At 37.7% G+C, this 72089-nt stretch overlaps 2 protein-coding genes across 2 annotated transcripts; one reads left to right on the top strand and one right to left on the bottom strand.

Annotated features, from left to right (window-relative positions):
• Positions 1 to 36232: 36232 nt before the first annotated feature.
• LOC149165106 (uncharacterized) lies at positions 36233 to 40545 on the bottom strand. Its single transcript, XM_089429709.1, has 2 exons — positions 39489 to 40545; positions 36233 to 36450 (listed from the first exon to the last, which is right to left on the bottom strand). Exons 1-2 carry the CDS (start codon positions 40543 to 40545, stop codon positions 36233 to 36235), a joined length of 1275 nt encoding a protein of 424 aa, XP_089285835.1.
• Positions 40546 to 43268: 2723 nt separating this feature from the next.
• Positions 43269 to 71588, top strand: LOC149165105 (large ribosomal subunit protein eL36y-like). The gene is made up of 4 exons (XM_089432240.1): positions 43269 to 43521; positions 43640 to 43839; positions 70899 to 70978; positions 71307 to 71588. The coding sequence occupies exons 1-3, from the start codon at positions 43420 to 43422 to the stop codon at positions 70927 to 70929; spliced, it is 333 nt and encodes a 110-aa protein (XP_089288366.1). The 5' UTR covers positions 43269 to 43419; the 3' UTR covers positions 70930 to 70978; positions 71307 to 71588.
• The last annotated feature ends 501 nt before the right edge of the window (positions 71589 to 72089 follow it).

The raw sequence follows: 72089 nt of genomic DNA, 5'->3' as shown, positions 1-72089 counted from the left end.
GACCTAATTCTCTATGGAAGGCTGAAATTTCTTAAATACAACAAAATGAGTTTATGAGGGTACTTATTGTTGACCTAGTTTGACCTAGGCCTTTTCATGGTCAATTTGATATTTGTTTTGACTTTAAATATTAGATGTATCTCTTCTTGATATGAACAATTTCTCTAAGGACAAGGTTTTTGGGTTTTTCCCCCATGTGGGTTTTCCCAGGGTAACATATATTGTGTTTTTTGTTTGGTTGTCTCTTTATGATCATGTTGTCTATTATTGAAGATCTTCTGTGTAATTTCTCAATGATCAATGTGAATATGAAAGGGTTTTTTTGTAAGCTTTGTAGGACTACATCTTCATCTTGAGGCCCTCAACTTGCTTCCTTTAGGGCTCAGCCTCTCCTTCAACCCTGGTTTCATGGTACAAACCTTGGCCAGCCTATCCTCGAGGCCCTTAGGTCCTTTCTCTATGCTTCGACCTTTAGATCTAGGGCTTGGTTCACTATAATAGAAAACCCTTGTTTGTAGCTTCCTCACTTAGTTGTGGCTTCATATGACCTACTTTGAGCAGAACTCGACCCTTCTAGGGCACCCTTAGCATAAGATAAGTCACATATCTCTTGCACACACCGAGCCTCTCCTTGGCTCTCCTCTATTTATCCTTTCCCTTGGGTCATTTAGGAAACCTCTAGACTTAGGGTTTTAGCCTTTCAACCGATTAGAATAATTAATTATTTTCTTTTGGTCCAAAACCCCCACTTTTGGTAATCCGCCCAACCAACCACTTTTGGTGGGTATCAGTCTCCGAAATACCTTCCAAGCTACCCAAAATCTAACAAAATGGAGGGATGCTCGGAAATCAAATGTAAATTTCTATCTTTTTAAAATATCACTTAAGATATCTACGGTGTGTATAATAGTTTATGATAAAGTATATTTTAAAACACTCTTTGTGTGAAACTTGTTAATTCAAAACTCTCTCTCTCCATATATATATGTGTTTTATTTTATTAAAATAAATGTATTTTTTAAGAAGATAGTTTTGATTGTCTACAAATGTAATTCAATTGATGATCACAGTGATATAAAATATTATGTAAATAATGAAATTTAAAATTTAAATCTCTGTGAATCAAACCAACCAAAAAAAATATAATTTTGATTCACCTTAAAAATAAAATTTGATAAACAAATTGTTCATCATAACTCAATTTCCACATCGAAAATAATTAAAAAATCTTTTAAACCATATGTAATCTTCATTAAAACAATTGAAAAAACATTAAACCTTAAAACGGTATATTAAACCAACGTTTTCTCCATCATCGAAAGTTTTCCTCCAACATATAAATGTAGTTCAATTGTGTTTTCGGCCCTTGCCTATGTGGGCTTTGTATATGTAAGTTTTGGAAGGACTTAAGTGGATAAAAGATATTTATTTTTTTAATAAAATTTATATATTAAACTTTAAAACAACATTTTAATAATATACAAATTATTTAACATAAGTAAAAATTCAAAATAAATGATAGATTTATTTAATCTAAAAGAAATTATTTAACAATTTATACAATAAATTTTAGGATATAAAATTTATAAATTAATATTATACCTAAATAAATTTGGTGGTAGAAGTGTGCCTCTAATATTGTTCCCTTCATGTTTTCAGCCCTTGCCTCTCTTGGCTTTGTATACGTAAGTTTTGAAAGGCCTTCTTTAAAAAATTACTTATAAAAATTATTTATCTTTATAAAATTTATATAGTATATTTTGTGTTATGTAAAAATATTATTTAATAATATGTTTAATAAAATATATAGGTTAATATAAAATTCATAAGTTAAAATTTAAAATAGATGATAAATTTATTTAATAATTTATAAAATATGGAAAATTTATTTAACAATTTATAAAAAAAATAAAAATTATGATGTAAAATTTATAGGTTAATGTTACATATAATGTTATATCTGCATTTCACTTTGTTTATTTACTAACATATTTGATGTTTACTTTTACTAGTTGTAAATTCTAAATTTACTTCATTCATTTAGTGAGATATGGGTCTTTAAAAAATTACTTATAAAAAATATTTATCTTTATAAAATTTATATATTAGATTTTGCTTTAGGTAAAAATATTATTTAACACTATGTTTAATAAAATATATGGGTTAATATAAAATTCATAAGTTAAAATTTAAAATAGATGATAAATTTATTTAACAATTTATAAAATATGGAAAATTTATTTAATAATCTAAAAAAAAATTATGATGTAAAATTTATAAGTTAATGTTACATATAATGTTATATTTGCATTTCACTTTGTTTATTTACTAACATATTTGATGTTTACTTTTACTAGTTGTAAATTCTAAATTTACTTCATACATCTAGTGAGATTATGGGTCATTATATTATGACTATAATTTATGAATAGTTAATATAATAAGAGTTTTTAAATATATCATAATCAAATGTTAAAGGGTTTGAATATCGAACCTAACATAATTGGCAAGCAAAGTAGGGTCCTTGGTTGAATGTCCATTAGGATGATAACTAGGTTGTGGTAGTGATGACGATCCAAGTTCAAAAAACCTGAGAAGTTTGCTCCCTTATGAACATTGTGTGTAAGTTGATGAGGCCAGATGCAAGGTCTAAAAGATTTTGATTGACATAATAGATAACCCCATAATTGTGACTCTACCCAAAAGTATCTCTATTGTAAAATAATTCTTGTATAGAGTTTTCTACACTTTCCAAACAAAAAAGGGTTTTAACCACTAGAAAAGGTCCTTGATTAGTTACGTGGAATTAAACAGTGGCTACTAAAAAAACAACACTTTTTGTTGAGATTTTTAACTAAAATTAGATATATCTAATTTTTTATGAATGATTATTCAATCTCGTTATATTCATTTTTGAAATACATGTTCATACTTATGGAATATTGATTGTTTGAACTTGATTCATTAATTCCCTCTTATTATTCTTTAAAGAAAGGATGTAACCATTTTTTATAAACCTTATTTAGAAAGTGCTTTGGAAGTTAAGATTTTGATGACTGATTTGAGAATAGACATGGGTGTACATGCATTAAATTATGTTGATGAACATATATGTGGGTTGTTGTGCCTTACCATGAGGTCTAAGGGTCAGGACTCCTAGGGTCCTCTTGTCACCTTTGATGAACCCCCATGTGATCTTGTCATTGTTAATTGATTTGGATTGGATCAATATATTTTTTTTCATCCATCTCGATGCTTGCAGAGTGGAAAAAGTGAAGGAATCAACTAACCGGACCCTTTTTACTAGTGGGACCCAATTTGGCAAATTGCGGTATGAAACCTTTCGAGAGCATTTTGAGGCATCAAACAACATTTTTTTTGGGTAAAACTTTGTCGCTCTAGTGCAACACCTATTTTTCTTATTCTACACATAGAGACCTTTCCAAGGACGTGAGAATCACATCAATCAGAGTCCATATGCAAAAGTTATGCCACTCAAAAGTTGACCTTCCTGTTTTCACCACCATAATTTGAGAGGATACCACGTCATCCCCCATTATGCATGAAAATGGGCTAGACACGTGATTATAATGAAGAATACTCTAGAAGACTCTATATTGTAGCTCTAATTAAGAGTTGAGGCAGTCAAACCTAACCACCAGTAGGCTATCAAGTTATGTTATAACTGGGCCACTAAGAGGAAAAGAGGTTCCATTCTTTAAAGTGCATTTGTTCCATAGATGAGTAAAAGTATCCAAAGGGATAGGAAATAGAGCACACATAGAGGATTTGTACACCGTAGTAGCCCACGAGCCACGAACAATATTTCTTTGTACTCGCAACCATAAATCCATTTAGAGAAAGAGAGCAGAGCGACCTCACCTTCCAACTGGGTTTTTCTCCCGAAAAAGTTTCCTAGGTCATATCGTGTGTTAAATGTGTTTGTGAGCTTTATTTCATCGTTCTCTATATTCACATGCATACACTATTAACATGAATCTACAAATTTATAAATCTAAAGAGATATAAATTTGTAATAGTGTAGATGTTGGACTTTTAAGTATAATTTTATTAGATCTGTTGTGAAGAACTATCCAGTGGAATATACACAATCGTTTACGGATCATTAAGCCTTTGTAACAATTAAGGCATCAAGTTTCAATGGAATAGGGACAATGATGGTGGTATAAAACAAAGACACATGCATTATGGTTTTCTACATCCTGAAGATGAACCATAGTTGGGGGTTCGAAATGTCGATCATCTAATACAACAAATGCGATGGATTCAGAAAGAGATTTGCAACAAGATAATAATCGTAGAAACATTAAGTCTAAAATTATCAATGACGTTACTTGGATGAGCTTAATACCTCTTTACTTAATTCACAATTCTTGTAGCTACATTCCATATGTATAGTGCATTTGAAGCTTGTATAATCAATTTTCTATGGATGCACATATCACATGGAGTGACTAAGCGCCCCAAATAAGCTCCAAGACAATGGTAAATATATTTCTTCAGAGTGATTTTTTCTTTACAATTTACTTTTATGGGTAAATATGTTATCTTCCCACCTCTCTTTTCAATTTTTCCAATGCATTTCTCACTAATCAATTTATATTGTTATCAATCCATTAAACTAATTACATCGATTTACTTAATTCTTCTTACATCCTAAACTTATACCTTGATCCGTTAAGTACATAGCTAATCTTTAAATTCTAAATCAAAATCATAATATTTAACACTAGCCCTTGGAATTTGAAGTGAAAATATTTAGATGTTTGGCATTTACTTGCAACTCTAAAAACTCTCACTACTTTACACCATTCAATGTTACAAAGAAGATTCTAGCCTTAAGATAACATATGCTCTCGCCTTAAGAGAACATAGGCTAACTTTCTTTCACCACTTCAAGAAATTAAATTGTAGGAATTGTAAGAATGTTAACCAAGACAGGTTTAGAAATACTATTATTATTTATTAAAATTGCAAGCCTAATAGAGTTTTTCCTCCTTTCATATATTGCTTAGAAATTTGTTTCGATCATTATTGTTGCAACTTGCAACTTTTGAAATCTTGAGAACAATGTTCATGATTATTCATTCCTTAAGGAACATGCCACCTTTCTTTAATTCTAGGACATATAAAATGATCCTATTGATATTGGGTTAGTGAGAGAATCTAATTTTAAGATAAAAGCATTTCCAAATGATATAATATTTCAGAACATTATCTAATCCAAAATTTATATAGATCTTGTACGATAAAGATATCTTCTCATTAACATAAAACCACATAGAACACTCGTTAAAATAATATTAAAAAGTGTTGCATCCAGCCGGTAGTCCCTGCCATAATGTTTGTTCGTTTCTTTCAAATAAGATCACTTATACAGTCAGTCATGTAGTGTTAGGCCATGAAAGTTATATTAACTTGAATGCAGTATTGTGAGGCCACAAAAGTTATATTAACTTGAATGAAAATTGATTAACATTTTCTAAAACTTGGTATGATAAGCTTATATCTGTATGCAAGGTTGTTGTTTAGTATGTACATAGGTTTCCGTTTAGTATGTACACAATGACTATGTATTTGGAGTTTATATGCGTAGTCTTTAATTATACAAAATTTATGTGATTTATAAAAACATTTTAAAGATTTAACCAACAAAATCTAGATTGAATCTACTTTTATAGAGATCAAGCCAATCCATATTGAACCTAATTTCTAAAGAGACTTAATTTTTAATTTAATTAATAACTAAGTTTCTATGGATTTTTTTCAAAATGAATTAATGCTTATATGAACTTGTTTACTCTTTAAATCAATTGAACACGGTTACATTTTCACAGCAAACCATTTCAACCACGCTACATTCTTGTTTATTGAATTTAATACGTATAAACTTGTTCACTTGGGAAGCCAATTGAGCCCACTTACATTTTTTCAATGGAATTCATACTATTGAATTTAATACTTTGTTTAAACTTGTTTGCTTGGGAAGCCAATTGATCCGAGATACATTTTCTTAACGAAATTCATACTTTGTATGAACTTGTCTACTTTGCAAACCAGGTAAAGCTTGCTATTGAATGCTGGGAATGTAGTAGGAGTCGAGCAATGGTAATCCAATAATGGTATGGTGATTTATCTTTTACTAGTATTAAGAAACTGATGAATTATATTTTCATAATGATGCATTTTACTCGGTAATTTATTGTGCATTCACATGCATGAACTTGAAAATAGTTTGTTAATTGTTTTGTTATTAACATAACATTATATTATTCATTTGGTCATTTTGTGCAGAGTTGATTTGAAGAGAGAAAATTGACTCCTGAGGTTGCATTCAATCCAGTGAGTAATGTAACTCAAAACATAAACAAATGAAAATAATATGTATGTTATAGTCATAAAGAATTTAAATAGAACAATAAATTGAACACAATATGCTACAGTTCTTGTAGTATCTTTTAGGAAGTTTAAAACTTTTAGACGTTAGACCTAAATAAAAATAAATAAATAAATAAATAATCCAATCGTTTACTGTTTTTTCAATGTTTTATGCACACATTGATAAAGGCCATGACTTTGTCGGAAGTAAATGAACTTGTCAGCCACTGATCAAAAAATTTAGTCTATACAGAAGATAGAAACTACACCATGAATTGACAAAATCATAACCAACCAATTCTTGAAAGTAACTATGTAGTTTTCGTTAGACAATTATCATTATGATGCCCTGAGAAATGATAGAAAGTTTATACTTACTAGCATTTGGGATATTTATCACAACCAATAAAATTACCAGCACCATGACGACTTACTTTGAAGCTCAATGTCCCATCCTCACAGCTGTGAGCTTCACCACAATAATTACCATCAGTTCATAATAATAATAATATCATTTGCAGTGAATTTAATCTTGAAACATAATTTCAAATCAAATATACCAAACCTAGCATTTAATAACAAAATTACTGCTCAAAGCATTCAATGAGAGAAATAGTTTTTCAATCCACTCGAAAGTATATGTCGAACAACAACTTGGATTAGTACAAGAACAACAATTCATTCTGTATTAACTGAACAAGACAGAAATATATCTCAAATATCACAATCAAAGCAAAATACTACATCGCCTAATAAAGGAAAATAAAGGAAAAGATTCTTAACACTCTTTTATTAGAGGTTCTATAATATAAATGTCTTAACAAATAAAAACCATAGATGCAATTCCTAATGATATGAAATTTGTTAAATATAAGACAACTTTGGGGTTTGAAATGCGGTAGAAGATTGTAAGGTGCAGTGCGAGAGAGTAATCTGCAACTCCTTCCAGTTGAAGACTTGCCCAACGAAATTTTACATTGATTATTGATTTAACACAGACTTGAGATAGAAGTTTGAAGATCCAAATAATTTACAATTTTACAAATGCTTGGTGTTCAGGAAGGATGAGAGTAACTAGAGATGAAATGGGGAGCTTTACGATAGGTTCTGTACCATTTCTAGCTGTATGAGGTGAGACACGCCCTTATTATTAGGCGGGTGTCTTAGAACAAAGATCATTTCAATAAACGTGCTTGGAACAGAGATCATTTCAATGAATTTTCATCCCGGCAGCCTGAACAAACCCGAGCGGAAGCTAACATGCAATGGAATGAAGAGCGGAAGAACAACATGTTTGCAATGCAATGAAGAGGGGAAGAGGGCGTAAGAGGGTGGTGGAATGAAGGTGGCAGCTGTAAACAATCCTGGCAGCCAGCAATGACAAGTGTAAGCTTGTAAGCTCGATGGGTTTATGCGATGCTGTCTCAACAACTTTGAAAACTTTGCTTCGACCTTTGTTTCAAAAAATTTAAATAAAATAACTTGCCCCAACCTTCAGTTTAAAAACTTAGGATAAAATAGCTTTTGAAAACTTTTCTTCGACCTTCGTTTCAAAAACTTTAAATAAAATAACTTGCCCCAACCGTCAGTTAAAAAACTTAGGATAAAATAGCTTCCCCTCGCTAAAAACAACATTGGGGCACGTGAAGCTTGCAATAAGAGGCTAAATTCAAAAGTTTGGTTAAAATTTTCATAATGCAAAATTGTTAGCAATAAACTTTGGTTAAGCACTGAAAATTTACAGTCAACCGATGAACTAATAACTAGTCAATGCTCGAGCAAACACTATAGTCCTTGCGCTGCCATAGGCAGGGACTAATAAGTCGCAAATTTTGGTTAATTACACATTCTTCAAAGCACAATTTGTTCATTATAACTTTGTAGTTGCAATTTTTGTTGTAAGTATGGTATATTCTCTAGTTGAAAATGGCTCATAATTAGAAATGAGCCATAGGTTTTTCAAATTTCACCACTTGAAATATATATTTTATGGTTCATTGTTTTAAGAAAAGATAGATCCTTATTAAAATATACCATCTAAAAACCTGGAAGTGTTTAAAAATGTATCATAAAGTTCGATAAGTTTGTGGGTTATGAAAACTCGCATGTTATTTAAGGGTTTCGTTGTGTCTTTATCTATTTACAACAAGGCCGCATAGCTAGCGTTCCTTGCCACTTAGTCTAAATAAAATATTTTGATGTCATAATATGTCGTAAGAGGTGTTCCCAACAATGATAAAATTATAAAATGAATTATATAAATATTTCTTTAACTCTTTTTCTTTTTCTTTTTACTTTGTAGGCATAATGTGGCATTGTGCTTGACATCTAACATAATCAATTACTATGATGGATATACTTTTTAATCCATCATGGGTATGACTATGAAATAAAAATGCTTTGGTTAGTAACAACACAATTTTAAATTCATGCATTAGGGATTTTTACATAATGGTTTGTGCTTCTAATGTTTCTAGTTTCATGCTAATATGGTCCCTTAGTTTCATGCTAATGGTCCCTTAAAAGTTTTATTTCATGTATGTATATAATGAGCGAGGCGTCTCATTTTTTTTATATATCCATGGCCTTTCGTGACCAAAACTTATGATATCAAAGGTGTCAAAGTATGATAATAACAAATTTAACATATATACATCGTGTTGTAAAAGACATAACCTCATTTTTCCTTTATATTAAAATTGATAAGAAACAGAATCGTCCAAGTTTCATTATAATATACATTTTAACCAGTGTTGCTCACTTGCAATAAAAATCTTAATACATATATATATAATATCAGCATTCAGATTGTAATGACAAATTGTTACACCAGGTAGGTGCATGAATATGAGTTGGAGATGGAATTGATGTTTAATGCACCAAGTTGTGGTTGGTGTGTCACATATGTCTTAATTTTATGAGCATTTGCATGCAATCAAAAGTACAACCTGACACCTCGACTAAGGGTTTTCCCTCTTGATATGGCTAACACGTAACCATGCAAAACAATTTATTATGTATTTCTTGAAAAGACCATGATTTATGGACATTTGTCAGCATATCAATTGCTGAAAAATTAAATTTATTATATAAAATTTAATGACAAGAAAATCGAGGTTATTTAATTTTTTAATACTAAACTTTCAAGAAACAATAATGATCTTTGTAAAATTAAGTTTAAAAAAAGGTTTGAATTTCCTTCGATTAAAATACAAAGATAAATGACGTTTGGAAAACTAAGTGATTATAGAAGGTTGGAATCTTTATTTACTTGTCCATAATTCTTGAATCAATAATAAATAACACTTCAATGTTAAATTACAATTTAAAATATATTTTTTTATTGAGAAAAATAAAAAATAAAGAATAACTTAAATTTTATATTTTAAAATATTTTAATAATATATTTTAATTTTTTTTATAATAATTTTAAATTAAATTTAAAACTAGTCATTACTTAATCATGACATTTAAAAACATTTGTTAACATTTGCCATTAGTGTATACAATTTACATGTAGTGTGAAAATATTTGAAGTGATCCCAACTAAATATATACATGTGAGAATTAATTCAAGATAATACATTTAATTTGATGTATTTAACCAGCCAAAGTAGTAAATCTTAACATCAGGTTACACACATGGAATTTGACAACGCTAATTTCCCCATTCATCATTGACACGATGCATTAAACCATGATATTTAAAGTCTACCTGATTTTCACAGAATACATAAAGATATTGCAAGCTAGTGGCCTCGTTGGTAATCTACCCTGCTAACCCACACGTAGGAAGCTCAAGTGCACTCTGTATGTTAGGGTTGCTGACCAATGTTTATTTTTGCTTTGGTTTAATGATTGAACTCTGCTACCTTGGCACAAAATTGTTTAATCTGAATTAGGTTCCGACATATGATGTGTCATACAAAGAGGGGTAAGTAGGACAATGACATAGTTTAGTCACTTCTGAAAATTATTGAAGTTACACGCAAATAATAATTATCATGACCATGATGAATAGACAGTTAATAATTTGTTAAACATAATGCTGAAAAAAGCAAGGTGTTAAATATTTCTTTTGAAATTTGTGAGGTGAGGTGTTGAATGCAACTACTCAACCTTATTCGACTATACAACCTAAATGAATTGGACACAGGGAATGTAGAAGGATGATGGTGTCAATCACGTGGAATGATTGGTGAGCAACAAAGATGCCTACTATCATTGGAGTCTTGTCCATACAAATGCAATACATTCATATCAGACATTGTGTTTTCAGATTTTGAAATGCAGTACCATCTCTAGTGAATTCGTTGACACTCACTTCAATAGTGCAAAGTACAATGATTGCACAATAAGACCTTATTGCTCTTGACCAATAAAAATGTAAATAAATAAAAATAATTAATAATAAATAAAAATAAAATCAAATATACTAATGTTAACTTTGTAAAATTTGGTTTAATTTTTTGTCAAAGGCGAAATTAACTGAAAATCAACGCAAAATCGATTGCGTTACTACTACCTGCAGCAAAGTAATAAGGCAACTCTTAGAGCAAAAAACAGGTCCCAACACTTAACATCAACAATGAAATAAAATAAAAAACCATAAGATAAATATAAATTAAAAGATTGACACAGATATGAGAACAACCACTAAGAAAAGTGAAGCAAAAGTTTAATGAACACATACAACAACAAAAAATAACTAAATTATATAAAAATTATACTTCAAAATTTTAGTTCTTTAAATCCTCTTAAACAATGTATAAATTATACTTCAAATTTTTAGCTCTTTAAATCCTCTTAATATAACTTCTTAGTGATAAATTTTATTTATCAATACCAAATTTTAATATATTTAAATAAACAACCCATTATACTAATTATTAAATAAGTTCTAATAACAAATTCACATTTTATGAAACTTTTTATTCCTCTCATTAATACATAGTGAATATATTATAATTATCCAATCAAATATTAAAAATATTAATTAAAAATATTAGAAAGATAATTACCACGTTTTTTGATCAAGTAAGAGTAGGACCTTCTATTCATCTATAAAAAATACATAATGTACATAATACAAAGGAGCAGCACCAGCTCTGTGAAAATTCCACAGACAGCTGGACTGACAAAAATCCGAACCTATCTCCATAAACTGTGAAAGCCCACACAAAACATCCAAAAAACATTCCGCCCTCAAGGCATCACTCTAGACAACCAAAGAACTAGATACCTGTTGTCCAACATGTTGCGCAACAAAGACCTGCCATGCACCACAACCGCCGAGCATCCAAAAACCTGAACGCCAATGATGACAGGGCCCACCGCATCGAAGGCCCACAAAATTGCACCATGTGACCATCCAAAGGCCCACATAACCACATCAAAGACCAACCTGAACCTTCGATTATCTGAATAACCCGAAGACCAAGCGAATCAACCATCAAAGATCCAACGGTTATAAACTAATTTCGGGCTTACACTTGGCCCGTGCTTTAACTCTTTATACGGACCCGAAAGGAAGCATAAGCCACCTCTCTAACCTATTTCGGGTCCGAAAGCAGAAATAACTGTTGTGTAGCTATTCCGCCTGAAATCCACAGGATGAAGGGGATCAAAAGCGGTCTTGTCAACTAGCCTGCTTAATAACTTCCTTAGCGAATCCGAAGAATAAACAAACCTCCACCCTAAAATTTTCGGGTCCAGATGGAGAAATAACGAACATGAGATTAATCACCCAAAATCCATAGGATGAAGGTGATCTCGGAAACTAGCACACTTCTTACCTAATCATACAAACCCGAAAGGAAACCTATGCCACCTCTCTAAACAATTTCGGGTTTGAATGAAGGAATAACAGTCGAGCAACTAATCTGCCCGAAATCCCCAGGATGAAGGATATCCAAAGAGGACTCGTCGACTAGCCCACTCTTTACCCTCCCTGACGGACCCGAAGATTAAATAAGCCACCACACTTTAATTTTTCGGGTCCGAATGGAGAAATATCGAACGTGTAGTTTACTGCCCGAAATCCATAGGATGAAGGCGATCTCGGTTACTTGCCCACTCTTTACCATTTCAAACAGACCTGAAGAATTGACCTACGAGCCATTTCTAGCCCGAAATCCATAGGAAGATGGATTTCAAGGCAAACTTTGGTCAGGTGCCTGCATCCTGCCTGCCTTCCTGCCCGCTATTTACCACATGCTACTAACCTGTGATTGTTCCATTTTCTTCAGTTTCCACTAGTCTTCTCATGCTTTGGAAGTACTCCCTGTCTTTGGTAGCCTGTCTGTGACAGTCTTCGCGCAATTTCCCTGGGGGAGTCAACATCCAGTCATATCTTCTATTACTTTTTGAATAGAGTACTCCTTCATTCACCAACCTATCCGCTAAACTGTTGGTTGTTCTGCGCACATGAACAAAATTGAGGGTTCTCAGGGCTCTCAGGTGGGATTGTATATGTTGATAGACCTACAATAACCGCCAGTGTTTCGACACTCTTTCTGGTGCTGTGCCATTGCATATTTTCTTGACCGAATTAATTATCAATTCAGAGTCAACTTCAATGATGGTGTTCTGCAAATTTGATTCCATCAAGATTTCTAGGCATTGCTCTAGGGCCATGAGTTCCGCCATATTGTTAGTGGCCTTCCCCAAATGACTATGAAAGATGACTTTTATGTAACCCTGCTCATCTCTTAGGACTCCGCCATAACCAGCCACCCCAGGGTTTCCTTTAGAGGCACCATCTATATTGAATTTCAAAAAGCCATAAGGGGGAGGTTGCCAGAAATCCTTACCTGCTGTTATATGACTTACCATCTTGCTTATGCCCTATGGGAAAGGTACCTGTAGACCCAAATGCAATAGTATTTGAGCATCCTGGTTTTGAGGTGGCTTCTCAGGGGGTTTGTTTAAAAGAATACCTACAGTCTCTTGGAGCTATCTAATGATCTGAGCTATGATGCTCTGGGATGAGCCAATTCTGTTCTTGAAAATCCTATCATTGTGTTCTTTCCAAACATCCCAGATTAGAAAGCCTGGAACCAGAGCCCAAGCTTTATTGACTATTTCATTTTCAGAGAAGTTTCTTCTCCAATTCTTCAAAGTACCAGTGATGCTGAAATTGTCCCTATCTGTTTGTTTGAAGATTGAAGCCACCCAATTCCACAAGGTGGAGGTGAATGGGCATAGGTTGAGTAGGTGTTCCATAGTCTCTTCTTGCAATTCACATAACTGGCATCTAGATGGACCTGCTACACATCTTTTTCGAAGGTTTTCCCACGTTAGAATTTTATTATGTTGCACCAACCACATGAACAGTTTAATTTTCATCCAGTGTGGGCTCTGCCATAGATCCCTCCATACCTTATCACGGTTTGTAAATTCAAGCCCTAGGGCCATTCTCTTAGCTTCTTTGAGGTTGTAGTTTCCTTCATTTTTTCTTCAGTTTCTTTGAGGTTATAGTTGCCTTCATTGTTTCTTCAGCTTCTTTGAGGTTGTAGTTGCCTTCGTTGTTTCTTCCCCATCTCAGTTGGTCTGGCGATGCTGATGTCAAAATCTTTCTCTGTTCCAAGATCATTGCAAGAGCTTCTGCCTGGGTCTTCAAAGGAGTTTCTTCACTATATACCAGGTCCTTCCATATTCTCCATTTGCCCTTGTTCCTAGACTGATCCCAGAAGTCACTTACCCTGAGTAAACCTTTATTGTCAGTGTCATTCTTGAGATTGGCAAGTTCCTCTCTTACCAGGTTAGGTTCCTGTTGCTAGTTGTCCTCCCAGAACCAAGCTAGGTTTCCATCTCTGATCTCCCAAAAACTGTGTTTCTAAACAATAACTTTGTTCTCCCATGCTTTATTCCAAATGTGGGAGCCTTTGATGAGCCCAGACATTCAAATGAGGTCCCTTTCTTGCCAATTATTTGCATACTTTTGTTTCCAAATATTTGCCCAAGGGGTTACCAATTCCTTTAGCCATCTCCACCATAGTTTAGCCCCCAAAACTTTGCTTAGGGTTTCAGGGTCATGAAGCCCCAAACCTCCATGTGTCTTGGGTTTACAGATCTTATCCCATGCTACCAAAGCCCATTTCTTTTTCTCTTCCCCTTTGCCCCATAGAAATTCCCTTTGGATATTTCTAATGTGTTGCACAACTCCCTTAGGAGCAAGAAGGACTGAGAACATGAAGATGGGAACAATTTGTAGGACAACGTTTGTTAGCACTAGCTGTCCTGCTAAATTCAAAGACCTACTTGTCCAATTCTGAACTTTGTCTTGAGTTTATTATTGATTGGCTCCCAAACTGCCTTGCTCAGGGGTTTGTCTATTAGAGGTATTCCCAGATATTTGGAGGGTAGCTGTTCTCTTTGAAAGCCGAGAATTCTGGTGAGGTTCCTCTGAATAGCAATGTCAGTATTAAAAAAGAAAATCTTAGATTTGGTAAGGCTTACCTCTGTACTAGCATCCATAGCAAAGTCGTTTAGAATTTGCTTGAAAGCTTTAGCTTCCTTGACCGTGGGTGTACCCTACAACATAGTGTCATCCACAAATTGTTGATGAGTCAAGGCATCTCCATTCCGGGTGAGTTTGAGACCCTGGATTTTTCCTTCTTCTTTGGCTGATTTGATCGTATTGCCTAAACCTTCCATCATGAGGATAAAGAGGAAGGGGGAGAGCGGATCTCCTTGTCTGAGGCCTCTCGAAGGCCTAAAGGTTCTGGAAGGTGAGCCATTAAGCAGGATTGAAAAACTAGCTATGGTGACAAGGGCCATTACCCATCTTATCCAGTTATGGTCAAAGCCATAAGCTTTTAGTACTTCCTTGATGTATGCCCAGCTTAGCTTATCATAAGCTTTCGCTAGGTCAAGTTGCATGATCATACCTGCTTGCTTATTGCTCTTGAGAAAATGTACCACCTCGTGAGCTTTAATGATGTTATTCGGAATCTGTCTTCCTTCCACATATCCAATTTGCTCCTCAGACACAAGAGTTGGAAGAAGGGGCTTGAGCCTGTTTGCAATTACTTTGGATATAATTTTGTACACCACATTGCATAAAGCTATGGGTCTAAATCTATCCGGTGTCATAGCTCTTTCCTGCTTTGGAATCAAAGTTATGAAAGAGGCATTAAGCGCCCTTAAAACAGTTTTGTTTTTCCTTGAGTCCTCCACCACATCAAGGATATCTTGTTTGACTATTTCCCAACATGCTTTGAAGAAGTCTACATTGAACCCATCCGGGCCTAGAGCTTTCCCATTTTGCATCTCTTTGATAACTTCGCTGACCTCCTCTTCAGTCACTAGCCTATTAAGATTGTGATTGTCCTCTCTAGTTACAAGCTTGGGAATGTGCTTTGTGAAATTATTAATAAATTGTGATCTGTCTATGGGAGGTTCCTCAACTATGCTTTAGAAATGCTGTACTAGAGCAGATTCTATTTCTTTGTGGGAGATGAGTTGTTTTCCTTGAGTATCTTTGATTATTGAAACCCTGTTATGAGACCTGTGATCCATGGTTGACTTGTGAAAAAACTTTGTGTTTCTTTCTCCTTCTTTTATCCATTGCACTCTCAATTTCTATCTCTAGAAGATCTCCTCTTGCTTGCATTTTTCTTCCCATTCTTGTTGAAGAGAGTCAGCTTGTACTTTCCTTTCCTCGGTAAAGCCATCTGAGATGAGGACCTGGTTAATTCCTTGAAGTTTCTGTTCAACTTCTTTTTTGGCTTTGAAGATATTGCCAAACTCATTTCTGTTCCAATCTTTGAGCCTGAGTTTGATGTGTTTTAGTCTCTGATGCAGAAGGAACATGTTAGTTCCCTGAACGGGCATATCTTCTGCCCACCATTTACTTATATTGCTGATGAAGTCAGGGTGGGTGAGCCAAATGTTTTCAAACCTGAATGGTCTGTTTCTCAGAGTGCCTATAGTAGAAGCTTCAAGTTGGATAGGCCAGTGATCCGAGCCTCCAAAAGGGAGGATTAACGCAGACAAGTCGAGGCTTGTGAGAATGAGGTCCTCAGAGATTATGAATCTATCTAGTTTAGAGGCAACTTGAGAAGCCCCTCCCCGCTTATTATTCCAGGTGAAGGTACCATTTCTGGTCTCCATATCTACTAGCCTCATGTCGTTTAGGAAATTCTAAAAGGCTATGGAGTCTCTGCCTAGTATTCTGGTCCCACTTTTTTTTTCTGTAAGAGATCTAATCATATTAAAGTCTCCTCCCAGAATCCAGGGCATAACAGGGTATCTTTCTCTTAGCTCCTCCAGTGAGATAAGAAGCCTGAGTTTGTCTTCAAGTTTTTGAGGACCATAGACATTTGTGATCAAATAGACTTCCTTATCACCTAAAGGTTGGATCACCATCGATAGGTAATTCCTGGATGCTTCAGCATCTAGGATTCCAAGTTTCTAGGGGTTCCAAAGTGTGAGAATCCCTCTTGCTGTGTTGTCTGCTTTAACTTCTAGATATTCATACTTGATGAGCCATTTGCTATGTATCTCTCTTATTTTATCTATTGAACATTTTGTTTCCTGGATAAACACCATATCTGGTTTTTCTTCTTTTATTCTGTTGCTAAGATTTCTCTGTTTCCTTTTACTTCCTATACCCCTAATATTCCAGGTTGTAAGCTTCATTAAGAAAGATTTGTAAATGAGTAACTAGTGAGATATTTCATCTTACCTGAGTTGATCATGAGTTTCCCACACTCTATCAGTAGCTCATTCTGTCTTTTTCTTCCTCTTTTCCTTCCTAGGTTCTTGGGAGCGTGTCTTGATGTTGCCTCCATCGTTTTTACTCCTCTGTTTTTCTGGCTATCATGGTTTCTTTTGACTCCAAAACCCTTTGCTTGAGATCTCTAAAGGAGGAGTTGTTGTACTTTGTCGAACTCCTCTTGTGGTAGAGAATCAACCCCTTTGGTGGTTCCCTACTCCAGGAACTTTTCTAGATTAAGATTCTCCCTTTCAAGAATTTCCTACAGGTCGTGGTCCTCTGTTCCAACCTCACTTGGGGTCATCTCATGGTCCCTGTCGAGTTCCATAGTGCTTGGCTGATCCTCCTTTAGTTTGTTGTTTACAGGAACATCCTCCATTCTATCATCTTTTTCCTTCTCTGCTAGACTATCCTCCAATACCTGGTTCATCCCATTGTTCCCATCTTCTTCTAATATCTTGAATCTGTTATGACCTGGTTACTTCTCCTCGTTGATTTTCTTCTGGTTCTTTTTCCCTCCTTTCCCTTTGCCTCCCACCTTGGTAAAGCCTTCAGTATCTTTGCCTGTGTTGGTTTTGATATTACTCTCCATTTTGTTTAATGGGCAATATTCGAAGAGGTGCCCGTGTTCATGACATTTGCGACATCTAAATGGGACATGTTCATAGTCCACCGCCTGCACCCATTCTTCATCATATACTTCTAGAATGATTTCGTCCGGAAGTGCTCCAGATAGGTCCATTTCTACGCATATTCGGGCAAAGGAGGTATATTTTCCTCGCAGAGTTGCATTTAATATTTTTTAAAAATGACCTAATAATTACCACTTTATTATAATATTATAAATATATTATAATTTTCCAACCAATATTAAAACTATTAAATAAGCATTATATTGATATATATCTAAATATGTTATTATTATTATTATATATTTATTTTATTTTAATGAGAATGATGTTTATAGAGAAAAGCATATGAAACATAATGTTAATGGTCATCATAAGCAAGGATATAGGTCATTTAGTTATGTTAAATAAATAAAAATAATGATTTGACTATGGTTTTAATGGTTTTTTTTCTCTACTAAAAAAGGATATTTTTTTGTTATTCACCTAAATGAATAAAAAAAGTATAGATTTGTAGAATTACCACTTGCTAGAAATATGACTGGACATGTCATTGAATAACAGATTGTAGTCGTAGACAAGACCTACCTGAGAAAGGCCAAAATGTTCACAAACCAGAGGCCCAAATAGAGATGAATAAGTTGATAAAAATAAATAAAAAAATTCATGTAACAACTAGAAGAAAACAAGAAATACAACTTGAAAGTACAAAATAATAATAATAATAATAATCTTGTAACAATTAGAAGAAAACAGAAATACAACTTGAAAGTACAACAAAAATAGGATTTCATAAGAGGGCACATGTAAAAAACAGAACTGCTAGTGTTGCCCTGCATTCTTTGGAGCTAAAATGTTGAGCACTTTTTATTTGTCACTGAAATACAGGGCATTGTGCTTTAGGTCATGATGGCAATAGGAATGGAGTGAGTGCTCTAAATTTTGTTGCCAATGTGGTCTTCAAAAATAATTAAGCCTCGATCCAATTTCAAAGCTCTTTTTGAGAGATTGTCCGTTGTGGAGTTGAAATCTAAAAAATAATTAAGCCTCGATCCAATTTCAAAGCTCTTTTTGAGAGATTGTCTATTGTGGAGTTGAAATCTCTGTAAATGTGTTGAAAACTAATCTCCTGGAACTTCAATTTAATTTCCTTTATTATGCGTTTTGATGCTTCTAAATGTAGCACCTCTAGATGAGCCTCTCCTTTCAGCCAATCAACAACACATTTTGAGTCGCCAAGAATATGTATGTTGTTAATGTTTTTTGTTTTTTTTTTGTTTTTTGTTTTTTGTTTTTTGTTTTTTGTTTTTTGTTTTTTTGTTTTTTTGTTTTTTTTTAACTTAGCAAGCATCGTGAGAGTCCATGCAACTATCAATTTAGCCTTGGTATTGATCCAAATCCAATATCAATTCTCAAATGGATGGATCAGTTAGTTAACAACTTGATCATCCCTCCTCCTCCATACACCTTCCATTGAGATGCTCCATAAAAAAAATCCCCACAACATGTTTTGTCATATGGATGGAAAAAAAACTCTTTTGTAAGGTTTTAATTTTTTGAAAGGAAGGTAGTCCCTGAAATGGATGATGATCTTGGAGACTTAGGCGAGAATGAATATCTTAGCATCTCTAAAAATGACCTTATTTCTTAACAACCAGATTCCCCATGCGACAAATATAGGCAGGGTATGATGCTTGTACTTCTTCGCCCAAGTAAAAATAGTTTCTTCAAAGGAGGAATTCTTCATATCTTCTTTGATGCCTAGAAATTGAACAACATAGGACCATATTCCCTGAGTGAAGTTAGAATACATCAGAAGATGGTTAGTAGTTTCTTCTTGTTGATTGAATAAAACACATCCACTAGGGCCTTGAAAACCCTGGTTTTGAAGGTTTTCCCAGGTCAAAATTTGGTTGTGGAGCATCATTCAAGTAAAACACCTTAACTTGTTTAGAATTGGCCATTTCCAGATATGTCTATGCCACCATCTATCATTTGTTTTAATATCTGAGTGTACAATCTCCTCATAGGCTGAACTGGCTCTAATATTACCAGCTAAGAAGTCCCAACTCCAGACTAGAGAGTCCCTAGAGTTCTTCAATCTCACTCCATTAATATTTAGCTCTATTATGAAGGTGTTCCATTCCTCCACTAAAGTGTCCCTTAATCCTAAGTCTGCTGAGGACCTCCAATACTTTTTGACAGGGTTGAGAGGAATTTGGATTTTTTATATTGTGAAGATAAATGAATGCTTTAGATTCTAGACCTTGTCTTAATTCATAAAACAATTTGTATACTTTGGCACCACCAATGAAGGGATCCTTGCTGAGGATGACTTGCATTCCATCCCCCACTTTCCAAACTAAACAGTTGGAGAGATGGGAGTAGGAGGCCATGAGGGATTTCCAAACCATAAAGCCTTTTTCAGGTGGGGAAGAAGGTTGTCCTCTGATCTAGTCCACAACCTTATGTCTACTTAAATATTTTTCTTTTATGAACTGACTCCACAGACCTTCCCCGAATAGACTTATCCATAGATTCTTCAATGCTAATGCTTTGGCAAACCGGGATAGATTTTTAAAGCCCCAACCTCCAAAATTTTTGGGAGTAGATAGGATGGACTAATTAGTAAGATGAATATTTACTTTTCTTTTTCTGGCCCTCAAAAAATTGAAAATCAGTTGTCTAATCGATACAAGGGTTGCTGTTGGGTCCCTATAATACTAGTGATTACCCCATTAATATTGTAGTTATACCCCTTATTTATATTGTTGTGCCCCTATTACCCCCCATATTGTTATTTCTGTGCCCCATAGAAGCCCCCTATTGTTATTTGTGTGGCTTTATATTATTATTGTTAGGTCGGCTGGATTATATTGTGACTCCTTAGACTCCTATATATAGAAAGGAGGTTTTGTCATTTGTATCATCGAAGAATTGTTCATTTATGTAATGTAAAGGAGGTTGCCCCCTCGAAGAGGCTGAATTCTAAGGCGTTGATCTATCTTTTCTATCTTTTCTTGAGTTGGTTTCATAACATTTGGTATCAGAGCTTTGGATTCTAGGGTTTCGCTGCTCCAAACAGGTCATCGTGGCATTTTCGCTATAACTTTTTTTCTGTGACGTTTCAGAAGTCGCAAAAAAAACCCATTTGAGAAGAATTGGCGCTGAACCTTGGGTCCGAATTTCAGAGCTTTTCGCGCGATATTTTCGGAGATATGATCTGAGGAAGTTGGCCTTTCTGCAGACTCCTGAATTACATTCAAAACAGGTGACCTGGGGAAAATCGTCATAACTCTCTCTCTGAGGATCGGATTGAAATTTCATAAAAAGGTACAGAAAGAGGACGGACTGTAGTTTCTTGTATGTGTGTTTCAGATTCAAAGGTTGAAACAGTGACTCGTGGCACGTCGTACAAGTTCGCTCTACTGAACCAGTCTAAAAGCAAGTCACTGTGGGAGATTTCACATAACGCTTACTTGGAGAATCCAATTTGGCTCAGACTTGTGGCATTGGAAAGAGGACGCAGAAGGCTACTACAGGTAGCAATTTCAGAACTGGATGATCCGAAATTACAGAGATACATCAGATTCAATATCAGGCTTCTATAAAGTGAAAAAAGGTGTGTAGTTTTTTTTAAAAAAAGTTTATGTAAGCTTGGTTTAACGGAATTCAAAGGGCATAGTAAAGCATTATTATCGGTAACTGATGCCCCGAGGAAAGAAAATGCAAACACCTAGTAAGGAACCTGAAAGCTCTAGCATGACTCATGAAGAAGAGGAAGAAATGCTACATGATATATCAAAATTACAAGAACAAGTGCAACAAATGTCACGCTCACAAAAGCTAACAGAAGCTAAGATAAGTGGCGTGGAATCTAAGATAAATGGCGTGGAATCTAAGATAAAGGGCATGGAAACTAAGGTGGAGGATTCGATGGCAAATTTGAAGATAGATTTGAAGACAGACATGGAAGAATTGAAGAACTTGCTACAAGAAAGGGTCACTAATGGTGAAAAGGTAGTAAAGGAAACTCATGATGAGAACAAAAGAAATGTTAATCATGATTCCATAGACTCTAATGTTGGATCGAAGACTCACCATGTTCCAAAAATCGATATGAGGAAGTTTGATGGCAAGGATCCCGCCACATGGATATTACAGATGGAGCAATTCTTCGATCTCAATAATGTGCAAAACACACAAAAGGTACGTATGGCAACTTTATATTTGGAACCAAATCAGTTTGTATGGTATCAATGGCTTTGTTCTCGTAAACAATTTATCACTTGGGCAATTTTTACGGAAGAATTGATAGCACATTATGAGGATACAAAAAGCAACACTTTTTTTAGCCAATTGATAAGTCTCAAACAAAAGGGTTCAATAATGGAGCACATTGAGGAGTTCCAAAAATTGAACATAAGGGTAAAAGATATTCCAGAGGAGCATAGGATTGATGTGTTCATAGGGTCTTTAAAGGATAATATCCAACATGATGTGCGCCTTTGGGAACCTGATTCATTAGAGAAGGCATTCAGGTTAGCAAGAAAAATGGAAAGCAAAATTATGGCAACTAGGAAGCATACCACTCACAACTATAAAGATGGAAGTGTTGTTGCCCATAGTCTTCCACAACCTACAAGGTTGACACCACAACAATTGGAAGAAAAAAGAGCAAAAGGGCTTTGTTACAATTGTGATAGCAAATACACAAAAGGTCATAAGTGTGCTGAGAAGAAATTATTCTACATAGATTGTGAAGAGGAAGAAGAAAAGGAGCAAGAAAGGTCAAAAGAAGAGGATATATTCCAGGAACAAAGCCTAGATGAAGAACAAATAAATCCGACCATATCTTGTAATGCATTGGCGGGAATTACCACTCCTCAAACCATCAAGATAGAAGGACAAATCAAGAAGAAAAAGGTAATAGTGTTGATTGATTCAGGAAGCACCCACAATTTTATTCATTGTAGGGTAGCAAAAGAATTGAATTGCTTCCTATATCCAGCACCAGAGTGTCAAGTGATGATTGCAAATGGAGGAACAATAAATTGCTCTGGAAAGTGCCATAATATCAAGCTATCCATGGGAGAATATGTATTGACTAGCCCAATGCTTTCCATTCCAATGGGAGGTGCGGATGTTGTACTAGGAGTCCAATGGCTACAATCCTTGGGTACAATAGCTTTTAATTTTCAAGAACTTTTCATCAAATTTTCTTCGGAAGGAAAGGAAGTTGAATTAAGGGGTATTGCAGGGAAACCAGGAAAGATAATCAGCTCTCATGGTATGACAAAGCTTCTAAAAAAGGAGCAAAGAGGTGTAATTGCACAATTATGTTCGCTAGATGTTTCCACATTGGAATCATCTATTTCTCCAGATCCAAAAAGTCTTGGACAATCATTCCAAGGTATTTGAGACTCCCAAGGGTCTCCCACCTATGCGTGATCATGATCATGCTATTCATCTGATTCCAGGAAGTGTTCCTCCAAACATCAGGCCGTACAGATATCCCTATGTCCAAAAAAGTGAAATTGAACGTATGGTTGCAGAAATGCTAGAGGCTGGTATAATTCAACCGAGTCAAAGTTCTTTCTCAGCTCCAGTAGTATTGGTGCACAAGAAGGATGGATCATGGCGCATGTGTCCAGATTATAGGGAGCTCAACAAGCTCACTATTAAAGATAAGTTCCCCATTCCTGTTATTGATGAATTACTGGATGAATTGCATGGATCAATTTACTTCACCAAGTTGGATCTTCGTTCGGGATATCATCAAATCAGAATGAAGATTGAAGACATTCCAAAAACGACATTTAGAACTCATGAGGGTCATTATGAATTTTTGGTCATGCCTTTTGGCCTTACCAATGCACCTTCAACATTTCAAGGTTTGATGAATTCAATTTTCAAACCATTCCTTAGAAAATTTGTGTTAGTATTTTTTGATGATATACTAATCTACAGCAAGTCTTGGAAGGATCATGTTGAACATGTTGACAGGGTGCTACAACTATTGGAGGAGAAACAATTATATGCAAAAAGATCCAAATGTTTCTTTGGAGTCCAGGAGGTGGAATATTTGGGTCATATTGTATCTCATGAAGGAGTTAAGGTAGACCCTAGCAAAATTAAAGCCATTAAGGAATGGAAAATCCCCACATCCATAAAGCATCTGCGAGGATTTCTTGGGTTGACAGGGTATTATCGCAAGTTTGTTAAGAATTATGGGAGAATAGCAGCACCTCTAACAACATTATTGAAGAAAGATTCATTTTCATGGACTCCAGAAGCAACAAAGGCCTTTGAACATCTTAAAGAGGCAATGTGCCAAGCACCGGTCTTAGCTACACCGGACTTCACAAAAACCTTTATTGTGGAATGTGATGCTTCAGGAAATGGAATTGGTGCTGTTCTAATGCAAGATGAAAGACCCATTGCTTTTGAAAGTCGTCCAATCAAGGGAAAGTTTTTAAGCAAAGCTATTTATGAGAAGGAAATGTTGGCAATACTCCATGCACTTAAGAAATGGCGACCCTACCTAATGGGAAGACACTTCAAGGTAAAAACGGATCATGATAGCCTTAAATACTTTTTAGAACAAAGATTATCCTCTGAAGAGCAACAAAAGTGGGTCACAAAGATGTTGGGTTATGACTTTGAAATCATCTACAAAAAAGGGAAGCAAAATGTGGTGGCAGATGCACTCTCAAGAAAGGATGAGGATGTGGAAGCATTGTTGTGTGCCATTTCTATTATCCAACCAGATTGGATAAACGAAGCAAGGGAGGAATGGAAGAATGACGAAGAAGTGTGGGCACTTATTCGAAAGCTACAACAAGATTCCAGTACTTCTGATACATTTAGCTGGAAAAATGATTCGTTATGGTACAAAGATCGCTTATACCTCTGTAAGAATTCCCAGCTAAAACAAAAGATTCTTATGGAATTGCACACTTCTCCCTTAGGAGGGCACTCAGGATTTTTAAAAACTTACCACAGGGTTAAGAAGGAATTTTTTTGGGATGGCCTTAAATCAGATATTCAAAAGTTTGTGGCGGAATGTTTGGTTTGCCAGCAAAATAAAGTTGAAACAATTAAGACACCGGGTCTATTACAACCTTTATCCATTCCAAGCCAACGTTGGGAGGAGGTTTCAATGGATTTTATCACAGGTTTACCCAAGTCTGAGGGAAAGAGTGTCATCATGGTGGTAGTTGACAGACTTACCAAGTATGCACACTTTTGTGCATTATCACATCCATTTAAAGCCAGTACAGTTTCTACTGCATTTATGGAAACAGTTCAAAAGCTACATGGAAACCCAAAGATTATTGTAAGTGACAGAGATCCCATTTTCACTGGAAATTTTTGGACAGAATTATTTTCTTGTCTTGGTACTCAGTTAGCTCATAGCTCATCTTATCATCCTCAATCTGATGGGCAAACTGAGATAGTAAACAAATGTTTGGAAGGATATCTTCGTTGCTTTGTATCTGATAAACAGACACAATGGGTCAAATGGTTGCCTCTGGCTGAATGGTGGTATAACACTTCCTTCCATACAGCAACAAAAATGACCCCATTTATGGCACTTTATGGGTATCAACCACCATCCATCACATCATATTTAAGAGAAAATTCTAAGGTTCAGGCAGTGGAACATCACATCGAACATCAACAACAAGTCCTCCAACTCTTAAAGGATAACCTCGTGTTGGCACAAAATAGAATGAAACAACAGGCAGATCAACATCGCAGTGAAAGAAGTTTTGATGTAGGTGATTGGGTATTCCTACGGCTACAACCATATAAGCAAATGTCCCTAAAGCAAGCTAAGAAGGATAATAAATTATCACCAAAGTATTATGGTCCGTACAAGGTGTTGCAAAAGATTGGTACTATGGCATACAAATTGGAGCTTCCTGCAGCTTCTCGATTGCACCCAGTCTTCCATGTTTCATGTTTAAAGAAGGTTATAGGTGACAAGCTCCCAATTCAAACAATATTGCCAGAACTTGATGAGGAAGGAAAAATTATATTGGAACCGGAAGCAGTCATAGAAACAAGAACTCGACAACTACGAAATCGATCAATTTCAGAGTATCTTATCAAGTGGAAGAACTTATCCGCTGAAGATTCCACATGGGAGGATGAGAATTTTATGCAGAAGTATCCAGAACTACTCAAGCGTTGAGGACAACACTTTTTTGAAGGAGAGGGGCATGTTGGGTCCCTATAATACTAGTGATTACCCCATTAATATTGTAGTTATACCCCTTATTTATATTGTTGTGCCCCTATTACCCCCCATATTGTTATTTCTGTGCCCCATAGAAGCCCCCTATTGTTATTTGTGTGGCTTTATATTATTATTGTTAGGTCGGCTGGATTATATTGTGACTCCTTAGACTCCTATATATAGAAAGGAGGTTTTGTCATTTGTATCATCGAAGAATTGTTCATTTATGTAATGTAAAGGAGGTTGCCCCCTCGAAGAGGCTGAATTCTAAGGCGTTGATCTATCTTTTCTATCTTTTCTTGAGTTGGTTTCATAACAGTTGCAGTGAGGATTTTTGCCAAGGACAACCAAAATACAAAAATATTCTCCATAACAGATTTTGCTATGATTATTCTACCTCCTAAAGATAGCTAGTTGTAGAACCAAAGATTTATTCTCTGCTCCACTCTTTTGATCATCCACATGCAACCTTCTTTGTGGTAATTATTGGGTTTAAGATAGAAACTAAGATATTTAAATCCGATCTCCAATGTTGAGGCCTGCAGAGGGAGGAAAGACTGAATATATGCAAGTATGTCAGACCTGACTACATGTTGATGAACAAAAGATTTTGTGAGATTAATCTCCATTCCAGTAGCATTGCAAAAGAGAACAATGCATATGTGGAAAGCCTGCCATTCAGTTACAGAACCTAGCCCTAGTAACATGACATCATCCACAAAAAGTAAGTGGGTGATGTGGTAATTTATTGAAATCTCTATGCCTCTTAAGTTACCAACCTACAAAAGATGGCTCAAACCTTCCATTACTAATAAAAATAGAAGTAGAGATAACAGGCATCCCTGCCTTAGACCCGACGAGCTAGAATTTTTTTTAGATGGCGAACCATTGATTAAGATTGAATATCTCGCTGAAGTGACACAACCCATAATCTAGTTTGTCACTTCCAGTCCTAACTGTGTTTGAAGAATGACAAGTCTAAGATAAGTCAAATTGGCTTTATCAAAGGCTTTGTTTAGGTCCAATTTGAGCACCACTGCCTTTTGATCCTTAGTTTTGATAGAGTGCATGGCTTCTTGAACAATTCCTATGGCATCATGTATCTTCCTATCGGAAAGGAAGCTGAATTGGTTAGGAGACATCTTCTTAGAAAAAAATCTTTTGATTATGTTTGATATAATCTTAGTGATAAGCTTGTAAGCCAGATTGCATAATGAAATAGGTATGATGTCCAAAAATGTCTTAGGCTTGGAGCTTTTTGCCATCAAAGATATATAGGTAGCATTGATAATTGTTGTGACTTTCCAAATTTTTCTGGATTCTTCCACCATTTGACATAGATCTAGTCCCATAAGATCAAAGAAGGAGAGGAAAAGTTTTGTTATCCAACCATAGGGACTTAGGCTTTTGTCCTTTGCAAGTTTTTTTAAAACTCCTTTTATTTCCTCTAGAGAGACAGGGATTCCAATCTAGCTGCTTCCTATTGGTTGAAAAAACTTGGATAAAATTTAATAAGCTGAAGTTGAGGGCTGATATTGGAAGCCCCTGAATTTGTGAAAAGGGAAGAGAAAAAGGAAGAAGCATCATCTTTTAATTCTTTGGAGGAGGAGATTGAATTTCCCCCTTATGACTCAAGCTCCTAAATAGAGTTGATGTTCCTTCTATGGTTTGCATAATTGTGGAAAAATTTAGTGTTTCCATCTCCCTTTTTTTTATCAAGATGGCCCTACTTTTTAGTCTCCAGGCCTCTTCCTCCCTTTCTAGAATCTTTATTTTTTTAGCTTCCAGATAGCTCATTTTCTAAGCTACATCGGCTGAGAAGGAGGGGTAATTTTGAGAGATGTGATCATATTCAAATTCAATCTCTAGGGGATCTTTATGTTGATTAATTGTCCAGGTGATGACTGCTTGGACCAACATGGACCCTTTTCATACCATATTGATACATAAAGATAGGTTAACAATGTCTTTGATGTTGTTCGTCTAACAATAATATTATATCATGTTATATACTCTATTTCATCTCAATTTTATTTTTATTTTAATGGCTAGTAATTATAGATAAAATGTTAAATTTAAGAATATTAAGTTTTCACACACATATATGTGTGTGTGTGTGTGGTTCACAGTTTCCAGAGATTAGTGACAACTACGTCCACGAAATATCGTACTAGGTAGATTCATCTGTGACCTCTCAATAACAAAGGTGTTTTGACCACTGGAACTCAACCAACTAAGCTAACCCTTGAGGCTATATATATAATTACTAGCCATTAAAAAAATTTATAAAAAAAAAATGGAAATAAAGTATATAACATGATAGAATATTATTGTTAGAAAAACAATATCAAAGCATTGTTAACCTATCTTTATGTATCATTATGGTGTGAAAAAGGTCATTTAGTTTCGATATAATTCTTAAAATGAGAAAAAATAATTAGTAAAAATTTTGAGTAGTATTTTTATATATTTTGCTTCCGGGTCATAGCAACAATCAAGATCATTACAAGATTTCTACGTCCAGATTCTATGACAACAACAAAATTGGTGGGAGGTTCTGCCTCCTTTTCACAAAAAAAGAAAGATACTATAGACTTCCTATTGGCTTGTTTACAACTATATATCCTGCAAAATTGGCCATAGAGAAACACAATCTTTTAATAATTGTTCATTCATTGGGAGGGGTATCCATTGACGTTGCATCCTCCATTTCAACATTTTTCATTCCTTCTGTTGTTGCAATCCCGCTGCTGAGATTGGCCTCGAAATATTCTCCACCTAACGGTAAAGAGTGTCAATTTCATCATTTTGATGATCCATCTACTGCTGGAAGGCAAGCAACTTGTTTGATTGGTCCGCTATCTGTAGGGAGAGCTGCTGAATAAGCTGCAAAAGAAGGTGACAACCAATGTTGTTGATGACACGAGGATGAGGATAGAGAGGGCACTTTGTGGGACCTTCTCCTTCATCTTGATGTTTATGGGAGTCCATTAGGTCCCTGCAATTGTTCCTTCTCCTATTCTCGAGCCTATTTCCTTACAACACTAATACGAAGCCCTTATAGAAATGACAACAATGATATAGAGAAAATGCCTACTAATGAGATTGCATACAAAATAGGAAACATGTACCAAGCTTGGAAAAATGGGGTTACCAAATTCGAAGCCAATTATAAGAAGAAATCTTGTGAGCTGTTTGCGCTGTTACTTTCCCTGCGCTTTGTCTGTTGGGCATGCAATTTGGTCTTGCCTCTGTCTAATGCCACTTGTATAGGATTCAAATTCAATTCATGTTGGTGATGTCTCTAACAAATTCGAAGACTTAGCATGGCTGCAAGTCTAATGCGACCAATTCTGGTCGAATCGAGCCTCGGTCTTGGCTTTCTCCTTCTAGTGGCGAAGACTCCAGGGATGGAGAAGAAGGAGCTTGTCTTCTTCACTCTTCGATTGATAATACATCCTCATGAGATAAATATTGTTCTTGGCTGACTAATTTCCCTCCTCCATGAATGCTCAATGGGATCTCTGAGGCCCCCCACATGAACTCAATCCTTCTCGCTGGCGTTGTTAATACATATTCCAAGGTTGGGAGGATACGAGGCACACATTTGAGATTCAATAGCCAAGGTCTGCTGCATAGCCTTACCAATAACATAGTACAAGAGGGCGCACGACCAATATGCTGGTCCAATGGCCCCTCCCATACAAGACCATCGTCGTTTTAGGAACTCACATAAGTTTTCATTGAATGCACCTTATTTGCAATAATGCCCATGGATTTGGTAATTAAACTTTGCTTGTTCCCATAGTTCTTAAGATTTTGAAATCTGAAAGCACAAGGAGATATAATATATACTTATGCCAATTCATGAAATTATTTTCCAACTCCTTTTCCCATTGACCTCTGTGTAGCCCTTCTCCAGCCCACAAGCTTGATTGGCTTGTTGGTCTACCACCGAATTCTGGCTTTTAAGGACATGATAGAAGCTTTTGTGCTGGAAGGATTCCAATATTCTCTTGATCCTTTGCAAAAGAAGATTTAACTTATTGACTTTGGAGGTTATGCCTTTTTGCAGAAGATGGATGGTTATGAGAGAGTCTCCTACAATAACAATCCTAAAGATTCCAAGGTTCCTGGCTAAGAACAGTCCCAGGAGAAGACCATACAATTCTACCATGTTATTGGTTTCTTTACCAAATCCCCACGCAAACTTGATTTCTTGATGCTCAACAGGATCCCAAAAGACCCCTCCCCCTCCTACCACCCCTTTATATATATATATATATATATTAAAGAAAGTTTACTAGTTTTTGTTTTTGTTTTTGTTTGTTTGTTTGTTTGTTTTCTTGTTTTTTTTTGTTTTTGTTTTTTTTTCTATGTAAAGGCTAAATCTATTTATAAAGAGAAAATATTTACAGAGAGGTTAAGACCTCAGAGGAGGCTGAAGCCATCCAATAACCTTGACCCAGAGACCATAAGACCAGATACCTTGATAGTCATATAACCCTGTGACCCAATTTCGGGATTGAGAAGACCCAATACATAATTCCCAGAGCCCTTACATACAAAAATGCTAACCAAAATGGTGAACAACATTACAGAGCAGATGAGAACTATGGCCATGATACTATTTGTGCTGCCCTGATAGCCATATTCAAAACTTAACAAAAACAAGGGCTTGCCGAGCCAAGACCTGATACAGAGCATAAGACCATAATGGCTGATAACTATACTTAGCCAGAATCTGATATAGAACATATTTGACAAAATCCAGAGAAGCATAACACATAGGATATAAAAACCAGAAGGGGAGCTGCAAACAGTAGGCGCGGTACCGGAGGTATCATACATGTTGCAGAGGGTCCCGAGCATCCTTCTCCACCCGGCAAGGAGAGCCCATCCACATGTCATCGACATTGTCCCCAGCGCCCGTGTCGCAGCCACCTGGAGGAGCTACCAAATTCAGATTGCCATCAGATGGGTGCGCCGGCTCGACCACGGTCAAATTGTTCTGAGCATTATCTTCTGGAGGCTTAGGGACCTCAGGAACGTTCCCCGCATCCTGCAAATCATCATAATTAAACACAGTTCCTACCACATCTCCCTGGAGCACACTGTCATCCTGAGACTGCGAAGGTGAGGTATGGACTGAGATGCTAGGCCTATCTTCTTCCTCAGCCAAAATGACTGTAATGCTAGCTGAGAGAATTGGTTTATTGAGCCGACTGTGAAATTTAAAATGGGTGGTTTGGAATGAGTTATGCGGGAAGGGCTTGCCATGATCAGAGGACGGGGAAGCCGAAGCCAGAGGAATGATATTCTGGGGAGCAGGCTGAGAGCGACCACGATTACCACTAGTGCCTCCACGGCGAGAACAACCACGACGGTGCACCATCTTCAGGAAAACAGAGAGACCTGACGAAAGAAATAAACAAGACCAGGAAGAACAGGGACGAGGGTGGGCAAGCCAGTTAAGGAACAAACTCCGGAGAAGCCACCAAGCTACCAGAGCAACACAGGGATACAGGATTAAAGACAGACGGATGAAGAGAGACCCGATGAGAATGATAACCAAAACCAGAGACGGAGCCATGATTAAAACAACCTGCACCAAATCTCGAATAGGGAGCACATTCAATGCCGAATGCTTGACAAGCTGCCTGTACCATAAGAAATCCATATCAATCGTGGGAGGGTAATGAATGCCGTGCTGGATTGCCAGGTGCATATCCAGCTGCCGGCGAAACATTAACCTGCATTGAATGTGCCTCGGGAGCACCCGCATCCGGGTGTGTATCTACTTCCTGGTTCATGTCATTCTTCACTATGGTGTGGTAATTTGAGAGTTGGTCCTCTGAGGCAATGCTGGAGATCGATCCTACAAAAAGCTCCAACCCACATTCCACTCCTATATTAGCAAGAAAGTCTGCTAGTTTGTTTCCTTCTCGACGAGTGTGCTTGAATGAAATAGCCCTGTGTTGAGAAAGCCATTTGTCAATTAGCTCAAGCCTTTGAGCCATTCTCCAGCTGTTGCTGACCTTGTGTGAGGGAGTGCCTTGCATGATTTTTGTAACCATATTTATAATAATCTGCGAATCCCCTTCTATGATGAGTGGGAAAAATCCTCTGTCATGTGCTAGGGTGAGACCTTGCCATAAGCCTTCCAGTTCCGCTGAGTTGTTGGTATCCCAGCCTTTTGAGCCAAGAAAAAGCAGTAAAGGAGTTCCGTGATGATCTCTAAAGACTCCTCTGAATCCTGATTTTCCTGGATTGCCTTTTGAGGCTCCATCGAAGTTGAGCTGGATCATATTGCTGGGCGGTGGGATCCATTTTGTCGGTATTTGATCACACAGAGATGGATTACCTTTGGAGGTAGGCTCTTGATTCAAATGTATATTCCAGTTAGCCCAAATGGATTGTTCTTGCGGCAACGATGGAAAGTCTTCCTGGGACCAAGACTTGATGGAGAGGGATTCTTTAATATTTTGGCATAGCATAGTCTAGAGCTGCTCTGTAGACATGGATTGGTCCTTGAATACCCTGCGATTCCTTTCCTTCCAGATGTTCCACATCAGGAGACCAGGAATGAGCTTCCAAAGAGTATTAAGGAGTTTGCTTTGATATGGCGCTTGAATGCAATAGCGAATAGTAGCTTTGATGTCCCCATGAATTCTGCCTTCTTTTTGGCAACGAAAACTAACTTTTTCCCACATCTTTCGCCCAATTTGATAAGTCTGCATAAGATGTAAAGCTGATTCCTCTGCTTGCTTGCAGTTGAGGCATATGGAAGGGCCATAAAAATTCCTTTTCCTGAGGTTATCCCAAGTGAGTATTTTATTTTGACATAGGAGCCAAAGAAAGGTGGAAATCTTCGGCCAATTGGAGGGATCCCAGATTTTACTCCATAGAACATCTTTGATTATGTGTTCCTTGATGATTATATTGTATGCTTCCTTTGTGGTAAAAGTGCCTTTTTCTTCATATCCCCACCTTAGAATGTCCATTCCTCCTGAAGAGAGTATTTGCCTTTTTTGTAATTCTGAGGAGAGAGAGGTCTGAGCCTGTTCAGTACCATGCCGAAGAATCTGATTTGCCTCAATCCAACGTCTGTAACCCTGTGTGGAAGAAGGATTCCAGAATTGACTAACCTTGTCTAGCTCGTGCAAATCCTGCTCTGGTAAGTGAAGGTGAGAGAGGATGTCCTTGATCTTCGGGAGCTGCTGCCAGGAGTCCTCCCAGAACCTAGCTGTGTTGCCATTCTTGATTTCCCAGAAGCTATGTTGTTGTATTAGGTTCCTGTGTTGCTTGGCTGAATTCCATATCACTGAGCCCATACCTACTTCTGACATTCGAATTCTTTCTTCGATTGGGCTGTTGCTTGCATATTTGGCTGTCCATAATGAAGCCCAGGGAGTGTTGGGGTTTGAGAGCCATCTCCACCAAATTTTGGCTCCCATGACCTCATTGCTGTGCACCGGATCCCTTAGGCCAATGCCTCCAGCCTTCTTCGGAAGACAGACTTTATCCCATTTAACAAGAGCCCATTTACGGTTGGGACCAGAGTTGCCCCATAAGAAATTGCGTTGGAGCTTCTTTATTTCCTTGAGCACCCATTTGGGAGCGGCTAAGATTGAAAAAAGATAGAGAGGCATGGAGTGAAGAACAACTTTAATAAGAACTAGTCTGCTGGCCATGTTAAGAGCCCTGTGAGTCCAAAGGAAAAGACGCGCCTCTAGCTTTTCTAAAAGGATTTTCCAGGAGGAATGCTTAAGAGCCGAGGCCATTAGGGGCGCTCCCAGATATTTGGAAGGAAGAGAGGCAATGGTGAATCCAAGAATATGAGCTATGGCATTTTGGGTGATTACAGGAGTGTTGAAGAAAAAAATTTGAGACTTGATTTGATTAACATTGGCGCCAGAGGCTTCGGAGAAGTCCGACAGGAGAGCTTTGAGTTGGTGAGCTTCCTGAACAGAAGGATGGCCAAAGAGCATGTTATCGTCTACAAATTGCTGATGAGAGTATGTGGGGGAGTTGAGAAAGGATAAACCTTTGAGCAGCTGAGAATGCAGGGCTGATTTGATGCTCCGTCCCAACCCCTCTGCCATAATGACAAAAAGGAAGGGAGAGAGGGGATCTCCCTGCCTGATACCCCTGGAGGGACGGAAAGTGGGCGATGGTATGCCGTTAATGAGCACCGAAAAGAAAGAAGAGGATAACAAACTCAAAACCCACCTGACCCAAGGAGGAGCAAAGCCAAAGGCATTTAAATTTTTTTGAATGTAAACCCAACTTAAGCTATCAAAAGCCTTGGATAAATCAATTTTAAGCAGCATACCTGGTTTCTTGGATTGCTTCAGAGAATGGATTATTTCATGAGTTAAAATAATACCATCCGTAATCTGCCGGCCTTCTACATAGCCAGATTGCTCTGGCGATATGATGAGAGGAAGCAATAATTTCAATCTGGAGGCTATAATTTTTTATACAATTTTATAGATAATGTTGCATAGAGCAATGGGTCTGTACTTATCCGGTGTACTGGACTCCTCTTCCTTGGGAATCAAAGCAATGAAGGTAGCATTCAGCCCTGGGTACATCCATCTTAAAGTACGCGATTCCTCCACTACTTGCCAAACCTCTAGTTTGATCAGGTCCCAAAAGTTATGAAAAAAGTTGGAGGTGAATCCATCCGGACTCGGCGCTTTCCCTGCTTTCAGTTGTTGCACAAAATTCTCAACTTCCTGAAGATCTGTGGGCCGGAGAAGGAGTTGATTATGCTCCTTTGTGATTAGTTTGGGAATGTTCCTAAGGACTCTGTTGTTAGATGATCCAAAAATAATTTATTATCATAGGTTATAAAATTGAAATAAAATAATTATTAATTTAAGAAATTAAATTAATAATTATTATTCTAGAATGATTAATTAATGGAGACAATTAGAAATTAGTATATTGTTGTAACAAGATATGACTCTCCAAATGTGTCGTATCTTAGGCTCTATTTTAGGAGATTAGTTAGCTAGTTGGTTTGAATAGCATTTAATGTAAATGGACACTTGTTATTTAATAAGTGATCCATAATTAGAGGTAGTTAGGACATGGAGCTTATAAATAGCTCATTGCAAGAGTGTTTGGTTGTTCGGGTGTAAGCTCTTGAAAATCAATTATGTAATTATTTTTTCTGATTAATAAAATTATGTGTCTGAGGACACTTCTGCCATTATTGTGGTATCAGAGCTCCAGTAATGCTGCAGTGGATGTGAAGAGGAGATTCCAGCTCTACAAGTTTGTGGAAGACTCCCTTGAATTGATCAGCAAATGATTGGTATGGTATTTGTCAAGTTTTTTGTTTAAAAGGAACAGAAATTTTATTAATGATTGAATTGGCCAAAGATAAGAAAAGAACATTCGATTTGTGATTGTCACAAATGAGGAAATGATCAAATTTATTGTAATAAGACCTATTGGTTTCGTTCTTGGACATCCCCTTCAGAAGAAATAAAAGTTTTGTACTGCGATTTCTGGCCTGGCGATTACTTGCACTGAAAATTCTTGATGAGAGCCATTTAGATTTTGAGTACCAGCACGCAATCGCATAACGTCGGCCCTCAAGGGCTCCACTGCCCATAGTTCTGCGTCTAAACTCTACATTTGTCAATCAGATCCCTTGCTTGCCGATCTTTATCATCTCTTACATGCCAAAGCGTCCTAAGACTGCGTTTCCAATTTGATCGCTAAAGTATTTGTGTAATACTAGTAAAACTGCCTCTGAATTTAGCTCTCAAAACCCCTTAAAAACCCCTGAATTGCCAATCCGATCCAGATTACCAAAGTTCTGAGTATCAATTCAATTCGAAGCGAAATGATCAAAGGATTTCTGGCAGTAGATTCTTTTTGCAAGTGAAATAGACAGTAAATAAAGAAATGAAGGTTGGGGCCGAGTCTTCGCCATTTCTTTCCAGAAAGATGAGAAAGATCTGATGTTCTATTCTTCGTACATAGATACATAATGTGTGTGAGTATTTATTTTTCAAATATCAGAGTGTAGAATATGATAAATTCCTATGTGTTTGCATCCAATAAATTCGTTGTTGATCCTTGGTGCCGAAGCTGAAGAATCTTGGTAGTAGCAATGCTGATGTTTGTTTCCAGATCAGAGATGCTTGTTTCCGGATTAAAGTTGCTCACGCTGATCTGGATCACCAATGCGCTGGAGTAAAGCGCCAACAGTGATTGGCCCTACGTTTCTTGTGTGTTGAAGTTGTTGATGAGTCGAAGGCCATGTCTAGCGCGATCTTTGTGAGCTTTCACGCAGGGCAGTCCACAGCTGAAGCCGAAGCCAGCTAAGCCAACCTGCCAGCGGAAGCCAGCCAAGCCAGTCAAAGCCAGTAAAACTAGCGGAAGCCGGCGTGAAAACCAACGAGAGTTAGTCAGCAACCCACGTGAAAGTTGCCAGCCTGAAAATCGATTGAAAAAAAATGAATGAATGTGTTTAAGATTTTAATTCAAGTTTAAGACTTTCACAAAGTTCTTTTAAATGAATGAGTTTAAAAGAAATTAAAAAAGAAATAAGAAGTGTTTTGATTTGTATTTGGAGCGATAAGGTGCATTACATTTTTGTAAATTTGAAGACTATTTTGTGGAGATATAAGTGTATTATTTTGTATTTGGAGTAATAAGGAGATTTTTATTTGTAATTTGTAAATTGGAGAGATAAGGTTTGTTGGGTAATTTCTTTCAAGAAGTTTTTTTTTTTCAATTGGGATCATCACATTGTAACTCAAAGTAATTTTACTTTGAGGGGGGGGAGGTAAATTTTTTTTACCAGACTGTGCAAACGCATCATTGTAAAAATCAAATTTTGAAAGTTGCCTTGTAAAAATTTGAGAAATTGACTAGAGCCAAGTGCAAAGCTCAGTCAATTCTCTCCTGTTTTGACGACTATTCGAGGGTCAAGGCCAAGCCCCGATAGATCGTGTTGTTTTTGCGTGGTGTGTTGTGTTGACTATCTTGTCATTTCTGTTCTGATTCTTGGTGCGACGCTTCAACGCTAAAATGTCTAAGTTGATTAATTTGTTTTCTGATTCCGACAAACTAGAAGGCACCAAATCTTATAAAACATGGCATCGTCTCATCGAAAGCACACTCATTTACAATGAATTATGGCAGGGAATATGTGATGGAGATGTTAAGCCGAATAAACCCACAGATGTAGATGCACTGGCAAAATGGGAAATCAAGAATGCTAAAGCCTTAGCTCTTATTAAATCGTCTGTGAATGATGAAATGTATGTCCATATAGAAAATGCTTTAGATGCATGGACTGCCTTGAAAACTTTTAAAGACCTCTTTGATACTCAGCCTGAATCAAAGAAGGTTGATCTACAGTTAAAATTGTTGCAACAAAAATTAACTGAAGATGGTGATATTCTTGAATATCTCTCCAGACTTAAGAATATTAGGCAGGAAATTATTAATGCTGGTTTTCCCGCAATTGATGATAGCTTTATGGTCACAATTGTAATTGCTGGACTTCCTTCTTCCTACACACATTTTTTAGAGACTCTACAAGTAACTGGGAAATTAGAGAAACTAAAGTTTGATGAGCTTTGTGAAATGTTGAGTCAACATGATAAAACTTTTGAGAAGAAGAAGAAAGTTGGTGAAGATCTTTTTCTCACAGAAGCCAGCACTAGTAAGTCATCAGCAGATAGTTCTCGAGGAAGAGGCAGATGGAATCAGAATCAAGCAGCACATAATCGAGGTCGAAGCCAAAGCAGAGGCAACAATTTTAACAGAGGAGGAAGAAATAATTTTCAAGGTAGAGGAAACAACCAAGGAAGAGGCAATTTTCAAGGACAAGGATATAATAATCAAGGTAGAGGACAATCTCAAAATAGAGGTCAAAGCAGAGGCAGAGGACAATCTTCAGGAAGAGGAAGAGACTTAAGTCAAATTGTGTGTCGACGATGTAACAAAGTTGGCCATTATGCTGAAGATTGTCGAACTTCACTTAATAAAATTCCCAAGTTTCAGCAGCATTCAACACAATTTGCAAATGATCAAGATGAAGATAACTCAGAATATGTTTTTACTTCCTCACCAGCATCACAAATTTCATCCCATCTTAGAAGTGACTATGAAGATGCCTGGATCTTGGATTCCGGGGCAACTCAGCACATGACTTGTTGACGTGATTTTTTCTGGAATTTTCAAGAATGCCAACTTAATTCCATTTTTCTTGCTGATGATACAAAACATACTCCTTATGGAAAAGGAGTAGTAAAAGTTTTTCTCCTTGACATTGGAGAAAAAATGATTTCCAATGTATGGTATGTACCCAGTTTCAAGAAAAATTTGCTCTCTTTAGTCACGATTCGACAAGCAGGACATCAGGTGATTATGGAAGATGGTTTAGTAAAGATTAATTCAGTGAAACAAGACTTGAAAACAATCATGACAGGTTATGAAGATGGAAAACTATTACGGATGAAAGGGACATTTATTCCAAGGCATTCTGATTTTGCAGGGGCAGTGACTACAGGTATTTCACCTATGAGACTATGGCATGTAAGATATGGACCTTTGAATTTTGACAGTCTTTCTCAATTGCAGAAACAAGGAATGGTTAAAGGACTTCCCACATTCAAAAGGGAAAATGCAAAATGTGAAGCTTGCATTTATGGCAAACAAAATCGAGAAAGTTTTCCAACAAGTTCATGGCGTGCAAACAGGCGGCTAAAACTAGTTCACAGTGATGTTTGTGGTCCACTACAAACTTCATTTGGTGGTTGCAAATATTTCTTACTATTCATTGATGATTTCAGCAAAATGACTTGGGTTTACTTCTTGAAGAACAAGTCAGAAGCATTTGATAAGTTTAAAATTTTTCGCCACCTTGTTGAAAATGAAGTCAAAGAAAAAATAGGTACTCTCAGGACAGATAATGGGGGAGAATTCACTTCAAATGAATTCAAAACTTATTGCAGTGAAAATGGCATCAAACGACATCTTACTAATGTTTACATTCCACAACAAAATGGAGTAGTCGAAAGAATGAATCGCACTCTGTTAGGCATGGCGAGATCCATGTTAACTTTCAAAAGGTTAAGTCCAACATACTGGGCAGAAGCAATCCATACAGCTGTCTACTTAAGAAACAGATCTCCAACTGCTTCTTTAGACGGAATCACACCTTATGAAGCTTGGTTTGGTTTCAAACCTCGAGTTAAACATCTTAGAGTTTTTGGGTCAGTGTGTTATGCCTTAGTTCCGAAAGAAAAACGAACTAAGCTTGACTCAAGAAGTTTAAAATGCACAATGATTGGCTATTCTGATGAGAAAAAAGGGTATCGTCTTTTGACCAATGGAAAATTCATTGTGAGCAGGGATGTCATTTTTGATGAAACAGAGAGTAAGAGTGCTGAAGGCATTCTATCTATATTAGGCTCTTGGTGAACTTGTTTGAAATATGTGAGAAATTCACTTTCAATACCTTCGTGAGTCTCAATCCTTGCTCCCTGCTCATTTTTAATGTGGGATATGTTGTTGTTCATTCTGCGCTGCACGGTGGTTCTATGAAAGAACTTTGTATTTTTTTCCCCGTCCTTCAACCACTTTACTCTTGATTTCTGTCGCCACAAAGTTTCCTCCTGTTTTGCTCTTGCTAAGATTTGTGCTTCAAGCATTTGTTCCTGTTTTGTCAGGTCCTCAGATCGTCCTTCGATTATGATCTTCTGCTGCAAATTCTTCATTTCTTGATTAAGGGCATTCTGAGCTTGAAAAATGTTACCAAAAGATGTATGATTCCAGTGTTTGATTTCGCCTTTGAGATGCTTGAGCTTCTGCTGGAACTGAGACATCTTGGAGCCATTAGAGGGAGTAAAGTTGCGCCATGTTGAACTGACTAATTTGTTGAAGTCCGGATGAGACATCCAAAAGGCTTCAAAACGAAACGGACGCCGAATGTTGTGACCGGGGCGGTTCCACTGCAGTTCTATTGGCCAGTGATTAGAACCCGATATTGGCAGTATAGAAGCTACAAATTCTCCACCCAAGTGAATTGCGTTATCTGATAATAGGAATCTGTCAAGGCGCGAAGCTATCTGTTGCGATCCTTCTCTTTTGTTATTCCATGTAAACAAGCCATTATTTGAGGGAATATCTATCAGCCAATTATTCTGTATGAAGTCTTTTAGAATGTTCCCATCTCTGTTACCTCTGTTTCTTCCTCCCTTTTTTTCTTCTAGTCTTGCAATCATGTTGAAGTCGCCTCCAGAAATCCATAGGGGGTGCAGCCTATTTGAGTTGAGCTCCGATAGGGTGTCCAAGATTTCAGCTTTGTGCATAGTTTCCTGAGGGAAATACACATTAGTCATATGACCATGGATGTTAGTGCCATTTATGTGAAATATTGCTTGGATGAAGTTCTTGTTTGCATGTATGTTGTTAAGCTGGATAACTCGCGCATCCCAAAGAATTGCAAGGCCACCCGACGCCCCTTGAGCATCTACAGCTGTTACCATCCCACCTGGCCAAGCTTTCGCTGCCATTTTTTCCAATACAATCGAGTTGCATTTTGTTTCTTGCAAGAAAAGGATATGAGGTTTTTCCTGCATGAGCATATTTTTTAGAAGTCTACCTTTCCTTGGGCTATTGAGCCCTCTAATGTTCCAAGAGATCAGCTTCATTGAGAAGAGTTGGGGTTGATGTTGAAGTACTTAGTCAGCTTAGCATATCTGCCTGACTCTACTAACACTTCTCCTATTCTGATAGTTCTTTCGAGAGTAGTTTTCCTCCCTCGCTTTTTGCTGTCTTTGGTAATAAACTTTCCATCCCACGAACTACCAATCTGTACCCCAAGAGAGTGATTTTTTTGTGCGCGCGTGAGGACCTCCACCAGGTTGTCTACTTGCCGATCTGGGATCTTATCAAAATTATTTGTTTTGCAGGCCTGCTCTAGTCCTAAGATATCCAGTTCACCAATGTCGATATTCTCAGGATCTTCCTCCATGAATTGGGATTCTTGGTAGTCTTTAGTTGTTTCATCCACTGTCTTTGAGTTGGGTGCTGGATTATCAACTTCCATTCCTTGAAAATTCCAGGCTGGGATTTTGATTTGGGTATGAGGGATCGATTTGTTGAACTGGCTCTCCCTTGGTAGCGGTAAGGCCGCTTTTTGTTTTTCTTTAGTGGTTTCCTTCTCATTCGGAGGTGGGTTTTTGAGCTCATGATCATCATTACTTGCCAGAGCATCAAAGCTATTGCTAGTTGAAGGTTTTGAAGAACTAGCTGTAAGGGTCCTAGTAAGGCTGCCGATTTCTTATGGTTTATTCTGCGATTAACCACTTTAGTAAACCCATCAGGAGCAGGTTTGTCTGAGTCCATTTGGGATGGGGGCTTTCTGTTTAGAGGACAGTCCCTGAAGAGATGGCCCAGATCATGACATTTCCTACATCTAAACGGTACATGCTCATAATCTATCAGCTGAACCCATTCAATATCATCATGGAATAGACTTACCGCATCTGGTAGGGCTTGCTTGAGGTTCATGTAGACACAGATTTGGGCGTATGATGTGTATCTGCACAGTTTTGTTTCCTCTGCAACTTTGATGAATTCGCCCAGGGCATTTCCGATTTCTTGCAAGGAGTCTTCCTCCCAATATTCCCATGGAAGCGAGTAAAGCCTTATCCAAACAGGAGCCCAACTGAGATCTTCCTTGTCAGGATTGAAACGTTCAACCCACCCTCTGAGATACAGGCCCGCGACGTTGAAGAAGTATGGACCTCCGTCCAGAACCCTGTTACGATCCTCCAAGCAGTTAAATATGGCCGTGAAGAAACCTTTTGGCCCTAGTTGCAGAGTAATGTGACCTTTTGGATTCCATTTGGAGTTTATCCAGCCTCTCAGTGCTTTCTCAGTCGGCCAAAGTCCAATGAACTTGCCTATTAACGCGTGATCCCTCATGAACTGTATTCTGGCGTTGATTCGATGGCTTGGAAATTCCACTTTTGGCCTTTGAGTGGCGACTGGCTTGCATGTGGATGAGCTCACTTTGGGCTGATCCTTCTGAGCTTGATCTTTGTCCTGATGCCCATTATTGTCCGTATTGTCCTCGTTCTGCCTCTCTTCATTGTCGTTAGCTTCAACTGGTTGCTTTTTGCCATTGTCCTTTGGGGGAGGCGCATCACCCTCCCCCTGAGGGGGATTCATTATTCCTATAATCGCTTGCAGGAAATGTGAGGCCGCAGATTGACCCGAGTCTGTCAAGGCTGACCTCTGTCAGGAGGAGACTGCCGTAGCAGGGTTTACAGAAACCCTAGACAGAGTGAAGCCGCGCTCTCCCTTACTAGTTATTTATTCTCATTTTAAGAATTATATGGAAACTAAGCTAAATTTTATAAAATTTGGAGGCTTTACCAACATAAAATTTAAAGTCATTATAACAATATTCTTATTAAAAAGTACATTATATTGATATATAAAATTGTATTGGCAATGTTTTTGATATTTTTTATAATGAATAATAACTTTGCACCATGGTACACATTCCATTCCATTTCAATTATTTGTAACCATAGAAAAAAATTAAAATTAGGGACTAGCAGGTTTTATTGTAATTCATGATATGTCTCGAAACTTACCAGGTAGCTTTTCTCATTTTGATGATGATACCCTGAGTAAACTGGGTTGAACAAAAGCTATTGCCATGGCATGTCACTTACAAGACAATTGAACTTGGGTGGGGAGGATTATAATCATTCCTCCCAACCACCCAAGCTAAACCTAATTAACTATTAATTTACAATGCAATTTAACTATTTTACATTTTTGCTCTTTTCTAAACATATTTTTCAATCAATTTTATCTGAAATTTCATAAATATTTATTAAAATTGCAAATTTGAACTATGTAATTTATACAATTCTAATACCTTTTAACATCATAAATATATTTATATATTCAAAAATACAATTTAAATAATAAAAAATTATATCATCAAATAAATAAAAAAAATCAAATTAAATTATTTTTTAACATACTCAAATATACAAATTTAACTTTGAATTAATTTTTCAGTCTGCAAAGTTTAATCTTCCTTTCTTTGAGGTATGCTAGTTTATTAGCCTTAAAGACTACTCAACCATGTAAATAGCATATCACTTCTCTAATTACAAGAAGTTACATGTTATGGCTTAATAGAACGATGCAACAGAAGAGTTGAACGCTTTGGCATATGAACAACGACTAATCGTACGGGATGCAAGGGCTAAGTGTCAATGTTTTAATTAAATCGAGTCATATTGGTTTCAAAACCATTTAGGGTTTTTAGGGTTTCACAGTTACTATTGGAGGTGAGCGTAATAATATATGTGGGATTACCTCCTCTGAACGAAAGAACGAAAGCAGAGAAAGGAACAACCATGGCGCCTGCGCAGCCAAAATCGGGGATTTTCGTAGGCCTCAACAGAGGGCATATAGTCACCAAGCGCGAGCTCGCGCCTCGCCCTTCCGCTAACAAAGGGGTAAATGCTTTCCTTTTCCTTTTCCTTTTAATGGACGTCTGGGTTTATTTTTTGGGACCACAAAGTTCAGCATTCTTATGTATTTAGTTGTGGGTTTTGTTCTTGTTCATTTCTGCAGAAGAGGAGCAAACGAACGGACTTTGTGAGGAAGTTGATAAGGGAAGTGGCAGGTTTTGCTCCTTACGAGAAGCGGATCACCGAGCTACTGAAGGTGGGGAAGGATAAGCGTGCTCTGAAAGTGGCAAAGAAGAAGCTGGGAACCCACAAAAGGGCCAAGAAGAAGCGAGAGGAGATGTCCAACGTTCTCAGAAAGATGAGGTATGGCTATGCACTCCATTCCATCCATGGGCCGAATTTTGCGGCTTTTCATTGATGATTAGGGGTTTTAAATACATTTGTCGTTTGGCATAAGCCATCGATCTCAATGGTTTAGCAAGAGTTCAAATCTTTTCAAGGGCATTTTTAGGTTTTTCTTACATGCTGCGTTTATTTTAATGTTTTATGTTGAAAGCAATGCCAATTTTCAAAAGAAAGACAGAACCATACCCTCTTTAGTGTTAATTGACCTTTCCATGTGTAAATCGTACTTCCAATCGTTTGCGCATGTCAGTCCTACCTTGTGGTGCATAGAAAGTTACACATCTAGCTGTAGAGCAGCATAATGTTACACACGTCAGCTGACAAAGAATTAGACTCCTTCAAGCTCATGTTCGTTTCTAATTGTTTGAATTTGGGATAGATGCATGAATTAGAAGTATAGAAAAACCCTCAGAGCCAGAAATTGCGTATGAAACAAATGCCTCGTGGAGCTTATCAAACATCTCATATAATGCAAATAAAATGGTTTGACATGTGTTTTAATGATAGGTTAGTCTGGAGCACCATCAGCTTTATTGAAGCACTGGGAATTTCAGTCATAACAAGTACTGAAACAAATAGAAGTCTCACTTTTTAACACATCGATTCGAGCAGCTTCAAGTATGCTGATGTTGATTATGGTCTTGTTGTACATGATAACAGAATGATTAAACTGAATGAATCCCATGTTATCCATGTCTGCAGCCAAGTTGAAAACACAATCAATCCATTTGGAAACAGGCAAACAATTTATACCAGGTATAAAAATCTGGAAGAACAATCTAAAAAAGAGAACGCTACAGATGCTTCCCATAACATTAGAAAATCTTTCAGAAGTTAAAAATAGTTATAATGCAACAGCACAACACAAAGATGCATCAGTAAAGAAGGATACTAAGAAGCTACCATGATATGCAAAAATCATTCCAGGATTTCACGGCACATTATCACCATAAGACAAATGCAATTGCATGTGGAAGTCTGTTGAAAATAGCAGCATCAGAAGTCATTCTCCAATGAGAGGCCTTAAATGGCCACCTTGAAGCTAGCCAGGGAAGATTTGGAGAATCAATAAATCCTGTGAGTCACTGCAAAAGTCAAGGCGAAGGTAGAAGCCTTTTGAGCTTTGACAAGAGCCACGATGGAGGAGCTGCTAGTGGATGTCTAGTGAGCCATGTGCAAAATCCAAGGTAATGTCTTGTGAGCTCTTTGAGCAACAATCAAGACTAAGTCTGGCAAGAGTCAGGATGAATGAAGTATTGTGAGCTAGTACTGGCATGTGTGATGGATTCCTTGGCTTGTTGTGATGTGACTACCTAGAACCTGGCCCCTCCTAGGCTTACTCCAACAAGTATTCAAGTTGTTGTACTAAATGATCACATTGAAAAGACCTTCTAATTGTTATCTTGAACATAAGTACTTAAATGTAATTGCAGGTGAATGGACCATGCTGGTTGGGAGAGTGATAAAATGCTTATATATGTGTGATGGACTCCTTGGCTTGTTGTGATGTGACTACCTAGAACCTGGCCCCTCGTAGGTTTACTCCAACAAGTATCCAAGTTGTAGTACTAAATGATCACATTGAAAAGACCTTCTTCTAATTGTTATCTTGAACATAAGTACTTAAATGTAATTGTAGGTGAATGGACCATGTTGGTTGAGAGAGTGATAAAATGCCTATGTAAAATGTCTATGTAAAAACCTTGAGTCATGTAAAAGTGTTTGTCATGTAAACTTCTAGTTCTAGTGACAAGTTGAGATGTTATAATGTAACGTTATGATGTAAACGATAAAATCCTAAGTTTGCCTAAGTTTATAAAGGCATTATTATATTAAAGATGTAAATATAAAATTGTAAGAGAGACGGGTGCACCTGTGTTTAGGAGAACAACTTAAGTTGATAACTCCTCTCCCATGGAGTCTTCTAGAAGGATCATGAAACTTATCCAATGTCAATCCAAGATTAAATTTGGGCACTCCATTCTAGCCAAGAGAAATGATAAAAGGACCAAGAAAAAGCAATTCGCTACACAAGTTTGGTTGTTGTTGTTTTATTTGCAGTTTTTCATCTACTCTCCAAGGCACCCTCTTGAGCGCCCAAGGTTTCTAGTTCTTAGCTGTTAGATATAAGCATTCAAAGTTCAATAGTCATTGCGCCCAAATCTGGTCTATTTTTCTGTAGTGCGCCCAAGTAATCTTCAAATATACTTCATACAAGCTCAGATCTAGTTCGGGTTGCTTCAGATCTAACATCTTTGGCTCAAGGCGAGTTGATCTAAGTCATTTGCACTTGCATGCAAGAAGTTTCGAGTCAGTTAAGGCTTCATTTGTATCCAGTCGTTCTCTCTCCCAGCGAACTATACTGTAGCACCCTCGAGCAAGGTTTTGTACCTGCAAATTTGTTCAAGAGCAATAAAGTAAGAAGGTCTTTGCTAGGGTTTTGTCCCTTATTGTGTTTCTCCTGGGTAAATCTTGTGTATTGATGTGTTTGAGTATTTTAACAGTTTATTTCAATTACTTATGCATGTTGATATTCAGATCTAAAGAATTTAAAGTACTCACATTCATATCCAACAATTAGATCTAGCAGATCTAAGGGAACAACAAGCAGATCTAGCAAATCTGAGTGTAGTTCTAAGTGCACAACAAGCAAATCTTGCAAATTTGAGTGCAGATCTAAGTGAATAGTAAGCAGATCTAGCAAATCTGAGTGCAGATCTAAGTGAACATCAAGCAAATCTAGCAAATCTGGGTGTCTAGAAGGCTGCAAACCTCAATTTTGTGGTGTCCTTATAAGTTTTTGATCATTTACAATAAGTTGATTTGAAAAAAAGAATTTCATGTGTACTTGAAAAGTTAGCTTCTGCTGTTTATACACTGCTGGGAATGTGAGGCTCTATGGATATTCTGATGCAGATTGGGCTGGTAGTGTGGTGGATCGTAAAAGCACATCTGGATGTTGCTTCTCTTTAGGTTCTGCTTTGATATCATGGATGAGCAGGAAGCAGAAGTCGATTGCCTTGAGCACCGCTGAGGCTGAATACATTGCTGCTAGTATGGCCTCCTGTGAAGCTATTTGGATGAGGAAGCTCTTTAGTGAGTTGATTGGACATGTGCTAGATACCACCGTGATCTTCTGCGACAGCTAGAGTGGGATTCATCTTTTTGAGAATCTTGTGTTTCATGATCGCTACAAGCATATTGATATCATATACCACTTTATCCGGGATATGGTACAACGGGGAGCAATAAGGCTCCAACATATTGGGACTGATGATCAGGTCGCTGATATTCTTACGAAGCCCTTGGGAAGGTCAAATTCTTAATTTTCCGTGAACGACTTGGAGTCGTGGAGAGACCTTCTTATGAGGGTCTCATATGAAATGGATGTTGAGCTCTGGGAGCTCCGGGGGGCTTGGGGTACTTCTTGGAGCGATGAGCGACCATAGGGTGAGTGGTTCACCTTCTCATATGGCATATGAGCAGGATGAGTGGTTCACCTTCTCCTGTCGACACATCCTACCCATGCAGTCCGTGACTCATGGGAAGTACCTCTCATTTGGCCAATGAGTAGGGAAATGAGGATAGGGACCATAGTACTACCAATGGATGCATCGTGTACTAACGTACTCCTTATGCTAGGATATTGATCTGAGATCAATGGAAACTGACTTCGGGTCAGTTTAGAGTGGTCTGACACACTCTCTATTATTGGAGACTGACTTCGGGTCAGTTTAGAGTGGTCTGACACACTCTCTATTATTGGAGACTGACTTCGGGTCAATGGAGAATGGTATGATACATTCACGATAATTTATTCTTTCTTCATGGTTCAACAGAACATAGCAGAGATAGGGATGGTACAAATTGTCAGACAGTTTGGCAGGTGAAGTTCTCCCTAGTTGAGAGGGAGTGTTAAATTCGGCAACTAGGGCCAAACTTCACCTTGGACAACTCATATGAGGCAATTGTTATTTTTATTGGATTCCTCTCTCCGAGAGTTGTAGGATTGATCTAAAGATCATCCGATTCTAACATGTACAAATGAAATTACGAATTTATTTTGATTATGGACAAATTGTCAAGGTCGGCCAGCCATCTAATTGGCACCCTCAAGCCCACAACATTGCATATAAATACAAGGAGCCTCCTCCTCATTTTGGCATCTTACTCACACTCATTCTTCTCTCTCTTTTTCATTGATTGGGTACAAATTTCAGAAGCAACTCTCCACACATGCAAAAAAGAGAAGGGTTTTCTGTTCATGCGTTGACCAACGTCGACCGAAGTTGTAGGAGGGTTGTTTTGACTTGTGCTGACTTGCTTTGACTACAATTTTGTGTCAGGGATCTTTGTTTGGGTAGGTTGCATTTTTGGGCACAAAAATCGAGGTTGTTTGACCATTGTTTGACCGTAGAAGGGTTTGTTGTAGCATTGAATTTTGTTGACCAAGTTTGATTGGACTTTTTTGGATTGTTTTGGGTTGATTTGACTAGTTGTTGGAGGCTGAGGTGACCAAGTTTGACCGAGTTGTTTTGGAGGTCAAAATATACCCGGTTGACCAACGTGCCACATTTTTGGGCACAAAAATTGAGGCTGTTTGACCACTATTTGACTGTAGAAGGGTTTGCTGTAGCATTGACTTTCGTTGACCAAGTTTGACTAGACTTTTTTGGATTGTTTTTGGGTTGATTTGACTAGCTGTTGGAAGCTTAGTTGACCAAGTTTGACAGAGTTGTTTTGGAGGTCAAAATATGCCTTGTTGACCAACGTTGACTTTTTGGTTAGGGCTTTTTGTTACTGCTGTTTGACTGGTCAGATTTCACTTTTATTGGGCAAGTGAAAATTGTATATTGTACTCTCTCTCTCTCTCTACTGAACTTTTGAAGAATTGATCAAGGGTTCCCCACATTGGGGTTTGTCCCTGGTTGGTGCCATATCTTGTGTCCTCTTGTCTTGGCTTGTCTTCTACTATTATTGTTTATGTTCTATCTGCCTTTTACTATCAAGTTGATGTGATTGGTAAACTGGATATTGATATTGGGCTAATAAGAAAATTGAAGTAAAATTGCTCTTAAGCATAGAACATACCATTGTTATCTAAAATTAACAGACTTCCATTAGAAAAAAATCTGTTCAACCCCATAGAAAATCTACCTAACATTTGATTATTTTGATTTTCATGCCATTATCAAACTCATATTACCCAGAAAATCATGTCTTTGACAACAATCTCAACCTCTCTAACAATGTGCCACTGTCTGCTTTTTTCTAGCAATACAAGCCTTAGAAACCCGTGCCACAGGTTTGTAATTTATGCTTTGAAATTACCTCAATTTCAATGTTGCGGATGCCTTGAATTTTGAGCTTGTTTCCACGAATTTTGTGTTATGGCAACCTTGAATTATTGATGCCCTTCCTCGAATGTGGAGCTACTAATTCTCTCAAAATTTGATTCTGTTTTCTTCTTGGTTTTCATGTTGGAACACTGCTTTAGCTTCCTCAGTATGCGTGTCCTTGTTCAACGTTCTCGACTTGCAAGCCAAAGCTTTGTTCCTTCTTGAATTGCATGCTACAACTTTGCGTCTAAGTTCGAGCCTGCTATAGTCTCCTTGCTGCAAGTGTTGTGGAATCTCTCCAAGCTGCTGTAGATTTCTATCCTTGAGCAAATGTGTCTCAGCATCCTTGTTCTCTTCCTCCTCTATTCACTTTTTCAATAAATGAACATGAAGAATACGGGAGCCTCCTTTTGTAGCAGCTATCTCAGCCTCCTTGCTATCTCAACCATCTCTTGAAGCTATCTCAGCCTCTCCTTGAAGCTATTTCAGCCTCTCTTGAAGCTATCTCAACATCTCCTTGAAGCTATTTAAACCTCTTTTGAAGCTATCTCAACCTCCTCTTGAAGCTATCTTAGCCTCCTCTTCCCCTTTTCTCCTTCCCCAACTCTACACTTGAAGAATGAATACTCTCCTGTGCCTTTTATCCCTTTTTAGTCTATCGTAATGAAATTAAACCTTAACCGTATAATCAATGGCCAAGATTAGATCTTAGCCCTCCTTGATCAAGGGTGGAGATCTAATCTCCCATAAAAGTGGTATGGGGAGAATAGATCTAATGATTCAGGTGGGTGGGTATTCAGGAAACACCTAAGTAAGGTAGAAAAGGGTAAGAAGGGTGAGGCACTCCGTGTGGAACCAAGGTAGGGGGCCTCATAGAATAGTGCCTACTTATTCTTGGTTCAAGCACTAACTAGGTTGGGGCATCATCAGTAAATAGGGTGAGGTCTTCTATAATAGGTCTAATGATTCAGGTGGGTGGGTATTCAGGAAACACCTAAGTAAGGTAGAAAAGGGTAAGAAGGGTGAGGCACTCCGTGTGGAACCAAGGTAGGGGGGGTCATAGAATAGTGCCTACTTATTCTTGGTTTAAGCACTAACTAGGTTGGGGCATCATCAGTAAATAGGGTGAGGTCTTCTATAAGTGGATAAATATAACAAGTGGGGGGTTGTTAGTAGAGAACATTGAAATAAAAGCAAATTGACATAAGGTAAAAGCATATTAATAGTTATACCCAAGTACGATGATCTTTTATCAATTGTTTTCGAACACTTGTGAATGCGGCGAAAAGTTCGGGTAAGTGAGAGACGGTCTGGTTGATACACATTTCGGGTGGTTGGTTGGTAGCATGGGAAAACAATTAATCCAACATCTAAAGGTGATATAAAGCTGTAAGATATAATAAAATGTATCGTGGTTCATCCCGGTCCAAAAAGAGAAGAGAGTGCAATACCGAGTAAGCATGATTTAAGCAAGTAAGGGCATATTCTAACAATGCTGTCTGAACGCCCCATAGACCCCCTTTTTATGGCTCCCCCTTCATTAAGAGCCTCTCTAGTCACTTTAATGTTGTTTTTGTACCTTGTACCTTTTTCCACATAAAGTCACTTAAAATCATAAAGTGACTTTAATAATTTAAGGTACTGTGTACTTTTTTCTCATAAAGTCACTTTAAAAACATAAAATAACTTTAATATAATGAAGTACTTTATACTTTTGTACCACATAAAGTGACTAAAGTCACATGACTTTAATAACTCATAAAGTCACCCACTAAAAAGGTGTCTCATGTGTTTTTCTAGGCAGAAGGAAAAAAACACTAGGAAGCACCTGCTTGGTACTTTTTTTTCTCAACATTCCCTCTTACCAAGGAAGGTGTTTCCCATCACTTCAGAAGTCGGTGATCCTCTTGATCCCTGTGCACCTCATGAAAATCCCGAAACTTGTGTTGAGCTCGGCTGCTCAGGAGTTTGTTGCTCTATAACTCTAGGAAACACCTCATTGGCACCTTTCTTTTTCAACACACTCCCTCTTATCGAGGAAGGTGTTTCTCATTGCTGAAAATGATAGTGAGAAAATGTTCCTTGATTTGTGCCTTAATCAAAGGGACCTCAATGAGTTCTTCCTTAGCATGCTTGAGTTCTTATAATTAAGAGCTAATTCCTATGATTTAGGATGTCCCTACAAATTAGGATGAGTGATGAAGCGATTAACTAATGTGCAAAAGTGGAAGGCCGAGTTCATTGTCTTCTAGTGCGAGTTAATTTGGTAAAAGAACAAGTGATTGAGTCTCAAGTTCTAGAATTTGAGATGAGACGAGTTGCATGAGTTAGTTAACGTTGTTAACTCATCAATCACAAAATCAATTCCTAAAATATAATTTTCCAGATTTAGCCATTCGAATTGTTTACAAGGAAAGAGCGAAGGCACAATTGTAATCAAATTTAGGGGCACGAGTATTGTGTGTGAGCTTATGAAGGAAAGAATGTGCAAGATGAGCTTGTGCAAGTTTTGAAGAAGGAAGAATTGCCTTGGGAATAGGAGTAGACCATGTGCTAGGAAATAGGGGCTTATTTCCTAGGATTTGCACAAGGATTTTAGAGCTCATCCAGGCAAGGCAAGAAGGCTTAAGGATCAGGGGTCTTACAGGGGTTTCAAGCTTAGTTCGAGTAGGAAGATCGTTGTATTCTTTATTGAAACAATATTATATTGTAAGAGATCCATTGCTCATTCTTCTTCAATAAGATTCTCAATCAAGCACATGGTTTTCCTAGTTGGGTTCCCTAGAAAAATTGTGTTGTTGAATTGTGTATTTATTTCTATTCCTATTCCTCTACAAAATTAGTAGAGAAATTATGTGTCTATATGAAAAGAAATTAGTTTTAGATTGTTTATATTAGCGGTTGCAAAATTTCGTGGATTTTCTAAACTCATCACTCCAGAAGTCGATGATCCTCCTGATCATTGTGCGCCTCCTAAAGATTGAAATATGTGGTGAGCTCCCTTTCTCAGGAGTTTGCTGCTCTATAACACTAGTGGCTAGACTCACCACTAAAGTAAACTTTGTATCAAACTCGGTGGAAAACTCGTCCACCTCGGCTGATGCTGCAACACCCTTCTTATTTTCCTTCTTGTTGGGACACTGAAAGGCATAGTGATCCATCTTATTACTTGCAAAGCATTTCACTTTGCTCATGTCCTTCTCGGGCTCCTGTTTTCCCTTCTGCTGCTTGGCCCGATTAGAAGACCCCTTCTTGGTTGCCTTCTTGTCCTTAGCTGCGAGGGCTACACTCTCCTCCTCATCTGCATTGCCATGCTGACTGCCACTCCTGGCACTCTTCGTGGTCTGCTTTTGGATGAAATCATCCCACATCCTGGTCCAATCAGGAAAATGCTTTCTAACAACGACACCATCTATGAATCCATCCCATTGTTTGTGAAAACCATTTAATGCTGCCCTGACTAATTAGTCCTAAGGGATAATCTCACCCATTGCAACCAACTCATCTCACGCCTGTGTGATCTTGGTAAGGTATGAGGTAACTATCTTAGTCTTCGTCATCTTGGTGTTTTCAGTTTCTCCTGCAACACCATCTTCCTGTTCTCATTGTTGCTCTTGTAAAGCTTTATTAGGGAGTCCCACATCTCATAGGCATATTTCTTCCCTGATACATGAGGTATAATGTGGTCTTTGGTAACATCTAGAAGGATCCTCTTAGCCTTCACGTTTCGCTTGTGAACTGGATCAATGGGTGGTTGTACTACACTCTGTACAATATCCCATACCTCAACTTCCTCAAGAAGTAAGACTATCCTCTCCTTCCATGGCCTAAATTTCTAGCCCCACTCAACCTATTCTCCACCCTCAAACCAATAGCCATATGACCCCCACAACCAACACAAATTCTCAATCACTGAAAACTGGTAAACTCCTCCCTCTCAACCATAGATCTCTGGAATAAAGGTAGGTTTTATGCTTGTTGTTCACTGTTATCAACAAAAGTTTGCTTGCTGGTGACTTTTATCAGTTGTGGGTTCTCAATGTGTTGATACCGTGAAGAAAATTTTTAGGTCCCTGTAGCCCCCCAATTTTGGTTTCTTTTACACATGAAGTTTAATGCCCAAACCCATATTCATTTGCTGAGTTAAAACTTCAATATTAAGTTGCAACCAAAACACTGCTAAACTACCACTACATTCATTTTCTCTCTTTAAATCCCAGCTGATAAGAAACGCAAGCACGCACACATAAATGAGCTATGATGTTTTTATTCAATCTCCGACCTTGGAAAAACCCACAAGGGGAAAAACCGGTCTAGGAGGATTTTATTGCTTTTCACAGAGGATTTATTCCAACATTAAAAATTCATCAAGGGTGCTTATCTCTCCCTTGAATATTGTGCCACAGTCCTTGAAACTCTTGCCTCTGTCAGACCTTTGCACTTGTATCTTGTGCCTCTGTCCATACCTCCTTTGCTTTGGATTTCAAGCTTAGACTTCCATTAGAAAAAAATGCTTATCTCCCTAGAAAATCTGCCCAATGATTGATTGTCTTAATTTTCATGTCATTGTTAAACTCAACCTACCCAGAAAATCATGTCACTGACATCAAACTCAACCTCTTTAACAATGTGCCATTGTCAACATTTTTCCAACAATATAGGTCTGAGAAACTCGTGCCACAGGTCTGCAATTTATGCTTGGAAATTACGTCAATATCAACATTGCAGATGCCTAGAATTTTTGGTCTATTTCCTCCTTGAATTTTGTGTATGAAAGCCTTGAAATTGTGCTATCCTTCCTGGAATTTCAAGCTGCTAATTTTCTCAAAATTCGAGTTTGTTTCCTTAGTTTTCATGTTTGAAACACTGTTGTGTCTACCTCAGTATGTGTGCCCCTGTCTAGCCTTCTTGGCCTGTTTGCTCTTGTTCATCCTTCTCGGCCTGCGTGCTAGGTTCCTGCTTGAATTGCATGCTATAGCCTTGCCTCTAAGTTCGAGGCTAATGTAGTCTCCTTGTTGCAAGTTGTTAAAAATTTAAAATTGGCAACTAGGGGCAAACTCCATGTGGGTCATCTTATTTATGGCAGTTGATATTTTTCTTGGATCCCTCTCATCGAGAGGTGTAGGATTGATCTAAAGATCATCCAATTCCGTTAAGTATTCATGGAGTTATGGATTTATTTGTGTGATAAGCCAATTCGTCAAGGTGGGCCAGCAACCAAATAAAACCCACATGTGCTCAACGTTTTAGTATAAAAGGAGATGACTTGAGAGTCATAACTCACACACGCTTTTATCTTGATTTCTCTCCACTTGTCTTGGGTTTTAGTGGAAGAGAAATCTAGGAGTGGAAGCCCTAGGTGTTGGAGGAAAAGAGGTTGCCCTAGACGCAGATGGAAGGCAACCCTAGACGCTGACTAAAGGCTGCCCTAACGAAGACCTAAAGGCTGCCCTAAAGGCTGGTCTAATCCAACCCTAAATGATGATCTAATCCAACCTTAAACGCTGGTCTAATTCAGCCCTAACCGTAGTCAAACACGAGAGTCTTGGCAGCAGCATGAAGGGTCAAAGGGACAGTGTGTAGGCTGCCCTAGACAACGTGAAGGGCTATGTGGACAACAGAGTCTTAGCTGCTGTATAAAGGGTCAAAGGAACAACGAAGAGGTTGCCCTAGACAACGTGAAGGAGCTGTAGGGATAGCGTGGCTTTAACCGCAGGAATAACATAGGTGTGGAGGGTTATGCCCTTGGACAACCGCAGTCTTTAGAAGGCTGTCTTGCTGATTTGTATGGAGGATAAGGGCTGTAGGGTGATGCCCTAACCTGTGACGCAATGCAGTAGTGCAACATGGTGAAACAACAGATGGTAAGCATGGCAAGCATGGAGTTGCAAGGGACAACTGTATAGTAAATTAGGACAACAAAAGAATGCTAAGGCAAGACAACAGTTGTGACATAGCAGCAAAGGTACATGGTGCTGCAAACTCATTGGATAGCAACAAGCATGGACAACAACATGTTGGGACAACAACTATGATGGGACAGCCTGCAGTTGTGACATGGCAACAAAGGTACATGGTGCTGCAAACTCATTGGATAGCAGCATGTTGGGACAACATCATGTTGGGGCAACAACTATGATGGGATGGCCCAATGACATGCTAATTAAGACAATAATGACATTGTGCAGCTGTGGCACGATAGGACAACAACAACAACAAGTACATGGTGGCAAGCATGCTGCTGCAAACACATTGGGACAACTAGGCTATGATGCTTGTTGGAGCATAACAGTGGGACAACAGTATGGAAAACATGGAATGGCTATGTCACCAATAGTGGGACAATAGTATGGCAAACATGGAATGGCTATGTCACCAATAGTGGGACAACAATATGGCACATGGGACAGCTGTGGTAGCATGGTGCAACAAGTGTAGCATTAGGTGTAGTAGTATGATGTGTACAACATAAGGTGCAACAGTATGATGTGTACAACTCAGAGTTGCGGGGGAGCGCTCCCCCCTCCTTCGAACCTGCTCCCAATCCGTGCTCCGGGCGGGAGCGGGTTGGGAGCGCGCTCCCGATAAAAAAATTTGCGCTCCCTTCCAAAATCGGAAGCGATATCGGGAGTGTCGCTCCCGGAGCGAAAATTACAGCTCGGGAGCGATTCGACTGACGCCGGGAGCGTTCCGTGCGGAAAAAAATCGCGGGCGCGAAAAAAATTAATTTAAAAAAATTATGTTTTAAAATCACTTGCGGGTTAAAAAAATTTCATTATCACTTGAATGAATTGAGTAGAAGCTGGAGAGCAAGAGCAAAGGAGTGAGGAGAAGCGAGGAGCAAGCCTGCAAAGAGGTTAGTAACTTAGTAATTTAGTATTTTAAACCTTAGTTAGGTAGTAATTTAGTTTAGTTTAGTTTATTAACTTTATTTAGTAAAAAAATCATGAATCTAAATTAAATTAAATTAATAAATTAAATTAATTAATCTGAATAAATTAAATTAATTTTCTCATTCATATTCTCATTCCCATTCCCATTCCCATTAAATTTTGCAGATTCAAAAGCCTACAAATATCAAACATCATGGACCTGGCTATATTTCTTGGCATTTTCCTCTTCTTGGTCCCTTTTATGGTTATTATGGTGCTGGAGAGTAGGAAACGGAGGGGCCAAAATGAAGAGGGGGATGGAGAAGCTGGAGAAAGTGGATTTGATGAAAACCCCGATGAGGAGGAGCTGGAGGAGGGTGAACATGACTCTAAAAAAGCTAAACAAGACCAAACCCCATTGTGGAAATATGTTAACAGGCCTGAAGGAGGGAGAGGGGGTGGAACCACTAAATTTCATTGCCCCCATTGCAACAATAATTACATAGGTTCATACACCCGTGCCAGAAAACACTTCTGCGGGAAAAGGCCATGGGATGGAGATAAACAAATAGGAATCAAAACTTGTCCAACGGTGTCAACAGTGGATAGAGCCAAATACATAAGGGAAGAGGAGGAAGTGCAATACAAATCTAAAAAATCAAGGGGTTTCTTTGAACCAAGCTCACAATCACAAGCACAAAGAACTCCTTCAGCATTCTCCCAAGGCAGTGGATATGGAGGCACAGGGTCATCAGCTTTAAGGCGTAGAACCATATCAGATTTCCTTGATGAGGGGTGTAGGAACGATGTGGATTCAAAGGTTTACAGGTTTCTCTATGCATGTGGGATACCATTCAATGTTCTTCGCTCACCTTATTGGCACGAAATGGTTTCTGCCATAAATGATGCCCCTAAAGGATACAAGAGCCCTGGGTATGACAAGGCAAGAACCGTTGGACTTGATCATGAAAAAGCAAAAATATCACATTCTTTGAATAGAATGACAAGTTCTTGGACTGACCATGGGGTGTCCATTGTATCTAATGGATGGACAAATGTAAAAGGCAAGCCATTGATAAATGTTCTTGCTGTGTCTGTTAGTGGTGCCATCTTTCTAACTACACATGATTACTCAAACAAGTTCAGGACCGCCATCAACATTGCAGAAGCATTACTTGAAACAATTGACCGTATTGGGCCATACAATGTCATCCAAGTCATCATTGATAATGCTCCTAATTGTAAGGCAGCGGGAGCAATTATTGAGGATAAATACCCCAACATATTTTGGTCTAGATGTTTGGTTCACACATTGAACCTTCTGATGCATGATGTTGTCAAGAACAAAAATGCACAATACAAATGGATTGGTGATTTGTACAAGAAAGGCAAACAAATGATAAAATTTATTACAAATCATAGCAATACCCATGGCCTTTTCCGCAGTTACCCGAGATTGGAGTTGTTGAAGATTGCGAAGACCAGATTTGGTAGCTATTACCTCACCTTCAGGCGCCTTTTGAAGGTAAGAGAGTCATTGGCTAGCATGGTATGAAGTCCACATTGGCAGGTATTAAAGGAAAGGGCTACAAATGCAGCTGATAGGCGAGGTTTTGAACTGGTGGAGGAGGCCGCTCTTGATGGTCAGTTTTGAACAAGTTTGAGGCAAGTATTGGATTTCACCTCTCGATTTATCACATGATTCAGTTTGCAGATACAAATAAACTAGTGATTGGCGAGGTGTATGAGCAGATGGATACCGTGTTGGGGCAAATAAAAGATATTGTTCATAATAGAGATCCCGACTTGTACAAACTGATTCATGATTGTGTGTGTGAAAGGTGGAATAGACTTAATCTTCCACTACATTGCTTGGTGTATATCCTTACGCCAAAATACTACTCTACATCTTGGTTGGGCCAACCTGCACCAGGGGGTGGGATTAGGACCAAACCCCATTTAGATGCAGAGGTAACTAGTGGATATTTGCAAGCATTAGAAAAGTTGATACCTGACAGGGAGGAATGTGCAGCTGGGCGCCTTGAAATAGGCAAATACTTCAGTGGCACTTGTTTGTTTGGTAACTTCCATGCAATGGAAGACAAAGACAGATTTGATTCTCTCACATGGTGGGAAACATTTGGGGGCCAGGGACTTTTGCCAAAATTGGCAAAAAAAGTTCTATCACAGGTTGTAAATACTTCTTCTGCAGAGAGGTGTTGGAGCACCTACAGCTTCATCCATAATGTGAAAAGAAACAGACTAAATGAAAACCGAGCAAAAAGCTTGGTTTATGTGCACTACAACTTGAGGTTGTTGAGTCATTACTGTGATCGGGCTTATGAGGATCCCACATATAAAATTTGGGATAATCACCCAGAGGATGACAATTTGGAGGATGGTACTATACATCTTGAAGAACTGGAAGAGGAACTTATAAGGGATGAAGATGAAGCAGCTGCAGCAGCCATGCCACTTCCACCATCCAGTAGTAGTGCTCGAGTTCCGAGTCTTGTCCTTTTCTGTTGCCACCTCCATCTACACCCTCACGTGGAGGGCATGTGCCTTTTAGTTCTGGTCGTCGGTATGTGTGGGAGACTCTTAGAAGACCACCACGACCTGCTTATACTCCTGGAGACTCTCGTGGCAAGGGCCACATGTAGATTTATAGTTTACTTGTCTTTTCTAGTTTCTATTAGTTTTCATAACTGTTGAGTCTTGAGTCTTGAGTCTTGACTCTTTCATATCATAATGATATTTTTTGTAAACAATATATGACTGTGACAATGAAAATTTGAAGTTTGAAGTTGGCAATTATAACTCATTGGTAATGATTGTGAAATGAATATGATGCTTCGTGAAAGACTAAAGTTGTTTCATTTCATTTCTTTATTCATGTTTCATTTTATAACATTTCATTTCATGTTAACAGTTAGAAGTTAGGACTTAGAAATATCTAAGATATTATTTCTTGTAATGGTTAAACTTAGCTTACAAGTACAACTTTGGTGATCAATGATGATAAATGTTATATATTGAATTTTCAATTTTGAAAGCTTGAAGTTGAAACTTTAAGACTCAATATGTTGTAGTTGTAATATGTATTTTACTAACTTGTGGACATGGTTGATGAAGATTATAACATCTAGATGATTGATGTGATATGGTTCAAGATCAATCTATGTTTTTTGTTTTTGTTTTTTTTTTGTTTTTGTTTTGTTGTTTCTTTTTATTATTTATATCTAATTCATCATTCGACATGTTTTTGTTGACATATATGTATACAAAATTAAAAAATATAAAAAAATATATATATTTTTAAAAAATCGCTTCGGGATTCGCTCCCAAATCGGGAGCTTATGAAAATGTCGCTCCCGCTCCCGTTTTCGCTCTTGCTTTCACTCCCGCTCCCAAGTAACATTGGTACAACTTGAGGTCCAACATTTTAATGATGGGTGCAGCATGGTGCAATGCGGTGAGGTGCAACATGATGACGAGATGTAGCACAATGATAGGTGGAGTCACCTTGGAGAAGCAGTTTAAGCAACATGTCTTCAATTGATCTCATGTATCATCATAGATGATTTATGCTCTTATCTAGATAAGTCAAAGTGTTGACTTTTGTTATAAATGTACTATCTCTCTCTCTCTCTCTCTCTCTCTTTGCTGAACTATTGAAGAACATATAAGAAGAATTGATCAAGGGTTTCCCCCACATTGGGGTTTGTGCTTGGCTAGCGCCACATCTTGTGTCCTCTTGTCTTGGCTTGTCTTTTGCGATTTATGTTTATGTTCTATTTGCAGTTTACTTTAATGCTGATGTGATTGCTAATCTGGAAAAGATATTGAGCTAACTGTGAAAATTGAAATAAATTGCTCTAAGCATAGAACATACCAAAAATTAACACAAGTGCTGTGGAATCTCTCCAAGTTACTGTAGATTTCTCTCCTTTGAGCAAATGTGTCTTAGCATCCTTGTTCTCGTCCTCTCTTCACTTCTTCAACAAATGCACATGAAGAATATGAGAGCCTCCTTTTGTAGAAGCTATCTCAACCTCTCTTTGAAGCTATATCAATATCTCTTGAAGCTATTTCAACCTTCTCTTCTCCTCTCCTCATCCAATTCTACACTTGAAGAATAAATGCTCTCGTTTGCCGTTTCTCCCTTTTTAGTCTCTCATAATGAAGTGAAGCCCTAACTCTATGATCAATGGTTGAGATTAGATCTCAACCGTACTTGATCATGGCTAGAGATGTAATCTCCCATTGACCCACTTTTATGTCTCCCCCTTCGTTAAGAGCCTCCCTAGTCACTTTAATGTTGTTTTTGTACCTTGTACCTTTTTCTACATAAAGTCACTTTAAAACATAAAATGACTTTAATACTATAAGGTACTATGTACTTTTTCTCATAAAGTCACTTTAAAAACATAAAGTAGCTTTGATATAATAAATTACTTTGTACTTTTGTACCACATAAAGTGACTAAAGTGTCTCATGTGTTATCCTAGGGCAAAGACAAAAGTCACTAGGAAACACCTCCTTAGTACCCTTTTAATTAATATCTATCTAATTTGGTTTCGAACCGGATTTGAAAAAATACATAAAATAATTATTTTCAACGAAAAATTTAATTTACGATTTCAAGCCATGATTCCATACCATAAGATGCAAAATATTAAAATTTTGCTCATCTATATATCGTGTAAGGGTGAATATATCAAAATGGCATCGAGTGCAATACATATATATCAACAACAAATACATAATCAATGAGGCTCTAAATGGCCTCTAGAATCCATAAACAGTGCTACAAGTTATTGGGCTGTTGGCCCACCAAAAATCACTAATCAAGATGGTCACTCATCAAACTCATCATTGATTCGCCACTGTTAGAAATGGATCATCAACAAGAGCTACATAAACAAGATCTAGCTCAAAGCCTTCAAACTCATATTTCTCAACGTTATAATATGGTAGAAATTGTAAAAGGTTAACATGCCTTACCAATGATTTTGGTTTAAGTGAAGGGTTTGTCTCCTCAACCTTATAATATGGTAGAAAAAGCTTAAACATGACTATAACATTATTTTGGTTTGAGTGAATGGTACATTTTTGTTATGGCCATGGTAGAGGAGTTCGACAATCAATACCACCAACATCAGAGGAGTTCAACAGTCAATGCCATCAACATTATGGTACATAAAGGTCTTCGTGCTCTTGATTAAATTCCAATCCCGTGCCCTCATACATGACAAAATTCAATGAAAATGTTGCAACAATACCAATCTTAAAATATTGCAACTGTTAAGTCTATCGAATGTTGAGAGGGATATGGATTCTACGGTCTACCTTGTCCATATAAAGTCCAATAAGGTTGGAACCACTTTCAAATATATTGAAACAATTAATGGTAATGTTGAAAATTTAAGTAAAAGGCTTTTTACTTGAAGAATTCATTATTACCACCGATTGCTAGCATTCCCGGGTTTGAGTTAGGTTTTTTGGTTAGGTTTAGGAGGGGGAGGCTTGGTTTTAGAGTTAAAAGGGGGGTCTATTTTGGGAGGAAAACAACCCCTGATATCCCTCAAAACCACCCAAAAAACTGCCACCGTGGTGGGTCTTGGACTTCCCCCCACACATGTGAGATCTGATTAATCAGTTGGGGTTAGGACATGTCGGTTAGGGCAGAGTTATACTGGTTAGGTGCCAAATCGGCACGATATACATTGACCCACAAATTGAGTTTTTCTACTAGTTCATTACCTAGGCCTATCTGATTGGTCGGTTTGACTGGCTACTAGTTTGAACTAGCCAATGTTTAAAGACTTTGTATGTCCACTTCCTTTTAAATGTTTGAGTAGATTTTCTGTTATTTATTTTTGCGTTTTCACTTTGAGTTGTAAATGGTGGAGTTGGCCATATTTAACTTATGCATTTGCTGATTTGTTAGAAGTAGTTATTGAAACACAACTAATCCATCTTAGATCCTGAATAGTAGCCAAACGATGAATCAATGGGATAAAGGAGAAAATGCAACATTGTATGCTATCCTCTTTAGATATAATGTGATGCTCTAGCCTAATTGCATGTGTTAAAGTAGTGACACAGGCTCTGGTACCATTTGGAAGCTAGCCTAGACATAATGGACTAGACTACACTGGACTAGATGAATATGCTCATAATATGCATATTTTGCAATCATTAAAATCTATGGAAACAAACCCTATTTATGCATTTCATTAAAGGGCTGAAGGTCTACTCAACATGCCCATTCTTTTTATATCTTGAAACCACAAAAGGTCATGAGAGCTAATCTTAGGCAGTTTTTGGAAGATCTTCGAGTCATTTTTTTTGTTAATTTAGCCATAGTTATATTATAAAATAAAAAAGATACATTCAAATAGTGTTGAGTTGCGGCTACTGGCTTTTTCCACTTGAGAAACTAGACATATAGCACAACAATGCTTTTTGTCCATAGGATATCCATGTTTGTCTACTATTTTGCTTACTACATAACAAAATGGCTTGAGTGGGGCCCTATAAGCCTATGGCAACTCTCCTAGTAGGTGACAAAATCTAACTAGAACTTGTCCATTAACATAAACACAAAAGTGAAATTGCCAATAAAACTAAGATGAACATCATTAATTGGTAGGTGAATCCACTTGGATTGTTTCAGGATGATTTGCATCCTGTGGATCAATAAAAGTTATATTAGCAAGACAATTTGTTAAAATGTTGATTTTCTGGTCCATCTTTGCCAATTGATGCTCTATGTTATCCAATTGCACTTGGTTCTCTTGTTGAGCCTCTGCTTTATCATGCATAGCTCTGCCTAACACTGTTTTTTAATATGAAAATATACATCAACTGTCCTTAGGTATCTGGTTTTTCGGGAACCAATGCAACTAGTGTCAGGTACCTAAGACTCGACTTCATCCATCATGTTGCATAAAAAATTGAACAACGTTTGATTCATGCCTCTTCCTCAATCGAAGTAATGTGGCTTTGGATATTGGGAGGAGTGCACTTGTTGAAACTTTGAGCCACCTCCTCAGTTGCCATTTGAGCTCTTGAAGTAGTGGGTAGAGGCTTCGTGAGGTGCTAACTATGACAACCATCGCCTCTGCTACCAGTTGCGCTCTCGCCTTTGCTTTGTGTACCATGAGCCATGCCAATGGAGACAAGTGAGAATGGGGACATTTAGAAGTTTAGGGCAAATGCAAAATAGATTGAAAGCAGAGGGGAAACAAGATAAAAGGAAACTGACATAGGGAGCACAATCACATTGATTGTGAGATGAGAATGAGAAAGGTAATGCCTCCTGAAGTGAAATAGATTTGGAAGGGTAACCAGAGGACGAGAGACCTAGGCATCCCAAGAAAATAACCAAAGATGTGAAGGGGTAGGATCACTCGCCAACCAACCATAAGCCAATGGAGAATTTGTTTGGTTAAGATATTGGAGTTCTTAGCTTTTAATGACTGATATAAAATACCATCGACTAGTAACCCAAGGATGCTAGGCTTGCAAAAGTGAGTTGACTCTATAGTAGCCTACTCCCTGGAGAGAAAGTAAAAACCCACGTGATGGGCCAAAAAATGACGATTGACACAATACCAAAGCCACAAAACTGTGAATGAATATTATGAGATAATAAGACCATGCAACGAGAAAGCTCACCCCTGTTGTACAATTGCACATATTGGGCAAGTTGCCTTCTGGTCATGCTTTTCCAGTCTCTGCAATGTATTTAGGCCATGTAGAGCGAAAATGCATGGTGCCTCCTTTAACCTCGTTGATACCCTCATCATCAACCTCAACTACTAATTCGCCATAACTTGCTATAATCATCTCTGGCTCATTCATAATGGGATACAAAATTCTTGTAGAATTAGCTAACCTCACCGCCCTTTGAGACCATACAACCATCCCGACTAGCCAAAGTTCACACGAGCTCTTTTGCGACGAAATCACCACAAATGATATGTAGAAGACGTTCACAGTAGTGTGAAGCCAACTGGACCAACAACTTGTCAACATCATTATTGTATGATGACACTTTTGATGCCCACTCGATGTTGGGGTAGGAAAGTCCTCTGCATCATGTTGTTGCATATTGTTTGAAGAGGTTCTTGATCAATTTTGTCCCATTGTGAGTCTAAGACTTGGTTTCTCGTGGAAATTCCTTCATATGCCAATTTGTCTGTGACTTTTTTCCTTGTTCTACAGATATGCAAGGGGATGATCTGAATTTGAAACTACTTGTAAATTGTTTGCAAGGTATTCAATTCAGAAATATACATGTTTAAAAGATTTCCGTGTCTTGCAGAAAGAAAACAAATGAAATTTTCAGCTGTTCCTGACCCATTTAAGCATAGTAGATTTATTTCCTTTTATTGTTTAACACACTAAAACGAATTTGTTCTGCAAAATAAATCAACCACAGATGCAAAAGAAGTTGATAAAGCAGTTCACCCTTCCTGGGCTACGTCTGCTGGGTCCAAAGCTCCTAAATGGGCTTGTCCTTGTTTTAATTAAATGCTCAAATTGAATATACAACTGAATAGAAGCATCTACAGGTGGAATAGATGGTAAAAACGGATTCAGAACACTTGAATCCTTCAGGATTGACTACTGGTTCACCTCCAATGGATACCTGCAACCCTATACAGTCTTCACAATACTGGGCCCTGGTGGCTCCTAGAACTTTCACGGCTCCAAAACCTCTGCAAATGACCTCAGATGGCTGTAAGACCTGCACCAATGGCTTCAGAAGGTCGAAAATACCCAAATCAAAAAAAAATTCGTCCAAAACCGCCTTTCCTAGCCAAAGTTATGGCCAATTAAAGTTTCTCCAGTCTGCCCCTAGAAAAACTCTAGCTAACTGTAGTTGGAGGCCAGATAAGCCTGCCAATTTTGGAGCGGCCGCCAAATTTGGCGCTCCGCCATTATTCCCGCCAACTTGACTGCAGTTACATTAAATGTGCATGTGACCGTTTACCTCGGATTGCGCGCTGGTGGTTAGTGTGCTGGCGGTTGGGGCTTAAGCCCTAGGTTCTGGGCCCGAGGTCATATGGAATGGGGGCTGGCCCCCTTCATTTCCCGCCCAACAAACAGTTTAAAATTTAAATCACCTTTTTTTTGCCCATATGACAAGATCCGCTCCCGTGGCCTAACGGTAAGTCGTTGTATTGTGGTAGATGAGGTCGTGGGTTCAAAACTTTGAACTCCCAAAATTTTAAATATATGCGCCCATTGTTGTTGACATCATCCCAGCCATGTGGCGGCCTCTGGGCTTGCCACGTGGCAGCCATTGATTCGCTGTCCAAAAGGAATATTCCAAGGAATATTTTGTGGAATATTCTTTTTTAATATATATATATATATATTATTTTTTTAAATTCAAAAATTAAGGGTTATTGGGCGATTTTGTTTTTGGCATAACTTTCTCATACAGTGACCCTTTTTCGAACCGTTTGAGGTGCCGGAATCAGGAAGACGAGCACTTTCCAGTCGTTCAACTTTGAACCAGTTCTGAGCATTTTAAATTTTGAGCATTTTACGACACTTAGGACATGAGCACCTGATCAGGGGAGAACTTTTGGAACCTTTGTAATTTGCTAATAGTGGATATACTCTTCCCTGGCCATCCTTCCCTGTTCTGCAGATATGCAAGGGGAGAACTTTTGGAACCTTTGTAATTTGCTAATAGTGGATATACTCTTCCCTGGCCATCCTTTGGTTTCCAACTTTCAGGGACATAGCTTGTAGACTAGATTTAAGGAGAGGGAGATGCCCTGGAAGGTTGAGAGCCTGAAAGGTCCAACATGATAATTTCTTTTCGAACTTGGTTAACAACACTTCCCAAGAGGTAAGCCTCAAGGAATTTTCTAGGAGAGGAGCTCCTCAGTGTTTGGAGGGGAGAGAGCTTTTTTGGATTTCGAGGAGATGAAAGATGTTGAGCCGTGTTGATTGAGGGTGTTAGAAAAGATCTGATATTTGCTAGCATTGATATCCATGTTGGAAGTTTCCTAAAAGTTCTCTTGGTTTTTCTTAAAAGCTTTAGCTTGTTTGGCTGAGGGATGGCCCATTAGTAGTGTGTCATCAACAAATTGCTGGTGAGAGGTGGCTTTAGATTCTGGATACAATCTGAGGCCCCTGATGTGGTTGTGACTTGCTTTGGCTTTAATATATATGCTTAGGCCCTCTGCCATTAGCAGGAAAAGAAAGGGAGAGAGGATCTCCTTGACGAATGCCTTTGGTAGGAGCAAAGGTGGTTGTTGGTGAACCATTAAGCATGATAACGAAGAAAGCTTTAGAAACCAGAGCTAAGATGCAAAAAATCCATTTTTCTGTGGAGCTGAAGGCTGAAAGCATATGATAGATATATTGCCAACTAAGTTTATCAAATGTTTTGGAGAGATCCAATTTTATGAACATACCTGGTTTCTTGGTGACCTAGAGAGTGTATGAGTTCATGGGGTAATAAGATGCTGTCCAATATCAGCCCGCCTTCAATGTACATTGTATCCCTTTTGATGATTGTAGGCAAAATGAGTTGGTTGTCTTCAATGTATCCTGTTTGCTCTATTGAGATGATTGTAGGCAAAATGGGCTTTAGTCTATTGGCTATGACTTTGGAGATTATTTTGTATACAACATTGCAGAGCAATTGGTCTTTTCTCCTTTGTTGCCTTTGGGGACTAGAGCGATAAAGGTTGCATCTAGAGTGGCTAGGACTGTGGCAGATCTATAAGAGTGCTCCACCACTTCTCATAGATCTCGACCTAGAATATTCCAACAAGCTTGAAAGAATTCCATTGTGAAGCCACCAGGGCTTGGGGCAGTTCCCTACATATCTTTCACAGCTCGTTGCACTTCTTATAGAGAGAGATCTTGTTCATGAGAAAGTTGTTTTGCTCCTGAGAGGCGATTCTAGGAATGTTCCCAGTTATTTTAGCTATAGCTTGCCGCCTGTCTCGAATTGGTTCTATGAGTAATTACTGGTAGTAGGATTTTAGCTCCTCCTCCATGTCTTGATAGTTTTCCAATTTTTTCCCTTGGGGGTTCTTTATGTGTGTGATGCGATTGTGCGGTCTGTGTTATATCATGGCCTTGTGAAAGAAACTAGTGTTGTGATCACCTTCCTTTAACCACTGAATTCTTGATTTTGTTTTCATAGGATCTCCTACTGTGCTTGCCTTTCCTCCCATTGTGCAACAAATTGAGTTTCTTTGTTTCCCTGATCTTGTGTTTTTGCCATTATTTTCCTTTGTACTTATTCCATTTCTTCTTGAAGCTGGTGTTTGAACTTTGGCCTCATGAATATTCCAATCCTTGGGGGATTGTTTTGATGTATTTCATTTTTGTTGAAAAATGTGCATGATGGTGCATTTTATGATTGGAGCTTCTTTCCACAACTGTTCAAAATTACTCATAGAGCTTCCTCCCTAGTCTAACTGTAGACAGATGGGTCAATGATCTGAACCATGACATGGGAGAAGTGAAGCTTCCATTTCTTTACCTGACTCGATGAGGCTTTTTGACACTAGGTATCTGTCTAGCCGGGAGGCCACAGCAACCTTCCCCCCCCTGCTGATTATTCCTAGTAAGATTGCCATTGTTGGTTTCCATATCCACTAGGCTAAGATCCTCAATTAGATCACTGGGAGGCTTGGAGTACCAACGCAAGCAGTATGATACTGCCTCTCTATTCGGCAAGAGAGCGAATTATGTTGAAATCCCCGCCTATTATCCAATAGCTGCTCGTTGTGATCATCTCAAGATTTCTGAGGAAGTTGAGAAAACAGACCGTTTCCTTTTGAGTATAGAGCTTCAAGTCCTTACCGATATACCCATTTAGTGAAATTAGAGGAATGTCAGTCTCATGCCAATAGGTGTCCTATGATGATTATGTAGGATTCTAATAATTAGACCATTTTTCCATTTGCTAAGCAGAGAAGAGCTCATTTCCCTTTCTGAATACCATTAAGGATTTTCAAATGAGACATGAAACAAGATTAGTAGATTCTAAAAGATGCAGATGCTTAAGCGATGACACGAATTCAAAAGAAATAAAAACACCTAGTAAATACATAAAGAAAACAATAATAATTATGGCAAGCACATTGAACGACTAGAGCATAACCAAAGCCATATATTAAGCCTGATAGCCTATGCTGCTCTAATAAACATGAAAGATTTATAAACAAAATGTTTTCCTGACTGAGCAAGTGATACCCAAATCTAATTAATGACTCAGATCAAATCAATTAAGCCACAACAAAGTTTTCAGTAAAGCATCAGATGAGAATTAGAAGCATTCAAAGGACTAACACAATCTTTAACCAAAATCAAGCCAAACTTCAGACTCCAGAAAAATGGTCCAAATACAAGCAACAAACTGCAGTAGCAATAGTTGCATACAAATTCGAGTTTAAATATGGTTTGATATGGAAAAATATGTAACAAAAAAAATCAAGTATACATCTCATAAAAGAGTTCCGGCCTCAACAATGCCTAATAAAGCTGAAAAAATAATCCATTTCTTGAAAATTTTGTGATTAATTTGTATTTAGAGATGTATTCAAGATTTCCTAGTTTTTAAATATTTTGAGGTTTTTGGCCTTTATTTTTTTTAAGTTTATGCGTCATTGGGTATCAAATACACGAGGTGTGTTAATATCAGATACAATAAAAAGTATGTTGATCATATCATATTTGTACCATACCAAAATTCACCAAAGCTTTGTACCAGCGCCAAAATTCTGTACAGAAAAGGCAAATGTGGCTGAATTCTGTTACTATGTGGCAAACAAGCCAGTAGACTTTGCCAAGATATCAGTGCTGGACATCAAAGGCAATTTCATGTACTTTAATGAGTTCTTTCTTGCTTACTTGAAGTTTAAGTCATGTAAAATGATTTTTTAATTCTTTAATACTGGGACGCTGAAAAGATAGGTCCTATTTTTATCAAATTCCAGCTTCATTTCCTGTTACAGACTGGGCTTGTCAAGGTGTTCATTCTTAAGGAAAATATTCCTGCTAGGAAAATTCTTTTATTTTTTTAAACAATGGAAAAATATGATTTGATTGCTTTTGCAGATGCATCCATTTGTTACCATAGGTGATGCATGCATTCTTTACCATAGGTTGGTTGTCTAAGAGAATTTGATTAGAATGGGATACACATTAAGCAAATTAGAATCTAGATGACCCCCTCTGATTCTTTATTAGCTCATTGGTCTTGCTTTCTGTTCATCCTAATCATGGGCCTTGAATCTGATAAATGGTTGACATTTGTTTTTCTGCTTCAAGTCTCGGGAAATTTTGCGTATATCCGTATTGACAATATATTGCTGGGGCTGATAAAATTGGAGATATTGGAAAAATTGAGGATATCCGAAAAGTCAGGGAAAATATAGGGAAATATAGACACAGTATAAACATGGTCTTAAAAAGCTGAGAAAACTTGCTCACTTTAAAAAAATCAGAAAAATTGGGAGAAATTGGAATTTCTGGAACACTGGTCTGGAGACCTCATTTTAGGTTTCTTCATTATTCTGAACACTTTGCTCTCTACCTAAGTTGCACGAAGTGCTGAAACGTTTCAGAGTTTCCGAAATGGGTATGTTTAGAAATGTCACCTCCCAAAAATGGCAATGTTAGTTGAAATGCCATATATATTATAATATATATAAATATATAAAAAGAAATTTATAAATAAGTGAATAACACACTATCTTGGAAGAAAAAAGGGAATAAGACCCATAGATGACAGTTTAGAAGGAAAACCAAGTATGTATTAGCTCTCACAGATGATTACATGATGGTCGAGTTTCGGGTACGGGTACGTCCTGAAACGTCGGGTTCCTAGAAGTTTCGTGCAACATAGCTCTCTACTCAAATCTTGGTTTCAAGGCTTGTAACCAGCTGAGACTGATCACTTTTGCTGTTGTTAGAGCCTGTGAGACTTTGGTTTTACTTCAGAGAGAACATTTTGTGCAATCTACACAGTATTAAAATCTTTTTAAAGCATTTCTGCCATAAAAGTGCAACCAGCTCAGCGGTGGAATGGCCTCTCAGCTAAGGTAAGTCTTGACCTTCCTAGTTTTGAACATGGTATTAGAGCCAGGGCAGGCTTAAGATAACTAGGAGGCAAAGTAGCTAGACTTGGATAGGTGAATGACTTGGCAAGGCTAAAGATATAACAAAGCTTTACCCAAAAAGCTTTGTTGAAATGCTCAGCCAGTCCAAGATACAGGCAAGTCCAAGTTAGTCTGGTTCTCATTGAACTGGGTACAGCTTGCAAGTCTAATTAAATCAGGAAGGGGTGTGTTGAAGATAACAAATTATAACTTTAGATCAAACACTTAAGGTGGTGCCTATCATCAAACTAGACATGGTCAATGATAGACTAGCCTGTCAGCTGGATGCAGACCCTGGTTCTTGTTCCTCACCTGGTATTTGATCAGGTAAGCTTCATGGAAGACTCGTAATTTAAATTTTACTGCTTTATGGAGGTTATTATTTTTCGGTATGTAGAATCTTGCTAGTTACAAAATGCTCTTCTTTGCTCGCGATCTGTTACATTGATAGTTGTAGTGAACTTATAATTTCATCATTATTTTGTTTCCATATATTTTAGCGTTTGGAAAGTGACGTTGATTGCTGAATTGCTAAGCTGGCTTTAAATATTTGTTTATTGATATGCATATGTAGCTCTGACATTTTTGTTAACAATCTAATCTTAGTTGATTCAAAAGTTTGACAGTCTGTCCTGCTGATTGGTTTATTTCAGGGCTGCTGGTACCACTGAGAAGAAGAAGTAATATTTCTGGCATTGTTGTTGGGCAGTTTTTACATCTGGTATTTGATCAGGTAAGCTTCAAGGAAGACTTGTAATTTAAATTTTACTTCTTTATGGAGGTTGTTATTATTTTTTGGTATTTGGAATCTTGCTAGCTACAAAATCCTCTTCTTTGCTTGCGATCTGTTAAATTGATAGTTGTAGTGAACTTATAATTCAAGCGTTATTTTGTTTCCATATTTTTAGATTTTGGGAAATGATGTTGATCGCAAAATTGCTAATCTGGCTTAAAATATTTGTTTATTGGTATGCATATGTAGCTCTGACATTTTTGTTAACAATCTAATCTTAGTTGATTCAAAAGTTTGACAGACTGTCCTGCTGATTGGTTTATTTCAGGGCTGCTGGTACCACTGAGAAGAAGTAATCTTTCTAGCTTTGTTGTTGGGCTGTTTTTACATCTTAGATTTTGGCTTTGTTTCTCCTTAGTTCGAGAGAAGTCTAGTTAAAGCCAGCGGCTGTGATAGTGCAAATAGTTTTTATTTTTATGTAATCTCCTTCAACTAACGGGGATGTTATATATATATTTTTAAATTATCGCCTTCAAATGCAACAAATTCTCATTGTGGTTTTACTATCAGTTCATCACTAAATGGCATAACACTCTTATTTTTCGCTCAATTTATACTTTTGTTGGAGATGTAGCCTTTTCAATTTTGATGTTGCTTATTTCAATTTTTTGGTTTCATCTTTATTATGGAAGCGGAGTAAGGAAGCAACATTCAGTAACACTCTAGCACATTGTATTGTACTTCATTGTTCCGCATTGTTTTTTACTTTTACTAAGCAGTTTTTACATCTTAGATTTTGGCATTGTTTCTCCTTAGTTTGAGGGAAGTCTAGTTAAAACCAAAGGCTGTGATAGTGCAAATAGTTTTTATTTTTATGTAATCCCCTTCAACTAACGGGGATGCTATATATATATATATAAATTATAGCCTGCAAATGCAACAAATTCTCATTGTGGTTTTTCTATCACTTTATTACTAAATGGCATAACACGCTGTTTTTTAACACTAAATTTATACTTTGGTTGCAGAAGTAGCTTTCTCAATTTTGATGTTGCTTATTTCTATTTTTTGGTTTCCTCTTTATTATGGAAGCGGAGCAAGGAAGCAACGT

The sequence above is a fragment of the Pinus tabuliformis genome, chromosome 5_1 (assembly GCF_031772625.1).
Source record: "Pinus tabuliformis cultivar Carrire ecotype Pingquan chromosome 5_1, CPIR1, whole genome shotgun sequence".
Classification (NCBI taxonomy): domain Eukaryota; kingdom Viridiplantae; phylum Streptophyta; class Pinopsida; order Pinales; family Pinaceae; genus Pinus; species Pinus tabuliformis.
This window is presented reverse-complemented; position numbering and strand designations above follow the sequence as displayed.

Coding starts and splice junctions, on each gene's coding strand:
- LOC149165105 (XM_089432240.1), top strand. CDS start 43,420: ATGGCGCCTGCGCAGCCAAAATCGGGGATTTTCGTAGGCCTCAACAGA. Junction 43,522..43,639: donor GCCCTTCCGCTAACAAAGGG/GTAAATGCTTTC, acceptor TCATTTCTGCAG/AAGAGGAGCAAACGAACGGA. Junction 43,840..70,898: donor AACGTTCTCAGAAAGATGAG/GTATGGCTATGC, acceptor GGTTTATTTCAG/GGCTGCTGGTACCACTGAGA.
- LOC149165106 (XM_089429709.1), bottom strand. CDS start 40,545: ATGGCAGCGAAAGCTTGGCCAGGTGGGATGGTAACAGCTGTAGATGCT. Junction 36,451..39,488: donor AAGGATTGAGACTCACGAAG/GTATTGAAAGTG, acceptor ATCGATTTTCAG/GCTGGCAACTTTCACGTGGG.